General features: G+C 40.1%; 1 protein-coding gene across 1 annotated transcript; it reads right to left on the bottom strand.

Moving 5' to 3' along the window:
• Window positions 1-31,398: 31,398 nt before the first annotated feature.
• MEP1B (meprin A subunit beta) lies at window positions 31,399-58,138 on the bottom strand (the record flags this gene model as incomplete). The annotated part of the gene is made up of 15 exons (XM_079718175.1): window positions 31,399-31,413; window positions 33,897-34,101; window positions 34,725-34,851; window positions 35,614-35,793; window positions 37,277-37,720; window positions 39,743-39,958; window positions 41,300-41,452; window positions 42,153-42,371; window positions 44,136-44,314; window positions 45,020-45,137; window positions 51,562-51,640; window positions 55,001-55,044; window positions 55,129-55,173; window positions 56,019-56,037; window positions 58,076-58,138. The coding sequence occupies 15 exons, from the start codon at window positions 58,136-58,138 to the stop codon at window positions 31,399-31,401; spliced, it is 2,106 nt and encodes a 701-aa protein (XP_079574301.1).
• Between the last annotated feature and the right edge of the window lie 8,995 nt (window positions 58,139-67,133).

Here is a 67,133-nt window from a genome sequence, read left to right as displayed (position 1 = left end):
TCCATTTGCTGTCAGAGAAGGAGGGCTAGGGGATGCTAGTAAAAAGATATAGATAAGAATTCCATGGGTAAGAGTACTGGATGTTTTCCATAAATTTCAGAGAGCATTTATCACTTTGTACACTGAGTTATAATACATCAGCATTTTATAAGACTCTAAACCCAAATACAGGTCAATGAAATTAATCAATTAACTGTCTACCTCCAGTATGTTGAAATACAAAAAAACTATTCATTCGCTGCCATTTGGCAATGAACTGTAGGTGATAAATCTTGCTATTTTAAGAACCAAAACTTTTTCATTTGAAACTATTTGTTGAATGAATGAATGAATGGGTGGATGAAATGGATTGTACAGTTGCATTCAGTAGCATTGAAAATAATTTCTGAGTGAACTTGTAAACAGAAGTTACACTGCAATACCATCATACAAGGACACCCTTGGGCGCTGAAATGTGAGTTGGAATCACAGCTTTACTTAGGCGGTCCTCACCTGGAGGGTTGAACATTATGAATCAAGTCTAGAGGGCAGTGGGATTGGCCAACCAAGAGACTGTCATTAATGGTCACTGGGCACCTGCTCTGAGAGGACCCTAAAGGGTAAGTGATCAGACCCCACGACTGGCTTAAAAAAAAGCAGTACCAGGTTTCTAATAGATGAGGTAGAACTGAGTTCTGCACATCCTTAGTAAGTCCAATATTTTTCCTCTGGGAAGCTCTCATGAACTCACATCAAATTCCTAGGGAACAGGAATAAAGACGCAGACGTAGAGAATGGACTTGAGGACACAGGGAGGGGGAAGGGCAAGCTGGTACAAAGTGAGAGAGTGGCATGGACATATATACACTACCAAATGTAAAATAGATAGCTTGTGTCCACCTAGAGGTGTGGGATAGGGAGGGTGGGAGGGAGACACAAAAGGGAGGAGATATGGGGATATAGGTATATGTATAGCTGATTCACTTTGTTATACAGCAGAAACTAATACACCATTGTAAAGCAATTTTACTCCAATAAAGATGTTAAAAAAAAAAAAAAAGCAAAGTCCTAGGGAAATGGTGAAATGCAAAGGAAAAACCAAAACAATTATCCTTATATAAGATCCTGGGCTTCCCTGGTGGCATAGTGGGTTGAGTGTCCACCTGCCAATGCAGGGGACACAACTTCGAGCCCTGGTCCGGAAAGACCCCACATGTCATGGAGCAACTAAGCACATGTGCCACAACTACTGAGCCTGCACTCTAGAGGCCCCGAGCCACAACTACTGAGCCCGTGTGCCACAACTACTGAAGCCTGTGCACCTAGAGCCCGTACTCCACAAGAGAAGCCACCACAATGAGAAGCCCGCACACTGCAATGAAGAGTAGCTCCCACTCGCCACAACTAGAGAAAGCCCACACACAGCAATGAAGACCCAACATAGCCAAAAATAAATAATAAAAAAAATAGGGGGTCTGGAGGAAGATAGCGGAAGAGTAAGACGCAGAGATCACCTTCCTCCCCACAGATACATCAGAAATTCATCTACACGTGGAACAACTCCTACAGAACACCTACTGAACGCTGACAGAAGACCTCAGACTCCCCAAAAGGCAAGAAACTCCCCACATACCTGGCTAGGGCAAAAGAAAAAAGAATAAACAGAGACAAAAGGATAGGGACGGGACCTGCACCAGTGGGAGGGAGCCATGAAGGAGGAAAGGTTTCCACACACTAGAAGCCCCTTCGCGGGCGGAGACTGCGGGTGGCGGAGGGGGAAAGCTTCGGAGTGGCCGAGGAGAGCACAGCAACAGGGGTGCGGAGGGCAAAGCGGAGAGATTCCGGCACAGAGGATCGGTGCCCTCAGGCACACACCAGCCCGATAGGCTTGTCTGCTCGGCCGCCGGGGCGGGCGGGGCTGGGAGCTGAGGCTTGGGTATCAGGTTTCGGTCGGAGCGCAGGGAGAGGACTGGGGCTGGCGGCAGGAAGAGAGCCTGAAGAGGTTGGTGCGCCGCGGCTAGCCCGGAGGGAGTCCGGGGAAAAAGTCTGGAGCTGCCGAAGAGGCAAGAGACTTTTTCTTCCCTTTTGTTTCCTGGTGCGCGAGGAGACGGCATTAAGAGCGCTGCTTAAAGAAGCTCCAGAGACGGGCGCGAGCCGCGGCTGAAGGCGCGGACCCCGGAGACGGGCGTGGGATGCTGGGGCTGCTGCTGCCGACGCCACAAGGCCTGTGTGCGAGCACAGGTCACGGTCCACACCCTCTTCCGGGGAGCCTGTGCAGCCCGCCACTGCCGGGGTCCCAGGATCCAGGGACGGCTTCCCCGAGAAAGCGCACGGAGCGCCTCGGGCTGGTGCAACGTCACACAGGCCTCTGCCGCCGCAGGCCCACCCCGCACTGCGTGCCCCTCCCTCCTCTCGGCCTGAGTGAGCCAGAGCCCCCGCATCAGCGGCTCCTTTAAACCCGTCCTGTCTGAGCGAAGAACGGACACCCTCCGGCGATCCAAGAGCAGAGGCGGGGCCAGGTCCAAGACCGAGACCCGGGAGCTGTGAGAGCAGAGAAGAGACAGGGAAATCTCTCTGTGCAGCCTCGGAGGCAGCAGATTAAAGCTCCACGGTCCGCTTGATGTGCCCTACGTCTGTGGAGTGCATGAATGGACAGCGAATCATCCCAAATTGAGGAGGTGGACTTTGAGAGCAGGATTTTCGATCTTTTCCCCCTGTTCTCTTTTTGTGAATGTGTATGTGTATGCTTCTGTGTGAGATTTTCTCTGTATAGCTTTGCTTCCACCATAGGTCCCAGGGTTCTATCGGTCCATTTTTTTTTCTTTTTCAATAATTACTTTTTTATTTTTAATAATGCTACTATATTTTATACTTTATTCTATTTTACTTTATCTTCTCTCTTTCTTTTTTCCTACCTTCCCTTCCTCCCTCCCTCCACCCCTTTTTTTTCTTTCTTTCTTTCTTTCCTTCCTCCCTCCCTCCCTCCCCCATTTGTCTTTCTTTCTTTCTTTCTTTCTTTCTTTCTTTCCTCCCTCCCTCCCTTCTTCCTTTCACTCTTTCTTTTTCTTTCCTTCCTCCCTCCCTCCTTTCTTTCTTTCTTTCTGTCCTTCCTCCCTCCCTCCCTCCTTTCTTCCTTTCTTTCTTCCTTCCTTTCCTTCTTCCTTTCTTTCTCTCTCTCTTTCTTTCTTCTACTAATTTTTTCTTTCTACTTTTTCTCCCTCTTATTCTGAGCCGGGTAGATGAAAGGCTCTTGGTGCTGCAGCCAGGAGTCAGTGCTGTGCCTCTGAAGTGGGAGAGCCAACTTCAGGACACGGGTCCACAAGAGACCTCCCAGCTCCACATAATATCAAGAGGCGAAAAACTCCCAGAGATCTCCATCTCAACACCAGCACCCAGCTTCAGTCAATGACAAGCAAGCTACAGTGCTGGTCACCCTATGCCAAGCAACTAGCAAGACAGGAACACAACGCCACCCATTAGCAGAGAGGCTGCCTAAAAACATAATAAGGCCACAGGCACCCCAAAACACACCACCAGACGTGGACCTGTCCACCAGAAAGACAAGATCGAGCCTCAACCACCAGATCATAGGCACTAGTCCCCCCCACCAGGAAGCCTACACAACCTACTGAAACAACCTTAGCCACTGGGGACAGACACCAAAAACAACGGGAACTACGAGTCTGCAGCCTGCAAAAAGGAGACCCCATACACAGTAAGACAAGCAAAATGAGAAGACAGAAAAACACACAGCAGGAGAAGGAACAAGATAGAAACCTACCAGACCCAACAAATGAAGAGGTAATAGGCAGTCTACCTGAAAAAGAATTCAGAATGATGATAGTAAAGCTGATCCAAGATTCTATTTCCAAGATCCAAAATCTTGGAAATAGAATAGACAAAATGCAAGAAACAGTTAACAAGGACCTAGAAGAACTAAAGATGAATCAAGCATCAATTAAAAACACAATAAATGAAATGAAAAATACTCTAGATGGGATCAATAGCAGAATAACTGAGGCAGAAGAACGGATAAGTGAGGTGGAAGACAAAATAGTGGAAATAACTGATGCAGAGCAAAATAAAGAAAAAAGAATGAAAAGAACAGAGGACAGTCTCAGAGACCTCTGGGACAACATTAAACACACCAACATTCGAATTATAGGGGTTCCAGAAGAAGAAGAGAAAAAGAAAGGGACTGAGAAAATATTTCAAGAGATTATAGTTGAAAACTTCCCTAATATAGGAAAGGAAATAGTTAATCAAGTCCAGGAGGCACAGAGAGTCCCATACAGAATAAATCCAAGGAGAAATACGCCAAGACATATATTAATCAAACTGTCAAAAATTAAACACAAAGAAATCATATTAAAAGCAGCAAGGGAAAAACAACAAATAACACACAAGGGAATCCCCATCAGGTTAACAGCTGATCTCTCAGCAGAAACTCTACAAGCCAGAAAGGAGTGGCAGGACATAATTAAAGTGATGAAGGAGAAAAACCTGCAACCAAGATTACTCTACCCAGCAAGGATCTCATTCAGATTTGATGGAGAAATTAAAACGTTTACAGACAAGCAAAAGCTGAGAGAGTTCAGCACCACCAAACCAGCTTTACAACAAATGCTAAAGGAACTTCTCTAGGCAAGAAACACAACAGAAGGAAAATACCTACAGTAATGAACCCAAAACAATTAAGGAAATGGGAATAGGAATGTACATATCAATAATTACCTTAAATGTAAATGGACTAAATGCTCCCACCAAAAGACACAGATTGGCTGAATGGATACCCATATATATGCTGTCTACAAGAGACCCACTTCAGACCTAGAGACACATACAGATTGAAAGTAAGGGGATGGAAAAAGATATTCCATGCAAATGGAAATCAAAAGAAAGCTGGAGTAGCAATTCTTATATCAGACAAAATAAACTTTAAAATAAAGACTATTAGAAGAGACAAAGAAGGACACTACATAATGATAAAGGGATCGATCCAAGAAGAAGATATAACAATTGTAAATATTTATGCACCCAACATAGGAGCACCTCAATACATAAGGCAAATACTAACAGCCATAAAAGGGGAAATCGACAGTAACACAATCATAGTAGGGGACTTTAACACCCCACTTTCACCAATGGACAGATCATCCAAAATGAAAATAAATAAGGAAACACAAGCTTTAAATGATACATTAAACAAGATGGACTTAATTGATATTTATAGGACATTCCATCCAAAAACAACAGAATACACATTTTTCTCAAGTGCTCATGGAACATTCTCCAGGATAGATCATATCTTGGGTCACAAATCAAGCCTTGGTAAATTTAAGAAAATTGAAATTGTATCAAGTATCTTTTCCGACCACAATGCTATGAGACTAGACACCAATTACAGGAAAAGATCTGTAAAAAATACAAACACATGGGGCCTCCCTGGTGGCGCAGTGGTTGAGAGTCCGCCTGCCGATGCAGGGGATACGGGTTCGTGCCCCGGTCTGGGAGGATCCCATATGCCGCGGAGCGGCTGGGCCCGTGAGCCATGGCTGCTGAGCCTGCGCATCCGGAGCCTGTGCTCCGCAACGGGAGAGGCCACAACAGTGAGAGGCCCGCATACCACAAAAAAAAAAAAAAAAAAAAAAAAAAATACAAACACATGGAGGCTAAACAATACACTACTCAATAACGAAGTGATCACTGGAGAAATCAAAGAGGAAATAAAAAAATACCTAGAAACAAATGACAATGGAGACACGACAACCCAAAACCTATGGGACGCAGCAAAAGCAGTTCTAAGGGGGAAGTTTATAGCAATACAATCCCACCTTAAGAAACAGGAAACATCTCGAGTAAACAACCTAACCTTGCACCTAAAGCAATTAGAGAATGAAGAACAAAAAAACCCCAAAGTTAGCAGAAGGAAAGAAATCATAAAGATCAGATCAGAAATAAATGAAAAAGAAATGAAGGAAATGATAGCAAAGATCAATAAAACTAAAAGCTGGTTCTTTGAGAAGATAAACAAAATTGACAAACCATTAGCCAGACTCATCAAGAAAAAAAGGGAGAAGACTCAAATCAATAGAATTAGATATGAAAAAGGAGAAGTAACAACTGACACTGCAGAAATACAAAAGATCATGAGAGATTATTACAAGCAACTCTATGCCAATAAAATGGACAACCTGGAAGAAATGGACAAATTCTTAGAAATGCACAACCTGCCAAGACTGAATCAGGAAGAAATAGAAAATATGAATAGACCAATCACAAGCACTGCAATTGAAACTGTGATTAAAAATCTTCCAACAAACAAAAGCCCAGGACCAGATGGCTTCACAGGCGAATTCTATCAAACATTTAGAGAAGAGCTAACACCTATCCTTCTCAAACTCTTCCAAAATATAGCAGAGGGAGGAGCACTCCCAAACTCATTCTACGAGGCCACCCTCACCTTGATACCAAAACCAGGCAGGGATGTCACAAAGAAAGAAAACTACAGGCCAATATCACTGATGAACATAGATGCAAAAATCCTCAACAAAATACTAGCAAACAGAATCCAACAACACATTAAAAGGATCATACACCATGATCAAGTGGGGTTTATCCCAGGAATGCAAGGATTCTTCAATATACACAAATCAATCAATGTGATACACCATATTAACAAATTGAAGAAGAAAAACCATATGATCATCTCAATAGATGCAGAGAAAGCTTTCGACAAAATTCAACACCCATTTATGATAAAAACCCTGCAGAAAGTAGGCATAGAGGGAACTTTCCTCAACATAATAAAGGCCATATATGACAAACCCACAGCCAACATTGTCCTCAATGGTGAAAAACTGAAACCATTTCCACTAAGATCAGGAACAAGACAAGGCTGCCCACTCTCACCACTCTTATTCAACTTAGTTTTGGAAGTTTTAGCCGCAGCAATCAGAGAAGAAAAGGAAATAAAAGGAATCCAAATCGGAAAAGAAGAAGTAAAGCTGTCACTGTTTGCAGATGACATGATACTATACATAGAGAATCCTAAAGATGCTACCATAAAACTACTAGAGCTAATCAATGAATTTGGTAAAGTAGCAGGATACAAAATTAATGCACAGAAATCTCTGGCATTCCTGTACACTAATGATGAAAAATCTGAAAATGAAATCAAGAAAACACTCCCATTTACCATTGCAACAAAAAGAATAAAATATGGAGGAATAAACCTACCTAAGGAGACAAAAGACCTGTATGCAGAAAATTATAAGACACTGATGAAAGAAATTAAAGATGATACAAATAGATGGAGAGGTATACCATGCTCCTGGATTGGAAGAATCAATATTGTGAAAATGACTCTACTACCCAAAGCAATCTACAGATTCAATGCAATCCCTATCAAACTACCACTGGCATTTTTCATGGAACTAGACCAAAAAATTTCAAAATTTGTTTGGAAAAACAAAAGACCCCGAATAGCCAAAGCAATCTTGAGAACGAAAAACGGAGCTGGAGGAATCAGGCTCCCTGACTTCAGACTATACTACAAAGCTACAGTAATCAAGACAGTGTGGTACTGGCACAAAAACAGAAAGATAGATCAATGGAACAGGAAGAAAGCCCAGAGATAAACCCACGCACATATGGTCAACTTATCTTTGATAAAGGAGGCAGGAATGCACAGTGGAGAAAGGACAGCCTCTTCAATAAGTGTTGCTGGGAAAACTGGACAGGGACATGTAAAGGTATGAGATTAGATCATTCCCTAACACCATACACAAAAATAAGCTCAAAATGGATTAAAGACCTAAATGTAAGGCCAGAAACTATCAAACTCTTAGAGGAAAACATAGGCAGAACACTCCATGACATAAATCACAGCAAGATCCTTTTGGACCCAACTCCTAGAGAAATGGAAATTAAAACAAAGATAAACAAATGGGACCTAATGAAACTCCAAAGTTTTGCACAGCAAAGGAAACCATAAACAAGACCAAAAGACAACCCTCAGAATGGGAGAAAATATTTGCAAATGAAGCAACTGACAAAGGATTAATCTCCAAAATTTATAAGCAGCTCATGCAGCTCAATAGCAAAAAAACAAACAACCCAATCCAAAAATGGGCAGAAGACTTAAATAGGCATTTCTCCAAAGAAGATATACAGACTGCCAACAAACACATGAGAGAATGCTCAATATCATTAATCATTAGAGAAATGCAAATCAAAACTACAATGAGATATCATCTCACACCAGTCAGAATGGCCATCATCAAGAAATCTAGAAACAATAAATGCTGGAGAGGGTGTGGAGAAAAGGGAACACTCTTGCACTGCTGGTGGGAATGTGAATTGGTACAGCCGCTATGGAGAACAGTATGGAGGTTCCTTAAAAAACTAAAAATAGAACTACCATATGACCCAGCAATCCCACTACTAGGCATATACCCTGAGAAAACCATAATTCAAAAAGAAACATGTACCAAAATGTTCATTGCAGCTCTATTCACAATAGCCCGGTGATGGAATCAACCTAAGTGTCCATCATCGGATGAATGGATAAAGAAGATGTGGCACATATATACAATGGAATATTACACAGCCATAAAAAGAAACGAAACTGAGCTATTTGTAATGAGGTGGATAGACCTAGAGTCTGTCATACAGAGTGAAATAAGTCAGAAAGAGAAAGACAAATACCATATGCTATCACATATATATGGAATTTAAGAAAAAAAATGTCATGAAGAACCTAGGGGTAAAACAGGAATAAAGACACAGACCTACTGAGAATGGACTTGAGGATATGGGGAGGGGGAAGGGTAAGCTGTGACAAAGCGAAAGAGAGGCATGGACATATATACACTACCAAACGTAAGGTAGATAGATAGTGGGAAGCAGCCGCATAGCACAGGGAGATCAGCTCGGTGCTTTGTGACCGCCTGGAGAGGTGGGATAGGGAGGGTGGGAGGGAGGGAGACGCAAGAGGGAAGGGATGTGGGATCAGATGTATATGTATGACTGATTCACTTTGTTATAAAGCAGAAACTAATAAAAAAAAAAAAAGCAAAATAAATAAATAAATAAAATATAAAAAAGATCCTTATGCAACACTGGTAACACCACCACACACTCTAGCATGGTTTCAGAGAACACAGGACAGCTCCAGCACATCAGCAGCAGTAGCAACCTTCCATGAAAGGGCACCTTCAGGACAGCCATGTCCCAGCCTGGCATCACCGCTTAGCCACCGTGACACAGCTGCACCACCACCAGAGTCTATGGGCACTTGCAATCAGTGATATTGTGCATCTTTTCATGTACTTACTGGCAATTTGTATGTCTTATTTGGAAAAAGAGCTATTCAGGTCCTCTCCCCATTTTTAAATATGACTGGTTTTTTGCTATTGGGTTGTATGAGTTCCTTAACCCGTTATCAGATAGATAGTTTGCATATATTTTCCTCCACTCTCTAGGTTGCCTTTCATTTTGTTAATGATTTATTTTGCTATACAGAATCTTTTTAGTTTGATGTTGTCTGATCATTTATTTTTACATTTGTTGGTTGGGCTTTTGGTGTCATATCCAAAAATTAATTGCCAAGACCAATGTCAATGAGCATTTTCCTATGTTTTCCACTAGGAGTTTTACAGTTTCAGGTCTTATGTTTAAGCCTTCAGTAGACTCATTTCGAGTTAATTTTTGTGAGTGGTAAAAGATAGGAATCCAGTTTCATTCTTTTTTTTTTTTTTTTTTTTTTTTTTTTTTTTTTTTTTTGCATTACATGGGCTTCTCGCTGCTGTGGCCTCTCCCGTTGCGGAGCACAGTCTCTGGATGCGCAGGCCCAGCAGCCATGGCTCACGGGCCTAGCCGCTCCGCGGCATGTGGGATCCTCCCAGACCGGGGCATGAACCCGCGTCCCCTGCATCGGCAGGCGGACTCCCAACCACTGCGCCACCAGGGAAGCCCCAGTTTCATTCTTTTGCATGTGAATATCCAGTTTTCCCAATACCATTTATTGAAGGGACTATCCTTTCCCCACTGAGTATTCTTGGCCCTCTATGAGCGTTTATTTCTGGGCTCTCTATTCTGTTCCATTGATCTATGTTTCTGTTTTGATGAAAGTACCGTACTCTGTTGATTACTAGAGCTTTGTAGTATAGTTGGAAATCAGGTAGTGTGATGCTTCCAGCTTTGTTCTTCTCAGGATTGCCTTTTATAGGATTAAGTATAAGAAATTCAAATGTTATTTGTGTTACCGAGTCCAAGCCTGTACTGCTTGCTGCATGACAGGCCAACAAATGGAGAGAGAGGTTGTTGGGGCAAGGAGTAGCAACTTTATTCTGAAAGCCAGCAGACCAAGAAGATGGTGGACTTGTGTCCCAAAAAACCATCTTGCCTGAGTTAGAATTCAGGCTTCTTTTATACTAAAGGGGAGGGAGTAAAGCCAAACACTTCCTGGTTCTGGTCAGCCTCAGGAGGGGACGTGATGATTTCTATCTCCCTGCAGTTACTCACAGGTGGGCCTGGTCAGGATGTTTCTTATGAAGCTGACAAAGGTATTTTAGCTTAATGCTCATTACCTGGGAGGCAGGCTTCCCAGAGATGGGCCATTATGTATAATTTAAGCTTATAGGCAACATCCCTTTAGGGATTAACTTGTAATAGAATACAAAGGTTCTTCCCTATTACTACAATTCCCCACTGTCAATGTCTATTCCATAATCTTGTGGGAAAAGGGACAAAGACCACTCTGGCTACTTCCAGAAGCTACAAATATTCCTTAGAATCTTTAGTCAGTCCTTTATCTACAACTATTTGAACGTGATGAACCCCCTTAGCACTTTGTTCATTTGTAATTCAACTTGGGGTTTTGGTTCCAGTTCCCAATACATGTACTAAATTCCTGTGCTGTTTATTTGGACAAAATTACACAAATTGGTTGATGCTTCTCCAGCTACAGTGAAATTACCATCTACTTCAGTTGGATGGGCAGACCTGCTGGAGGCAAATGCGTGAACAGAGGCTGGTATAGAGCCCAAAGTTTTAACAAGTTGGCAACTGCTAGTTCTTTTAGAGCATTTACAGATTCTCTCACCTGGGCAGACACCTGGAATGGCCTATCATACAATATTTCAAAGGGGCTTAATTTAAGCCTGCTTCTGGGAGCCACTGATCCAGAGCAAGGCAACTGGCAAGGCCTTATCCCAAGTTAAGTTGGTATTCATTTTCTCAGTTTTTCCGGTTGATTGTGGTCTCCAGGATGAATGTATTTCCAGTGCCTTAATCCAAATCAGGGGATAATTTCCTTAAGAAGGGCTTTAACCATTTAAAAAGTACTGATTTTAAAAAATAACTTGGAAGACATTGGGATAGCCAAAAGGCACAGGAAAAGACGTTCAGCATCACTAATCATCAGGGAAATGCAAATCAAAACTATGAGGTATCACCTCACACCAGTCAGAATGACCATCCTCAGAAGTCTACAAACAATAAATGATGGAGAGGGTGTGGAGAAAAGGGAACCCTCCTATACTGTTGGTAGGAATGTAAATTGGTGCAGCCATTATGGAAAACAGTATAGAGGTTCCCTAAAAAATTAAAAATAGAGCTACCATATGATCCAGCAATCCCACTCCTGGGAATATATCTGGAGAAAACCATAATTTGAAAATATACATGCACCCCAATGCTCACTGCAGCACTATTTACAATGGCTAAGGCACAGAAGCAACCTAAATGTCCATCAACAGAGGAATGGATAAAGAAGATGTGGTACATACATACAATGGAATATTACTCAGCCATAAAAAAGAATGAAATAATGCCATTTACAGCAACATGGATGGACCTAGAGATTATCACACTAAGTGAAGTAAGCCAAATACAAATATCATGATATCACTTATATGTGGAATCTAAAAAGATGATACAAATGAACTTATTTACAAAAAAGAAATAGGCCCACAGACATAGGAAAAAACTTATGGTTACCAAAGGGGAAAGGGACAGGGGGAGTGATAAATTAGGAGTTTGGGATTGCCATATACACACTACTATATATAAAATAGATAAACAAGGACCTACTGTATGGCACAGGGAACTGTACTCAATATTTTGTAATAACCTATAAGGGAAAAGAATATAAAGAAAGATATATACATGTATAACTGAATCACTTTGCTCTACACCTGAAACACAACATTGTAAATCAACTATATTTCAATTAAGTTTTTTAATAATTAAAAAAATAAAAATAACTTAAAACTGCTACACACAAAACAAATTGTTCACAAAATATTCTCCTTTCCTTCTGAAGGTTTTACGATACATTGTTATCATTAATCAGTCTTTTACTATTAAACTTAAATGGCCTATTGAGACAATTCTGAGACGATTCTTCCACCACTGATTAAGACTGGCATAATGGCCAGAGCGGCTGGGACAGCTAGCTCAAAGGGAGGGGTTAAGGTTTGAAGCAACATATCCTCACTCTTGTTCCCTTCCTTTTCTTATTTTCCCTGATGTAATAGCACAAATGCTTGCACATATGAATTTCATCATTCTTCCCTGCTCTTCACAAAATAGCTAAAGAGTCATTCAAAAGCCACTGTAAAACCATAAATAGCAATTGATCACCTCTAACCATTAAAAGGTTGCCTTTTTGCTTTGGCATCAACCAACTGGGATTACAATGCAATTGAAAAGAAACTTGGTTACTGCTGTGACATACAACAATTTAAGATAATTACTAAAATTATGACTGATGGGACTTCCCTGGTGGTCCCGTGGTTAAGACTCCGTGCTTCCAATGCAGGGGGCACAGGTTCAATCCTTAGTCAGGGAACTAAGATCTCACATGCTGCGCAGTGTGGCCAAAAGATAAAATAAAAATAAAAAATTAAAAAAAAATTTTAATAAAATAAAATTATGACTGCTATCGTTTACCAGGATATACTAGAACTTAAGGAGTTCCATATGATTTCCAGAATGTGTACATTAACAGCATTTACCCACATGATACAAGAAGTTTTATCACCACTTATTTGATGATGCTGCCCACATAATTTAACATACTAAATAAGCCTAATTAGTTTAATATTTCTCTCTCTGAGATGGAGAGAAAATAATTTGAGTTGTTCCAGGGACCCTTTGGAAAACCTCAAAGTTAGCTAGAGGTCAGGTGAACTTCATTTAGAATTTGATCTTTGGGAAGTTTGTCAAAAATATCAAAAAGTTTTAACCACCGATAATAAAAGAGCTCAAAGGCAAGTACAGATCACTTAAACAAAGAAACTCGCAATCTATTACCAAAAGCAGTTCAATATTTTAAGAAAACTTTGTCCTCCTAGAGAACCAAATTCAGGTTTTGTGCCACTTTACCTTTAAAATTCATTTTCTTAAGTTCAACATTAGTAAAAGTTTTTAAATATCGCAAAACCGATTTGGCTGTAAATGGAGAAACAGAACCAAACAAAATGAAACAAAAAACCTAAAGGACAAACAGAAGATCCTAAATAAACCCTCAGGTTCAATCTCCTGTGACACAGGAGACCATAAACGATGTAATTAACACAGCAAGGGTAGCAGTACATGGTATACAGAGTCCCAAGATAACCCTGCCTAAACCCCTTGTGGAGACCCTCACAGGTACTGCGGCCACACAATGTAATAAAATCTCCTCCTCTTCTCACCCATGGGTTCATAGCTGTAATCAGATCACTTATCCAAAATGCGCCTCAGAGTACTTTCTTTAAGGATAGTTGAAACATTCCCTACTTTTTTCTTTTTTTTTTTTTTTTTTTTTTTTTTGCGGTACGCTGGCCTCTCACTGTTGTGGCCTCTCCCGTTGCGGAGCACAGGCTCCGAACGCGCAGGCTCAGCGGCCATGGCTCACGAGCCCAGCCGCTCCGCGGCATGTGGGATCTTCCCGGACCGGGGCACGTACCCGTGTCCCCTGCATCGATAGGCGGACTCCCAACCACTGCACCACCAGGGAAGCCCGAAACGTTCCCTATTTTAAAAGACAGAAATTCAAGCCAAAAAAACACAAACGGCACACACAAATGCTAGCGTCCAAAGAAACCATCAAACCGGTTCACAAGTTGGGTAAAAGTCCAACAGCTCTTTCCTCTCTCCAACAGGGTACCCCACTCACATACAAAAGAAATTGGTTTATTCCGGACAAAAAGCCCCAGAGAGGAAATAAAGTTCCCGGCTGTTCACACCAGAGCAACTTACCCTATTGTATGAAGCCCCTCGGATCCCAAATGTCGATTCTTCAATCCACTGCCAAGCCCTGGGGGAGCCGGTGCCACTTAAGAAATTTTGAAGAGAAGATCCTTAGGACAAGTGGTTCCAGCAGCTGCTAGGGCCCAACTGGGGTTGACTAGCCACAAGCAGCAAGGCTCCTGGCTGGCTGGGCCAAAATGTGTTACTGAGTCCAAGCTCGTACTACTTGCCTCACAGCAGGCCAATAAATGGAGTGATGAGTTGTACGGGCAAAGGAATAGCAACTTTATTCAGAAAGCCCACAGACCGAGAAGACTACAGACTCGTGTCCCGAAGAACCATCTTGCCTGAGTGAGAATTCAGGCTTCTTTTATACTAAAGGGGAGGGAGTAAAGCCAAACACTTCCTGGTTCTGGTCCGCCTCCGGAGGGGATGTGATGATTTCTATCTCCCTGCAGTTATTCACAGGTGGGCCTGGTCAGAATGTTTCTTGTGAAACTGACAAAGGTATTTTCGCTTAATGCTCATTACCTGAGAAGGCAGGCTTCCCAGAGATGGGCCATTAGGTATAATTTAAGCTTATAGGCAACATCCCTTTGACGATTAATTTGTAACAGAATACAGTTTTTCCCTATTATATTTGGGGTCTTTTGTGGTTTCATATGAATTTTAGGAATTCCTATTTTTATAAAAAATGGGATTGGAATTTTGATAGGGATTGCATTGAATCTATAGATGGCTTTGGGCAATGTGGACGTTTTAACAATATTAAATCTTCTAATCCATGAATACATGACATCTTTCCATTTACTTGTGTCTTCCTCAGTTTCTTTTATCAGTCTTATAGTTTTCAGTGTACAAATCTTTCACCTCTTTGGTTAAATTTATTCCCAAATGTTTTATTGTTTGTTTGTTTTGTTTTGTTTTATTGGGGTATAGTTGCTTTACAATGTTGTGTTAGTTTCTGCTGTACAACAAAGTGAATCTATTATAAACGGGGCTGTTTTCTTTGTTTCTCTTTCAGATATTTCACTGTTAGTGCATAGAACTCAATTGATTTCTGTATGTTAATTTTATATCCTGCAACTATACTGCATTTGTTTATTAGTTCCTTGGTGGTGTCTTTAGGATATCCTTTAAATAGGATCACATCATCTGCAAACATAGACAATTTTACATCTTCCTTTCCAATTTGAATGCCCTTTATTTCTTTCTCTTGCCTGATTTCTCTGGCTGTGACTTCCAGTATTATGTTGAGTAGGAGTGGCTAAATTGTCACCCTTGTCTTGTTGCTGATATTAAAGAAAAAGCTTTCGGGGCTTCCCTGGTGGCGCAGTGGTTGAGAGTCCACCTGCCGATGCAGGGGACACGGGTTCATGCCTCGGTTTGGGAGGATCCCACATGCCACGGAGCGGCTGGGCCCGTGAGCCATGGCCGCTGAGCCTGCACGTCCAGAGCCTGTGCTCCGCAACGGGAGAGGCCACAGCAGTGAGAGGCCCGCGTAACACACACAAAAAAAGAAAAAGCTTTCAACCTTTCACCATTGAGTACGACCTTAGCTGTGGACTTGTCATATATGGCCTTTATTATGTTGACGTTACAGTTAACGATAACTTAATTTTACTGCCCAGGCTAGGGAAATACATGCTATCCTGTTTTCCTCCAGTTTTTCATATACTTTTTAATGTTTAAGCCTCTAAACAGTTTCAAATTCATTGCAGTATATAAACTAAGTATAAATCTAAATTAATTTTCCCTATCCTGCTATCCACTTACCACAATAATCTTAGTAATGACTTAGGAAGAATTTATAGTGAGTTTATATTGTGTTATAGTCAGGGAAGCAGGAATTCTCAAGTCCACCTCTGTCAGCCATATCCATCCAAGCCTTCCCTCAGGCTTCCCAAAAATTTGCTATAAGAAATAGCAAAGAAGAAAGTATCACTGTGATAGAACTGAGCTAGTGTCTAATACTCCCAGTGTATCCCTGCAATGAAACTGGGCTGGAGCACGCAACTGGGACCTCTCAACTAACGCCTGCACCAAAAGCCTGAGATGATGCCAGATGCAAGGGACAGCAGCGTAGTGATCTGCACCTGTAGATGTGTATGTAGAGAAGAGAGAGACCTGGAAGGCCCTGAGTCCAGTTAGCCAAGTACATGGAAGATACTCAGCCCTGGAAACAAGGAGGCAGAGAGGCAAGCGGAGGGCAGAATTACCCTCTGGTTGCCGTATTGCCCCTGTTCTGCCATACATTAATTTTATAATATATGAGCAATGGAATAGAATCGTTTGGGCAATTCTTCTTCTTTTAACTCAGTACTATAATGTTTTGGTTTTCATTACTTTCTAAAATGTTTCAAATATGATCAATTTTATGAAAATATGTACACATTTATAAATTCATATTGAGTCCTTTTAGTGCTCTCGGTGACTATCAGATTGTCAAGTTCTATTTTCTATAGTTATAACTTCCCTTGATAATGCATCAATGATGCATAAACCTATGTATTATATTTAGTTAGGATTATTGTCTCCTTTATTTAAAATTCTCAACTGGGAATATTATGTACCTCTCCATTTATTCTTGTCCTCTTTTATTTTTCATGTTAAGCTTTTTATGATTTTCTTAAATGTTGTGTGTCCTGAGTTAATTCTCGGTAATTCAATATTTGCACAAAGAAAAAGAAAGAATCTTTCATTATCATTGTTTATTTTAGCATTATGGCACACACACACAGTAATAAATCTTCAATATTTACGTTATATATACAGTTAGGAGAACTTATTACCTCTGGCAATTTTTTCTAGATTCTTTATTTATTTATTTTTTTTGCGGTACGCAGGCCTCTCACTGTTGTGGCCTCTCCCATTGCGGAGTACAGGCTCCGGACACGCAGGCTCAGCGGCCATGGCTCACGGGCCCAGCCGCTCCGTGGCATGTGGGATCTTCCCGGACCTGGGCACGAACCTGTGTCCCCTGCATCGGCAGGCGGACTCTCAACCACTGCGCCACCAGGGAAGCCCAAAATGTTTATTTCTTTATTCCCATTATTTACAATTAGTGTTTCCTGTTTCATCAGAATTTTTAGATCGTAACTAAGGCTTTTTTTTTTTGTCTAATAAGACTATCTCTAGTGCTAAATTAAGCAAATTGTTTTTATTTCTACAAATCTTAACATATGCAATTTTTAAAACCAAATGGAAAGAAAACGTGATTAAGTATAAGAAATTCAAATGCTAAATAGAGTGGCAGTCTTTCATTCCTTTTAGTGAATGAGAAAAAGATCTCTAGAGAATAACTATGTGGGATGTATCTCATAATCACCAACTTTGGGGGGTCATTAACTACTTTCTTTTTCCCTGAAGTCTTCCAGAATAATGCAGCCTATGAATGGGGGTGGTGAGCAGGGGAGGAAGGCAGGACGTGGTGGGAAGAGGGTTCTGATACCAGGGTTGATTGTGTCTTGCAGAAGAATATGTAGCAGGAAATCACTCCCCCAACTCCCTCCCCAGTACCTGTGTTTTTTGTCTTTTTTCTTTTTTTTAAGTGTATAATTTGATATATTTTTAAGGGTTTTTTTAAAAGTATAATTGACGTATAATGTTATATTAGTGGTTTTTCAAATAGAGAAGAGGATAATTAATGAGTCTAATTGCACAGTCATCTGGTTAAGGAATCAAACCTGGCCTGTAGCATAACTGTATAAAACACAATCTTATCCTTTCTTTAAATTTTTAAAAATTTTTGTTAAATTTTTTGGTCATTCCAACATCAGTTACCTATAGCAGGCACAAAATAGAGTGGGCATCCAATCCACAGTGATTTCCCAGCATCCATTCCATCCCACTCCTTTGCCACAAGTGTGTGCACTGAACCAGACTGGGCTGAACAGGGCACAGTACCCTTGGCCACAAGAAACTGGCACATAAGCTAAGCCATGGCAATCAAAACCCTTCCCCGGGATACTGCAGAATGGGGCTGGAGGCAGAAAGCACCACATCCTGTCTGCGGCAGAGCCGTTAGGACCTGAGTCTGGCAGCACCAGCACCCCGTCCCCTACCACAGAGGAGCTGGTTTGGTAGAACAAAACCAGCACACACAAAGAGGTGGAACTGGGACGGCTGAGAACCAGACTTGGTAGCACACACGTTCCTGATTCCGTTCATTCCTGGGGCCAGCTCGAACCCAGCCTTCCCAAGGTCAGAATTTGCAAGCCAATACAGTTCCCATTTGCTTAAGCAAACTTACCACTTCTTCACTTATAAGCCAAGGAGTCCTGAATTATACAACCAAAAGTCAAGTTTCAACTCAGCTGTTTCTAGAATTTATCTTTCGGGCTTCCCTGGTGGCGCAGTGGTTGAGAGTCCGCCTGGCGATGCAGGGGACACGGGTTCGTGCCCCGATCCGGGAAGATCCCACATGCCGCGGAGAAGCTAGGCCCGTGAGCCATGGCCACTGAGCCTGCGAGTCCGGAGCCTGTGCTCCGCAACGGGAGAGGCCACAACAGTGAGAGGCCCGCATACCCCCCAAAAAATAAATAAATAAATAAAATAAAAATTAAAAAATAGAATTTATCTTTCTTACTTCTCTGGAATTCCACTGGGATGTCTGTGACTAAACAGCAGTTGTGCTTCCTTAAAGACAGCTACACTTTCTCATTTCTCATAGACTCTGCCAGGGAGCACTGGTTAAATGCCTGGACTCTTGAGTCAGAAGGTCCTGGTCAAATTGTTACCCCAAAATTGGGTTCGCCTCTTGGTGGGTGTCGAGCCAAAAGACGTAACCAATTCAAAGAACAGGAGAAGGAAGGATTTATTTCTTGCAGCAAGTAGGGAGAACACCAGGGATCTTTCCCAGAGCAGTGCCTCCCCAAACAGCAAAACTGGGGAAATTTCAAGCTAAAGGTATATGCATATTCATGAAGGGTTTTGGGTGGTATATGCATATTCATGAAGGGGCTTGAGCAGAAGAGAATTCAGCATAGAATTGGGGCAAAGTTTACCAGCATCCAAGCTTCAGCTGATTGAAGTCAAGAGGGTCAGAAAAGGTTAAGATCCTCATCCCTTAAGTTCCAACCAGTCTGGGGTCTCAGCAGGTCATTACCATCCTCCACCTGGATGGGGGGACCTTAGTTCCTGCAGAACTCGGATATGTATCAGATTGGTATGATATCCCTTGAGGAGGAATCAGGACCTTGTTTTACTGCTGAACTACTGTTTCTTGACTGCTTTTCCCTTGTTCCTGAATTCCCTCACTTCCGTTAAGATCATTAATTACTGAGACCTGTTCAAGGGCAGGCGTGCATGCAGCCAGGCTTAGATCACAAAATGCCTTAGGTCAAAAATGGCCTCTCTTATGTCAGGAAAGCCATGCCTGGTTCTCTTTCTCCAGGGACTCCCTACCCTATCTGTTTATAAAATCTCAGCTCGAGGATTTACTAGCTGAGAGATCAAAGCCCAGGGGTGACACCTGCAGGAAGTGGTCTGTTTAAATGGGTTCTATTTAATGGGGAGGTTTTTTTGTGGGCTACTTGTCGATTGGCATATCACATAGTTTATGAATGCCACTAGTCAGTGCACTCTGATAGAATTATCTCGAGAAAACATTCCCATCTGTCATTCAGGGCCATCATTCTTTAGCTTTCCCTTCCTTCCTTGTTGCTTCTTATATTGTTACTATAAATGATCCAAGAAATTATAACCAGAGGCAGCCACAGCCAAAAGAAGACACAAATTAGAGGCAGATTAAGAGGATTAAGAATAGAAAATAGATGTTTCTTGGGATTGTTAGTGCTTCCAAGGAGAGAAGTGTATTCAGTTCTTTTCTGATATTAACTACCTTTTTTATAGTTATCTTAATATTAGCTTAGAAGCTTTCAGGCTACGAAAATTAATTCATGAAATACTGCCGAACTATGGAATTGGAGAACACCCTTGTGAGTCAGATGAGGGGTCTGGCTAAGGTTTACAGATAAGCAAGTACATTGATAACAGTGCAGCTGCCTTATAAGTTAGTGCATTATCATCACACCATCCTGACAACCCCACGTGCTCCTTACATGTGATAGTTTTCCAAGGCTCCATCTAAAAGGAAATGTTGCATAATCCTAGCTGCTTTGGAGGGTATCAAATCACTCTCATTAAGGTTTATGAAGACTGAGTCATTCCTCAGAAAGGGGACACCTTTGATCTAAAGCTACTCATTCAGAAAGGTAGTCCTTAAGGACCTGGGGATGACTTTGTTTTTGCTGGTTATACAATCATCAGAAAATGATGACAAAAACTTAAATCTTTTTATTGTGACCATTAGAGTAAGAACACAAGTCAACTCCAAAAAACATGTAATATTTGAAAATACTTGGAAAAGGAAAACAAAAAACTGGGACTTACCTGGTGGCACGATGGTTAAGAATCCAACTGCCACCGCCTGGAGGGGTGGGATAGGGAGAGTGGGAGGGAGGGAGACACAAGAGGGAAGGGATATGGGAACAGATGTATATGTATGACTGATTCACTTTGTTATAAAGCAGAAACTAAAAAAAAAAAAAAAAAAAAAAAAGAATCCACCTGCCAATTCAGTGGACATGGGTTCGAGTCCTGGTCCTGGAAGATCCCACATGCCACGGAGCAACTATGCCCTTGCACCACAACTACTGGGCCTGTGCTCTAGATCCCTCGAGCCACAACTACTGAGCCCACATGCCACAACTACTGAAGCCTGCACACCTAGAGCCCGTGCTCTACAACAAGAGAAGCCACTGCAATGAGAAGCCCTCACACCGCAACAAAGAGTAGCCCCCGCTCGCCACAACCAGAGAAAGCCTGTGCACAGCAATGAAGACCCAATGCAGACAAAAATAAATAAATAAATAAATTTATTTATTTAAAATAAAAAAAAAAACCCAGATAGCTAACTCAACACATTATCTGAGCTATATACGCTTGAGGTAGTTATATGAAAGATGTACAAATAAGATTCCTTTTTAAAAAATTCTCCTCACAGTTTAGATGTCCTAATGTAGTGATTGGGAACATGCAAACAATTTAATCACTTATAAAATTAAAAATATCTAACCTTTTCCCTCTTCCCCCTACGCCTGCCCGTGTATGACTTTTCCAAGCCTCTGGAAGACTTGTTTCTGTGGGGTCCACGTGTGGCTGGACAGGGAGCAGGGAGGGGAACTCAAGATATTCTTGGAACCTGTTCTAGCCATCAGCTCTGGAACAGAAGGGCCTACTGAATGGCAGAAACTGGAATCCAGGCCTCACGTCTTCAGGAGGCCAAGAGCAGTTAAAAGCAGAGATGCAGAGAGCCTTAAGTCTGAGGCTTAGTCCTTGGATTGGCAGGTCAAATAATAAATTCCTTGGTAAAGCAAACTCTTCAGTCTGAGGAACGCCTTTATAGTCTCAGTCACACTGTTAGATTTTTACCTCACGTTCCCATACTGATGATTCTGCTCCCAATTCCGATGTCAGGAGTGGGCGTGCGGGCAGGAGGGGCATGCGTTCCCCACACCACCAAGGAATTCTCCTTCACCAGCTGGCTGTCCTACAATTCAACTCAGTTCTGACACTATCTACCCGGAAATAGCATCAGACTCCACAAATTAAGGACTTAGTCCTACCTCAGATGTCAGTTGCAAATCCAGGTCACCACCCATGCTTCTGATCCAATGACCCCCTCCTTGGGTTGGATTAATTTGCTAGAGGAGCTCACAGAACTCAGAAAAACATTTTTCTTACTAGATTACTGTCTTATTATAAAAGGATATAACTCAGGAATAGCTAGATGAAAGAGATGTGTAGGACAAGGTATGGGGGAAGGGGGCGGAGCTTCCATGCTCCCTAAGCAGCCCACTCTCCCCATCCTGCCATGTGTTCACCAACCTGGTTGTCCAAACCACAGCCTTTTGGGGTTCAATGGAAGCTTCATTATATAGGCACAATTGATTAAGTCATTGGCCATGGGTGATTGATTCCACCTCCAGTCCCACCTTTCCCTGGAAATCTGGGGGTGGGATGAAAGTTCCAACCCTTTAATCTTGCTCAGTTCCCCTGGCAACCAGCCCCCATCCTTAGGTGAGTTCCAAAAGTCACCTCACTAACATAAGACACCTTTACAGTTCTCATCGCTTAGGAAATTCCAAGATTTTTAGGAGCACTGTGGCAGGAACAGGAAGACCAAATATATATTTCTTACTAGAAATCACATTATCACACATACTTACCAGAACAATTTCTTTTCTGTTTGTTCCACAAGTAGAGGTTTGGTTTAGTTTGGCTTTGCTTGATAATTTTCTCCTTAAAGATTTAACGTATGTTCTGTATAGGCAGTACTTAAAGGGCAGATCAGATGTATCATCTCCCACTCCTGAGGTATGGCTGGCTCCTCAGTGGAGTGTGTTAAAAAAGAGACAGCAGGCCCCAATTGGAGTCACTTGTGTTAAACTTGCATCAGCAAACCAAGACTTAATACCTAACTTAATTGCAGTTTCAACCCCACCGCTCCCCTGCCCGCCCCACCCCACCAGAAAGGTAACCTTTAACCAGTCAACCTGGAATCACCTGGTTAGCATTGGCGAGGTCATCTGCCCCTCCCGTTCCCTTTAGGAAGGTGACCTTGCCTAAAACAATGCATTCTTTGCTAATAATTTTCTTCTTCTGCCCCTTTCACCTTTAAAACTCTTCCATTTTCTACAGCTTGGTGGAATTCCTTTCAATTTGCCAGATGGGATGCTGTCCAATTCATGAATCATTTAATAAAGCCAATCTGAGCTTTAAATTTACTCCGTTGAATTTCTGTTGTCGAACAGGTGGCACACCCTTCCTACGGCACCACACGTACATAGCAGAGTTGGAAAAATCACAAGTTGAAGGCCAGATTGACCTAATGCTAAACATAATATTTTTCACCTGCCAAATAAGGATAATACCACAAGGGACTGTTGTGAGAATTAAATATATAAAATGCCTCACAAAGTCTAGAATTGAGTACGGGGCCCTCGGAAAATATTAGTTCCCTTCTTCTGACCAAGAAGAAGGTTAGTTCTCTTCTTCTTCTGATCTTGCTAATCTCCAAAATCCCAAAAGAGATTTATGAACTGTCCACCTCCAGGGGCCTGTTTCCACCTGCTAGGTTGGTTTGAAATGGGCGTTTAACTGGCCAGTGATTGTTTCCATAACAGCGTTTCCCAACCACCTGAGAGCTCTGATGAAAATTTCCTATAATCGATAACTCTAATGATGGCAAGCACTTTGTCTCTGATGTAAACTACATCTGAGCACTGGAGTCAATGTTCTAGAAGGCTTCTAGTCTAATGACTTTAGCAGTCAGACATGACTTCAGTGGTGAACTTTGGATTTATGGTAAAATTCTAGATGCCGAAGTATAATTGTTTGTACCTTCTGCAGTCCATGTTCTTATTTAAATATGATATTAAAGATAAACTCAATAAACGTTTTTAAAATATATTTTTTTTAATTTTTAATAATTTTTTAAGAAAGAGAGATTTCCTAGAAGAAAGCAATGCCACAAGCTCATCATGCCAAAGGAGAACATTTGATATAAGTTTATAATTTTCACAGAAATTTCTTGTCCTCAATATAGTCTTTCAGGGGTCAAGGCTGGAGTCTCACTTTTAAAGATCTCAGTTTCTAACTGGTATGTGCCACAGAGGGCTCTAGAACCCTGATGGGAACAAAGTTTCTATGAGCACAAGCTTGACACATGTGAATGTGTGTGTATATAAGTGTGTGTTGGGTGGAAACATTTAATAGAAATGTTCTAAAACAAATAATAGGACAGTAGAAAAAACAAAATAAAAATTTATATACAGATGTATGGGCTTTAAAAACTAAAAAAAAAAATTTTAATAAATAAAGATAATCTGAATGGAACCATTCTTTCCAGGCCCTAAGCAGTGGTGTCCATAGAAATAGAGGGATTTTAATGTCATTTTGAGCCCTAAGATTAAATGATGTTCACTCTCTCCCAGGTATTTAAAAGAACTGATTAACTCATCAAAATCCCCAGGTACAAAAAGGCCCAAAAGAATGAATGAAAGAGCAAATGTGAGTGTTTAACAACATGGGCATGATTTTGCCTATGGAATAAGGTGTAATTAAATTCTATGCAAAATGTGAATTTCTTAATTTGAAATAGCACAGTATTAAATGTCTTAATAAAGAATCTCTCAGGACTTCCCTGGTGGTCCAGCGGTTAAGACTCTGGGCTTCCAAGGCAGGGGGCATGGGTTCCATCCCTGGTTGGGGAACTAAGATCCCACATGCCGTGCTGCATAGCTGAAAAAAAAAAAAAGTCTGTCTCTCTCTCTCTATGCAAAATTAAAATAATGTGAAACATCTTAAATTTAAAATTCTTTAAGAATCTCATAATTTTAAAGCTAGTGGCCCACAAGAATTGAAAACTGTGATTATGCTCTAACCATAGGGCACTGCCACTTTAACTGATTTTCAGAAATATCCATCATCCCTTGCCAGTCAAAACTGGTAGAAACAAATGGCATCACAAACTTGCAATCAAAGCCCTCACAAGTCTGACTTGACAACCGTGCTGAATGGTGGGCATGGAACCACAGAATGATGCTTCCATGGGAAAAGGTCTTTAGATGATCAAATCCAATTCCCTCATTTTATAGGATTGCAAAGTTCCATTAAAGGGACCTACTCTCTGCTTTTTTTTTTTTTTGGCTGCGCCTGGTGGCATGTAGGATCTTAGTTCCTCCACCAGGGATCAAACCTGTGCCCCCTGCAGTGGAAGCATGGAGTCTTAACCACTGGACTGCCAGGGAAGTCCCCCTACTCCCTGCCTTGAAACAATGATGAAAATTCTTGAACTCCCCCCACCGGAGAAGTAGTTAGTTATTTAATACCTCAGACCATGTATCTTAAATAATCACAGGATACAGAGATGATGAAAAAAGTAGTTAAAGAAAAATATCCTGGTGTGAGAATCATGGCAGGTACTGGATCACAACAGACTGAGATGGCTCCATTTCCCCTCTTACTTTAAAGAAAACTGGGTGTGGGGTGGGAGTTTTTGTATAATTGGAAAAGAGGAAACATTTATGTAAACTGTTATATGTTCCAGTTATAACCTTTGGAAACCACTGTAAAAATAAAAATCCATATACTATTGAAAAGCTTAAAGCCTGAGACTAACCAGTAACTCAAATTTGGACCCAATATGGCTACATGATATTAATAAATGGCATTTTGCTAAATTGTATACATACCTACTCACTCCCTTGTCCTCATGATATCTTCATATACTACATATGAGTAATATGTCTATATTCATATATAAGAAATTGGAGAGGTTTTCATCTATTGCTCCTAGAATTGATAATACAAACTTCTCAAAAATTTATCTCATTCTCAAGTAGGGAATTCCTGATTATGGAATAGTAACAGCTTGCCCATAACTTGGTAGTGTTAATCATCCAAGAACCAAACAATGGGAGACAAATAACATTTGCAGCACAAATGGTCGTGACCCTGCATAGAAGAAAACAATGATGATATCAACTTTTGAGGGACCGAATTCTCTTATCCAAGGTTTTAATTGTAAACTACCATGAACATGTGTTGTGAGGAGAGGCACACATACAATTATTTTAAAAAACTATTTTTAACTAAAAAAAAAAAAATCACTGAGAATAATCCATTATCATCCAAGATTCTCTCTCCTGCTTTCTTACCCTCCCTTTTACCTTCCCTTTGTATTTCCTCTTCTAACAATAGCAGTTCTTACCTACATAGTGGTTGTGATGTGCCAGGTGCTGTTCTAAGCACTTTACATATATTATGTAGTTTATCCTCACAACAACATTATGAGCTAAATAATATTACTACTCAGTATAGAGATGAGGAAATTAAGGCATAGAGAGATTAAATAACTGTCCCAGGTCACACAGAAAGTATGTAGTGAGATTTTTTTCTTTTTATAGCTTTTTAAAAAATTAATTTATTTATTTTTGGCTGCATTGGGTCTTCGCTGCTGCGCGTGGGCTTTCTCTAGTTGCGGCGAGCGGGGGTTACTCTTCATTGCGGTGCGCAGGCTTCTCATCGTGGTGGCTTCTCTTGTTGCGGAGCATGGGCTCTAGGTGCACGGGCTCAGTAGTTGTGGCTCTCAGGCTCTAGAGCACTGGCTCAGTAGTTGTGGCGCACAAGCTTAGTTGCTCCGCGGCATGTGCGATCCTTCCCCAACCAGGGCTTGAACCCGTGTCCCCTGCATTGGCAGGCGACTTCTTAACCACTGCGTCACCAGGGAAGCCCCGTGTTGTGAGATTTGAACCTAAGCAGTCTGGCTTCAGAGTGTACACTCTTAACCACCAGCGTGTGGGCAACAATTCCTCTTTTGTCACTAAAGTGACTACCTACAACTTCCTTTGATTAGTGGTATATTCATACAATGGAATATTATTCATCTGTGAAAAGGAATGATGTACTGATGTATGATACAATGTAGATGAACCTTGAAAATCTTATGCTAAATGAAAGAAACCAGACATAAAAGGTTACATATTATGTGATTCTAGTTATACAAAATGTCCAGAATAGGCGAATCCATAAATACAGAAAGCAAATTAGTGATTGCCAGGGGCTTCAAGGTGGGGCGAGGAGGAAGGGGAGTAACTGCTTAATGGATACAGAATGTTCTTTAGGCTGATGAAAATAATCTAGCACTGGATAGTGCTGGTGATTATATAACATTTTGATCTACTAAATGCCACTTTAAAATGGTTATTATAGTTTTTAAAATTTTAACACAATAAAAAAATTGGAGAATAAAAAGTAATCATGGATAGAACTGCTGATATCTTAGCACAAATCAAGGCAGTGGTATCAAACTGAACTAATAGTCATTGTAATCTTCACTGTTACACACTTTCAGTAAATAAATAAAAGAGTAAATAATTTTAAAGCCAATTTTACTTAAGAATATCCTTAATGAAGCAGTCACCATTATTAACTGTACAAAACCTCAAACCTTGAGCATACATCTTTTTTATATTCTGCATGATAAAATGGAACGTACTAATAAAGCACTTCTGCCGCATAATGAAGTACAATGATTATCTTAAGGAAAAGCACCTGTAAGATTTTTGAGTTAGATGAATTGGCCACTTTTTTCATAGAATACCATTTTTACTTTAAAAAACACTTAGAGGATAAATAATGGTCATTCAGACTTAGTTATCTGGCAGATTTTTTTTCAAAATTGAATGAAGACTATGATTTTATATACATATATAATGTAATATATAACATATATATAGTTTAACACATTATATATGATTTTTAGTGTCCCTTTGCACAGCTTTTATAGTGGTTCTCTAGGTATTACATTAGATATATAATTATAAGTTAAAAATTGTTACATTATATATAAATTATTTATAATTATATATATATAATGTAATACAATTCAATAGAGGAACTATAGCCTTTTCAACAAATAATGCCTAGAGCAATCGAACATCCAAAGCCAAAAAATTAACTCAACCTAAACCTCAAACCTTTTATAAAAATTAACTCAAAATGTATCACTGAGTTAAATATAAAACAAAAAATATATAGAACATCTTTTTAAACAGGAGAAAATATTCAGGATCTAGGGCTAGACAAAGAGTTCTGAGACTTGGGAATACCAAAAACACAATCCACTAAAAGGAAAAACTGATAAATTGGACTTTACCAAAATTAAAAACTTTTGCTCTGCAAAATATCCTTTTAGGAGAATGAAAAGACACGCTGCAGAGTGGGAAAATATGTTACCAAACCATACATTCAACAAAGGGACAGATCTAGAATATATTAAAAAGTCTCAAAACTCAACGGTATAAGAGCAAAAAATCCATTTAGAGCATGAGTAAAAGATGTAAAGAGATAGTCCATGGAAGATGATATAGAGATGGCAAATAAGTACATGAAAAGTTGTTCAGTATCATGTGTCACTAGGGAAGTGCAGACTAAAACCACAATGAGATATCACTACACACTTAATCAGAATGGCTAAAATAAAAAATAGTGACAAGGGACTTGCCTGGCGGTCCAGTGGTTAAAACTCGGTGCTTTCACTGCTGAGGTCCGGGTTCAATCCCTGGTCAGGGAACTAAGATCCCACAAGCCATGCAGCGTGGCCAAAAAAAAAAATTAGTGACAAGTGAAAGAAGCCAATCTGAAAAGGTGACTTACTGTATGATTCCAACTAAATGATGTTCTGGAAAAGGCAAAACCACGGAGATAGTAAAGAGATTAGTGGTTGTGGGGAGGGGCGGGTAGGGAGAGGGATGAATAGGCGGAACACAGAGGATTTTTTAGGGCAGTGAAACTATTCTACAGGACACATGTAGTGGATACATGTCATTATTCACCTGTCAAAACCCATAGAATGTAGAACACCAAGAGTGAATCCTAATGTAAACTATGGACTTTCAGTGATAATAACGTATCAATGTAGATTCATCAATTATAACAAATTTATCTGGTGGGGATATTGATGGTGGGAGAAGCTTGTGTGTATGTGGGCACAAGGAGTATAGGAGATATCTCTCTAAGTTCTGCTCAGTTTTGCTGTGACTCTAAAACTACTCTAAATAATAGAGTCTATCAGGAAAAAAAAATGTGATAACACCCAAGCTGGTAAGGATCAGAGAAACTGCATCACCACTGCTGGTGGGAATGTAAAATGGTATAGACACAATGCAAATCAGTAGCAGTTTCTTAAAAAACTAAACATGCAACTACCATATGACCCAGCAATGCTCTCCTGGGCATGTATCCCAGAAAAATGCAGAGTTATATCTTTATGAAAACCAGTACATGAATATTTAGAGCAGCTTTATTTGCAATAACCAAAATCTGGAAACAACCCAAATGTCCTGCAACAAGTGGATGATTAAACAAACTGTGGTGCATCCATAGCATGAAATTCTATTTAGCCATCAGAAAGGAACAAATTATTGTACACACAACAACCTGGATGAATTAAAGAGAATTATGCTGAGTTAAAAAAAATAAAAATCAATCCCGAAAAGTTCTATACTGCATTGTTCCATTAATATAACATTTTTAAATGACAAAACTATAAAAATAGAGAACAGATTAATGATTGCCAAGGGCTTTTTTTTTTTTTTCCCTGCCACCCCACTCGCTTGGCATGCGGGATCTTAGTTCCCCATCCAGGGATCCAACCTGCGCCCCCTGCAGTGGAAGCTTGGCGTCTTAACCACTGGACCGCCAGGGAAGTCCCAGATTGCCATGGTTTAAACAGGAGGTGGGAACAAGATGGAAAGGGACTTGGTTATATGAAGGCAATTTGATGGATTATTGTGGTAATGAAACTGTTCTGTAGTTTGTATCAATATCAACATCCTGGTTGTGACACTGCACTAAAGTTTTGCAAGTTGTCACCGTAGAGGGAAACTAAGTGAAGGGTACACAGTTATCTCTGTATTATTTCTAACAACTGCATGTAAATCTACAATGATCTCAAAATAAAACTTGAATTTTAAAAATTCAGTGAAGTCATGTACCTGTCATTACAAGGAGGATAGTACTTATTGCCAATGATAAACTTTAAGCTTTCAAGCAAAAATTAGCATTTTGGAAAATTTGTTTCTGACACCATGAGCATCAACTTCCAAGACTTAAAGACTTTTTTAATGAGACGAGTGGTGACATTAATGTTATGTTTTGATACTGTGTGATGAGATGTACCAAAAGTTGTAAGAGCTACATAAGTCAGTGAACCAATATTTTCTAAATAATCAATGCACGATATGACAAAATCATGCATAGATGAAAGATCCATTCAAAATATGAGATAGACCAATAGATTTACTGGATGGAGTACCAAAATTCATTGATATGTTTTCAGATTCCAATCGTATCTAACCTTTAAGAAATTACCATTTGTCCACTTTTAACAAAGGATATTCAAAAAGAATATCCGCAATGACTTGGAAAGCTATTCAAATATGCCTCCTTTTTCCAACTACATATCTGTGTAAGTTTAGATTTTCTTTATATTCTTCTACAAAAATAATATATTGCTACAGACTGAATGCAGACACTTATGTAAGAATTCAGCTGTTTTCTATTGAGCCAGATATTAGAGATTTGCAAAAAATGTAACACAACACACACTCTTTTTGCTAAATTTTCTTTTGTTTTGGAAAATATAGTTATTTTTCAAGAAAATAGTATTTATGTTAACACATATGGGCTTGTTATTTTTCAAGGATTAATAAAGACATAGTTTTCAATTTTCCTCGTTTGAATGTCTAGTATGGTAAGAACTGATAAATGGAATGTTCATATGCAAAAGCTCTTTGGGGCCCTCAATAATTTCTAAAAGTATAAAGGTTCCTGAAACCCAAAACTTTGAGAACTGTTCTAGGAGTTTAAAGTGTTCTTATTGATTGTAGTTGTATGTTCAAACAGATTCTAAACCAGACTCACATACTGTGGGGCTTAAGTCAGAAAACGAGAGGAAATTCCCTGGTGGTCCAGTGGTTAGGACTCTGTGCTCTCACTGCTGAGGTCCTGGTTTTGATCCCTGGTCGGGAAACTAAAATCCCACAAGCCACAAACATGGTCAGTAATAATAATAATAATAATAATAATAAAGGAAACAAGAGAGTGGCCAGTTTTAGAGCTGTGGGGGGCACAGGCTCCCAGGGAGAAAGGAGCTGCCGTCTGTCCCTCCCTACATCGGGACATGACAGCATGGAAATGCTGAGATTCCACATGGAAGATCATTCCCGTTGGGTGTTTCCAGTGGGTTTCTAGGGAATCACCTGTGAGGCCAACACACTTGGCCCCCAAAGAGAAGGCAGTCATTTGGAAAGCTACCCCCAGTTCTTGCTCTCCGCCTTATAGACAATATTATGCTTCCAGAACAGCCTGAATTTCTTCTCCACCTTTATCTATTTTTATTTTTTATTTTCTTACTCCCCTCTTTTAAAAACAAAAACACAAGCAACATTTCACCAATTAGACCTTTACCAAAATAATGATTTGTAGTATATCCAGCTATGTACAGAGAAGGTCCGTTTATAGAAGGTGAAGTTGTTGTAATATATTGTAGGTGAAACCATCATGAAGAATTTTTCATTTCACTTGCTGGCTGTATTGCTGAGTTAATCTTCAAAGTGCATATTGCTAAAAGGGGGAAGAACAATCGATCACTTAATTTCTAAATTTAAAAACTCTCATTGAAATGAATCCAATGAAACATTGTAATGTTTAAATGAAGTGCCATGAGCAGTCTCCTGGCATCCCTCCCAACTGGCAAGGGGACCCCAGCCACCATCTCCAGGAACATGCTCTGGACTATCCCACTTTATTCAGATGCTAAAACATCAGGGTGAGCACACACTTCAGTCTCAGGAAAGAGGTCATTCTGATTTAAGATTTAAACTAGAGCTGGAGTTTCTGCTATCAGTAAATTTACTGTAGAAATGCCTAGACTAAGGAAAATGTAAGTTGACTCCTTGCTCTTGGGCATGTGTTTAAATGACCCAGAGGCAAAACAGTTCTGTTTTTATAATATGGTGGTTGTGTGTGTGTGTGTGTTTCCAATTAATGGCCCTACCATGTCCCTGATACTCTAATAGTTCTCTCCTTTATTGAATTAACTTCCTTCTTTCTCTTCTCTTTGTTTTATCATTTTCTTTAATTCCAATTTTAGGTCGATAAATCAGCCTTTATAATAGCACTTACATCTACCAGCTTCCAGAGGAATATCTTGGCAGTCCCATCCACCAGCTAACTGGTCCTCTCCTCCCTAACCACTCCCCCACCATTCCTACTTCAGCCCCCAAGTACATCCCTACTAGCCCAGAGGACCATGTCGGTGGGCACAGCTTCCACCAGGTTGACCTACTGGGTCATTGGCTGATCTGTCCCTTTTATTTTGAGACAGAAAGTAAGCTGGAAATACCTGGTGTTTTTTTTTTTTTAAAAAAAACCTATATATATTTTAAGTAGTTTTCTAATAAGCTTGTGAAGTAATTGATCCACTGCCTATGACTAGCTTTAAACATCTTCCTGAGGTTGAGGAAACATGACAGCAGTGTATGAGAATAAAACTATTTGCTTTCTGTTCATTATCATTGTCCATCTTTTGAATAGCTTCACAAATTTATTGTCTTTAACAAACAAGTGTCTTTAAACAAATAAGTTTGTCTACTTAAAAAAATTGAAAACTTAAGATACAGCATGTCTTGAATAATCATTTTTTTAAGAAAATATCCTCATGCTTAAGGTAATTGCAGTATTTTTGGTTTCAGAGATGTGTTAATTGGGTGTGTTTTGTCTTCAGTTTTGCTAGTAATTTTCAGAGACTGTTTTGAATGAAATAGAACTGGAAGAATTTTTAAGTTTCACTTTTAAATGATGTTCAGATTTTATTCCATTAGAAGTGCTCTTTTGTGAGTGAGAATAGGAATCTGCATATGAAACTGTGCTCTCTATGACTTGGGTATGTAGTGGGTGCTGGGGTTCTCTGTTAGTCCTGCCCTTCAAAATGAAAGCTTTCCTGCAGGACATGCCCTACCCCAAAGGGTGTTCCCTTGATTAATTTTCTGCTCCCTCCCCGGGGACAGCCCCAATCCAATGGCTGTTGATGTGGGGAGTACAATGGCCTGGCCCCCTTGCCTCAATTCAGGTCACTCTAAGGGCCATCCCAGCTCCAGAGCTCGCTGCAGAGGATGCTGAGGCCTCAGCTGCAACCACAGCACAATCCAACCTCGCCCTCTGCCTGGTCCACCTTCCCTCACTCCATCACTGGTGTTCCCAAGAGCATGCACAGTAAATGTCCTGCGTGCAAATATCCACCTCAAATAGTCTGCTTCCCCAGGGTAATTTCAAGAGTGTATTGTCATTCTAGAGACCTTCTGAGGCAAGACTTTAAAACTTCTACTTGAAAATCTTGCCTTATAGTTAGTTACCACACATGAAGCCAAAATCATTTGGAAACTTCTTTCATGCAAAAGCCCCAAATGTGCTTAGCACCCCCTTCCTACAAGCCTGAGCTCAACCTTTAGAACGATGACACTTACAGGTCACCTCTCCCCTTAACCAGGAAGGTTGAAATGTGTAGGCAAAATCAGTTGTGCCTTTCAGGAGGGTCACAGACTCCCACCCCAGAAAATTGCACAACCATACAAAATTCTGGGTACAGTTCCAGAAGGATAATAAAATCCCCCGTAAAACCCTCCATGGATCCCAATTTAAGACCTGTTGCTTTATAGTGACATAACAAGAACTCATAGTCTCAAAGCTGTTGTCCCCAGCATAGGGAGTAGAGAAATTTTGTTTTTTAGGATATATAAAAAGTCCTAATTTGTCTTTATATAATTCCACCAATAGGTTTTTTTTTTTGTTTTTTTTTTTGTTTTTTTTTTTTTGCGGTACGCGGGCCTCTCACTGTTGTGGCCTCTGCCATTGCGGAGCACAGGCTCCGGACGCACAGGCTCAGCGGCCATGGCTCACGGGCCTAGCCGCTCCGCGGCATGTGGGATCTTCCCGGACTGGGGCACGAACCCATGTCCCCTGCATCGGCAGGTGGACTCTCAACCACTGCGCCACCAGGGAAGCCCCATCAATAGGTTTTGAATAACCAAATATGAGAGTCAACTTACATTTTCCAGAGTCATATTTGTTGTCTTTGAACTTGTCTCTTTATGATACTTTTTCCTGGTATAGTAGACACTGACGAGGGTGATGATCAGCATCAGGGCAAACACAGCAACAGTGGAAGACACGGCAATCACAATGGTGTCTCGAGTTGAGCCTCTCTTTTCACACTTTTCTCCCATGTACCACCAGTCTTCCCCTGACGGACACCTACATGTTCGGAACGTGACTCAGAGTTATGAGTTGATATTTTAATCTGAAAATCTTCACCATTGAAGGTGCGAGTCAACACTCAGGTCATTGGCAGATGGAACTATTTGTTACCCATTCTGGACTAGAAGGGTTGGTTAGACTAGCACAGTCAGGGCCAACGGAAAGGAACAATGGAATTACTCCTAATCTGGGCTTAACACAGCAGCTCCCAGTTGGGAAAGGAAGGTAGCATAGATAGTGGAGAAAATTTAGTTCTCAGTGTCCCAGTCCCTCCACATCCCAGCTATGGCCATGGTCAAGCTCTTCTTAGAATTTAGGTATCTCCATCTAGGAAACGGGGACAGTCGCAGTAACCACACCAGACCACTGTGAGGACCTAATAAGATATGTAACTCATGAGGACTGTTTCAGGCAATTAGAATAACGTGCTATCTTTGCATAAATAATTCTGTCGTTCTGCTGGCAACCCAAAGTCCCAAATGGAGAGCAAAAGATAAATATCTTATGAACGGTTTTGAGATGAGAATCAACTGATTTCATTCATATGAAATATCATATGAATCCTACATTGTGGGAATGAAAAAATATGTAACAAAAGAATGGGTAGATTGCATCCTTACCTGCACTCAGCTTTGCCATCATGGAGAATGCAAACGCCATCATTCTCACATTTAAAGTTTGTGCAAAGGTCATTGATGCCCAAGGTTGGGATTGGCTCATTTTGTGTAGTATTAAGGTGGGATATGTCTAAGGAGGGTGAGAGGAGAGCATGGAGGGAAATCAATTTGGGGTTTAACAAGCATTTGATCTTTAAGTTTCAAAATAAACTGTTCAGGCTTCAGGTTTGTGAGAAATTCAGGTACTCCTGAAGCACCATTCAGTAACGTTTAGAGGCAGTGAAAAAATAAACAGGCAGGCTGAAATCTAGACACAAAGGGAAGCTGAACCAGCCTGTGGGGCTGCAACTGAACATGTGCTTGCCTGGGCCTTGGCATGGAAACCAATGGTATTCCTGGAAAATGTAATTATTGGCTGCCATGGCTAAGAAATTTTAGAAGACAATAGATTAATGCTATTACTGACAAGATATATGTGTGTGTGCACACATCTCTATATATGTATGTATATATATCTGAAAGAGACAATAAAGCCAGATCATTTCTACTCTAATTTTATGTGTCTCTGGGATATTTTTACTTCTGGAATCCTAGAGTTAAATTCTAGGGTATAATGGCTACACTTCAGCTTATTTCTAAAGAAGTGTTCTGGACTAAAGCTTTCCACTATTGCTCCATGCAGTGTTAATTAAGTTCTTTATCCTGGAACTGTCCCTGTTTCCATTTAAATTATTTTCATATTGTTAATGATTCATACTAAAAAAAATCTCACTCATGCTCATTTCCTCCCACGTCTCTAATATATCTCAAAACGGGATCCAGAAAAACACAGTAAATAATCAATGACCACAAATAAAAAGCAGCTTAGATAAAACTATTTTTATTGACTTACCTTCCACTGTCAGGAGGATATAAACATCATCTCCTTTTATAAAATCTCTGCTTTTCAGCCTCTCATGAGTCATAAAGACACTGTATCCATAGCCCCTACCTCTTCGAAACTGAGTTCCATTAGGGAAAAAAGCTTGTAATCCCACTTTGGAAGGCCTGTCCCAAAAATAGTTTCCATTATCTGAAAAAGCAATTTATATTAATGGATTGTGTTTAGCATCATCATAGCTTTTGGTGTAGGAAAGCACAGGCAATGTGAAGCACAATTAGGATAGAGCTCAAAATGATTCAGTGATGCTATTGACCTGTAATGTATTCCCTGGCAAGACACTGGAGTTTGTTCATTTATGCTGTCCTAAAGAAATGAGATGACATGGCAGGGAGGACCACATTCTGGAATATGAGTGGAGAGGTATCAAAAGTTTCCTACATGGGGTGTCACACTTCTACTGAATGAGCAGTATAGAAACTCCGTTGCCCATTAGAATCACTCTTTAGTGGCCTTCTGAGTTACATATAGTCCTTTTAGCTGAGTTAAATCAATGTGTTACTGAGAGAGTTTTTAATATTAGCAGTGAACAATTCACCTCAGTAACTGAATTATTCACCTAACAGATTAAAGTCCTTCAGGAGTAGAAGACAGTGAGAAGCACTGCTTCTGGGAAAAGGTGGTGACCCACCCAACCTTGAGCCATTTTCAACATCATTCAGGGAGAAATGTTTTGGAAAAAGGTAAAGAAATTCTGAACATCAAATCCCCACACCTCTTTGTGAATACTATTTTTTTTCCTATCAGATTATTTTTTTTTCCCCAAGTCACTCAGGTCATATACAGAATTCAAATTTGGCAATAATATTCACCTTGCCACAATTCCATTTTTCACTTTATTATGTTCCCAGAGGGCAAAGGATTATTACAGTTAGAAATGTGATCATTGCTTTCTGGGTGCTGCTTCCTTTTCAGACTAGAAAGAGGGGGGATGGTGTCACCATTGGCAAGTACTCCAGAATTCTTTAATAAGTAGTTGCAATCCATTCCCATACCCTTCCCAACACTACGGAGCACCTACTCAACATCTTCGTTCTGATCAAAAACCACCCCCATTACAAAAGCTGAGCTGTTTTTGACAATTCAGAGGCAAGACCAGGACAGCATGGGTTAGGAGAACTCAACATCTGAGAGCCTCTCCATACCAGGCCCTTCCACAAACTTCCCTACTTGATCTGTAGAGATACTTTTAATAAATGTGTGGGGTTTTTATTACTGTCCCAGTTTTACTTCTGAGGACACTGGTGTTTCAAGAGATTATCTGCTCAAGGTTACATAGCTAATAAGAAGCAAACCTTGGATTGAGCCCAGGTGCGTCGGACTCTAAAACTAAAACACTCCTCGTACAACCCTGGGAATTCAGGTATTGTCAGCAGTTTCCAAAAATATAGCCACTATCTTCTCAATTTGTTGGCATCTCTGCTGACATTTCTGACAGTCTCCTGCCTGGGAGACTCTGTCCACAGCTGCTGAAGCCCTTCCCCTAAATATCTTCTGATCCTTAGATTTGGGGCTCAAAAGTCCCTAGCTACCTGGTTATGCAGTCTCTCCTTCCCATATCATCTCTCCTAGAGCAGTGATTGTGTATTAGCAATAAAAAAGATGAGTCACAAACCGGTGGTCAAAAATGGGTCTGTAGTTATACTCTTCCTGTTCGACATACGCTGTCGAATGTCAGGATTTTGATCCAAGATGGTCATCGTGACTTGTTGCCAAGGACATGGCCACTCTAATTGATCATCATTGGCTCCAGAGATCAAGTGGAAATACATTCCTACATTAGGCAAACTACTTAGATTCAAGCGAATCTGAAATGCATAGCCTTTAGAAGAATAAAATGAAGGACTGAAGACAGGTCCACTGGGGCTGCCAATGAGCTGTGTGAAATTCCTTATATGCCAGACATGATGAGGGCACTGTGTTTCTGAAAGATTGATGTCATCAATAGACAGGCCACCCCGTGAGGCACCAGCACCTCTGACCCCTCCAAATACCACTCTAAATTTGTTGGTCACTTTCAGTGTTACGTGGTAAAGTTGCCAGCTCCCAATGGGTATATCTGCAAAAGAGACATTATTATTCCAAAGAGGACAAAGGACTATGAATCATGTGCAAATCGACATTAGAGCTCTAACCTTCATGGACAAAGGGTCTTTCTAGACCTACTGCTTCCTGTGGGTATGAGGTATGGCTTTCTTACGCCTCCAGCTCAGGCCCAGTTACTTCAAGACATTTCGTGGGGATGGCGCAGCTCTCTGGAATATTTGGATGCTTATCTAGCTGATTCTTAGATAGATCACCCTTTCCCAGAGATAGGTGAGCAAACGATAGCATCTAACTCATGAGAACTCCATGCCCAACTTACAAGTTACCTCCCATTCAGTTAGTTAAACAGACAAGCAAGCCCAATACTCTACACTTGTACCCCAGATTCCTGTGATACTCAGCCAAAGCCTCTTTTAATCTATTTATACTTTGATTGGAATACTTCCTTCACATGCAAAATTTTTAGTCAACTCTTTGGCAGTATTAAGTATGAATTCACCAAATCCTAGAAAGCCCACATCTTACAACTGACTTGATGTTACATATCTAATATTTGGTACCATCTCCTTTCTTCCCAGACTACACGTCCCCTCCACTATTACTCCTACCCCTAGCTAGCAGCACATTGTATGACACCTTGTCTTATTTTCTGATGTCACATACCCAAATAAGAAGCAGTCCATTTAAAAGTTTTCAGAAGCCTCCCAGGTAGAGAATAGCTCAGGAATTCATGTCAAACTAGTAGTTAACTCAATGTCTTCAAACTTAAATATATTGGCACTTAATGAGAAACATATTGCTTGAAAATAAGTTAGAAAGATCCAAATTACAGAAAATGCTATTCTCCGTGGAAGGACCCCAGATTCAACAAAAAACTTTCATGAGAGCCTCCACTTCATTTTTACCAGTACTTTCAGTTTAAATTCTGGACTCCTAAGCAGGTTTCTTAAGTATATTTTGTGCTATTATCTGTCAATAATAACACCCACAGATTGCTAATGCAAGGGATTATATATGTATAATCAAATATGTGTGTAATAATCTTATTTATAATCTTTTATATATGCATTAGATACATAAAATGTACATGTATAATGTGTGTGTGTGTATATATATATATATATATATATAATAAGGTTAAGAACCTCAGCTTATAGGTGTTCATGAAGGAAAACATCATCTATGTTTCAGATTGTTTTTCACTGTTAAACAGGGGGAAAATGGCATGACATATGACATAATGTGGATCCATTCTGTAATAGGTTTTAGTCAATTCATTCAAACCAAGAGGCCATTGTGTGGAGCAGACAGTAATACAGCCGCCAGGCCACAGCCCCTCCCTTCCTCAGCAGACCTTCTGAACCATCTGCTTTAATATGTGGTCAACGTGACCCAACTCCCAGACACATGATTAGAAGGAAGTGTGGCCACCTAATCAGTGTTGCCCTCTCTCCACTCAGAACTGCTCCAGAAGATGCATTTAACTTAAGTCATAATAATTAGAATCGTTCGCTGGAATTTATTTTTCTAGGCTAGAAATTAGAGGAAGAGTCCCTTCTCTAGTCTGATGGCACATTTGGTAAAATGTAAGCTGGGAAGTGAAACAGCCAAAGCACCAGTTTTACGGACAAAGCCCATCTGAGATAATAGGAAAAGTCCCCAACCATGTTCAGGGACAGGTGCATCCTGCCTGAGGCCAGTTCCTTTCTTCTCCATTCTACAATATAGTTATGTTGAGCCAGTAACTCTTCACATTTTGCCTAAGCTAGTTTCCATTATATTTTTATTAGTTGCCAAGAACGGACTTCCCCAACGCCAGAGACTGATCTACAGTTTCTTAAGTGTCACATATTCTGTAGCACAGAAAGGACTCTCATTTTAGCTTCCCAACCACCGCATAAAACAAGTAGGATCAAGTTCTACATTGAAAAGTACTAAGTCCATAGCCCCTACCCTGTTGTAAATGGTTTTGCATAAAGTAAAGGGTTAAGACTGACTCATTCTGAACCCAAGAATAAGAATGTTGATAGTGTACCTTTTATTTCTTCCACAAGGGTCAGAGGGCTGTTCACACTGGCTGCAGAATATTCCCTGATATAGATGTTCAGTTGGTCATATTCACTTCCACTGTTATACAAAAAAAATTGCAAGCACTGAAATCCTCGTTTAGGGTATAGTATTCTACTTCCCAGCATTGCTGTGGCCCCTTCATTTACAGAGCTACTGTTGAAATGCATGAAGAAACCAGAACCTGTTAAAGAGGACAAATGCAGAACTGAGAAAACAGATACCGGATACAGGAATGCGTGTCTCGCGGGCACTCTATTTCCACCTAGTTCCCACTGTATGCAGGACACTGTTTTGGGCATTTAAATGCAGTTCTCGGAGCAGGCAGTCTATGAAGAAAAGCAACATTAGATCACTTTTTGCTTACTACACATTAGTTTTCATAAATGGGAAAAAGTGTTACCTGTTTGGTTTAGCCTCTCTCACTCTCTCTCTCTCCCTCTTTCTCTCTCTCTCTCTCCACCCGCCCCTTCCCTTCCTCCCTCCTACTGATCTATGTAGAACCACTATCCACTATTCAAATCTACATTTAAAAAATATTTTTTAATTGAAATATGTTTGACATGTACCATTGTGTAAATTTAAGGTACACAACATGTTCATTTGACACATTTATATACTGGCATCTGATTGTCATTGTAGCAATAATTAGCACTTCTCTCACAATACATAATATCATTTCTTTTTGGTGGTGGGAATAATTAAGTCTAGTCTCAGCAAGTTTGATGATTATAATACAATATTGTTGCCTATATTCACTATGCTGTGCATTAGATCTCTAGGGCTTTTTACTACTCGTTACAAGTTTGTACCTTTAAACAACATCTGTCCTGTCCCCACCAATCCCCCAAAAAAGCAAAAGGAGAAGCACCTCCATGCTCTTAGAGATCTCTACCCCTTCCCAGATCATCTGAGCTGTCAAGCAATGGCCCTGGGTTCTGAAGGCTACTTTTACATATTTGCTGCCAGAAATGAGCAAATAAATAAAACTGTGGTGCTTGTAGCCAAATAAATGACTATTTGATTCAAAACAAAATTTCAATGGAAAAGAATATTCATCTGAGTAAAATTAAATAAATTGTACTTTCTACCTTCATTTAAAGTATTTTTGTAACAGGAACGTGTAATCACAACCAGCTGAAATTCTGAAACTGATTAATTCACAGCCTGGTGCTGTTCACTGAAGTTCTCTTGGATTCCTCAGCCTTCAAGAAAACAACCCCACTGCTCCAGAGAAAAGAGTCCTTTCGGGGAGGGGCAGCCCCTCTTGCTGTGGGCACATACTATGGGTAGAGGCTTCACAGAGCCCAGCGCTGACTCATGGGGAAAAAAAGCAAACTCGGACAGTAAAAAGCAAAGAAATTAACCATATCCTTATAAGGCACAGAACCAATTCCTGAGTAGAACAAGTGGGCTATCATTAATAATTCTAATAAAAATAAGAACAGAAATCCCAGTATTTCACAGCAAAGAAAGAGGCTAGAACCACTGAGAGTAAAATCTGGAAGTATCTCACTCCTGTTACCTTTGCACCGGCCCATGTTGGAGTGATCACTCTCTGGCCCCTCAGGAACCTGGGAGACCCGTTGCCAGTCAGCATTATCTTCTGAACTTTGAATCATACCACACACATTTTCCAGTTCAAAATCGCACGACTCCATAAAGCTCAAGGAAGAGGCTACCAAAGCAAAAAAACAATGATTGACGCTCATATATAACATGATAATCTAAGTAGTAAAAAACTGAGATTATCCAGAAGCACTAGGAATTCTAGGATGACATTAAAGGGGACTCGTCACTGATTCTGGGTGATGGTGGCTTCAAGATCTCTTGATATCTGCAAAACCAAGACAATCGACCAACTGTGTAGTTCTATAGAAGCTGCCTGCCCCAAGTCTTGTTTATCAGGCTAACTAATTATAGAAACCTGAGTCTACACTCCCCTAGTTATTCAGAGTAATAAACCACAACCCGGATTATTTGATCCCATTTATATTATGACTGTACACCTCATTTGGGTTGAAAAGAGTTTTGAATATCAAGTTGGTCCACATTTGCATTAGTAACAGCTTCAAAAACTTGAATGCGGCATGCTTATGCTGCTATAGGACTCAGTTTGTTTTTATATCTAAAGCCCAGACTTGTGAGAAGAAAAACGCTGCTTCCATGTTGTAGTCTGGTATCTGGGGGCTATTCTGTTTTGTTTTGTTTTCTTTCTTTCAGAATATCAAACTTCAACTATCAAACTATTATTATCAAACAGTTATCTAACTATAATTTCAGAAAACCCGGCAATGCTTGGCAAAATGGCACAGAACAGAATGTTTTCCTACAGAGCAGAGAGGAAGAGAAGTCATTTCAAAGAACCTGTCACATACAGCAGTTATACAGTTGATTCAACTTTAAGAGATCAGAGTCACTGAAATCCATTCGTTGGCCTATCACATCCATGAAGTCTGGGATCTTTGTCACAATTGTTGGTTCTGATCCATTCTGGAATGCAGTTTTACTGTAGTGCATCACTGAGCTGTAATCATAGGGAACATTCAGGAAGTCTGTTTTTCGGTCATCATAGGATTCAAAATTTTCCTTTTTGCCTAAATGATAGACAAAAATCTTTAATTACTTGATATTCACAAAATTTAGTTTATCTTACTCCAAAGACTGTTAACTTAGAAATAAAGACTACAATAAACAGTGCAACCTTGGCTACAACTGACACTCTATGGTATTTCAAGAGTGTTTCATATATTCCTATCTTAGAATAGACTATTCAAACTTAGAATTGTGATACCAGCTGTCATGCTGAACTTATCTAAGGTTTCATTTCAGCTCAGAATTGAACTTTAGCATTTGGCCTAAGGTTCTAAGAACTGCTAATGGAAAGAAGGATTCTAAAAGGTGTTGCTGAAACACTCAGGGTCATTGGCAATGAGGAGAGGTAGAGTATCCTCAGCGGATGGAGATGAAAATAAGAGGACTTTGGGAGGTGTGGTGGGGTAGGACCTGGGAATGATAACATGGTCATCAGAAAGGACTGACACCGTCAGTGATTTCTTAGTTATCTTAGTTATTCTTAGTTTCTGGAATACGTGTAGATGTATGTAAATAAATACATTTAGAGAAGATTCCTGACCGCTTAGCATCATACCAATGGGCTACTGATTGCATTGTGAAATCAAATGATTTTGCGGACACAACAAGGTAGATTTGATCAACAAAGCATAAAGATGTGTTATCAAATCGAGGCAGAAGTTTCTAACAGAAATAAGACATTGGAAATCTTAAAGAGTGAGGCCATAGATTAAAGCTCAACACTTCTCTTGTTCTAGAAATCTTTCAGGTGGCTTCAGTGTCTTCCCCCAGACTCTGGGTAGGGGTGAGGCCAGGGGCAGGTAATGTGATGTTAGAATTGTGATGTCAGGGGCTCTCAGCACAGAGCAGCCCTCACTGGCCTCACTTGACAGCGATGCCATCCTTCCCGTCCCCCTCCCCCTCCCCCCCTCCACACCCCCGCCATACCCTATGGAGGCAGGACGAATGGGGAAACTAAGTGTCACTGCAGAAAATGTGAGTTCTAGTCGGACAGGGTTATTAAAGCCTTTCTGACTTTGAGCACAAAGTCACAAAAAGTTCAGGCTGTTCAACTACTGCAGTGTTTCCCAACATGGGCTCCAAAGAACAATAAATCCGGGAGATCAGCTCGGTGCTTAGGGGTGGGATAGGGAGGGAGGGAGGGAAACGCAGGAGGGAGGAGATATGCAGATATATGTATATGTATAGCTGATTCACTTTGTTATACAGCAGAAACTAACACACCATTGTAAAGCAATTATACTTCAATAAAGATATTTAAAAAATAAAAAATAAAAAATTTTTTAGAAAAGAACAATAAATCCAAATACTCCACAAAAAGAAAAAAAAAAAACAAAAACATGATCAAGTCATTTTGGGAAATGCTCCTCTTGGAGATTTACAATTCATATTAGTCTAGCAAAGACACTGAAGAGTACAGCAGTGTAAATAACTCTAAGTTTAATTTCTTTTAACCTAAGATTTCCCACATTAATTTGACCACAGATTCCATTCCACACAACCCCCCTGAACAAATTGTGCAATGGCACTACATAAAATAATCTTTGGGAAACACTGGTTTCTAAGATCACATCCAGCTCAAACTGGGGTTCTGGTTCCCCCAAAACCTTCAGGCACTTCAACTCCTATTGAATTACAGCCAAATCAAGTAAGATCAAAACATCAGTGTTTTCCCGTTATTAACAGCACCAATGGCAGAAGAGGGCACATGTTTAGAAATTCAGTATTTAACTTAAAAACAATGTGAGAAAACAAGATAAATGTACCTGAAATAATTCTGTCCCAAATTATGCTGACATAGTCATCCCGATCAGAACGAGACTGTTCATGCCAGAATCCCAGTGCGTGGAGAAACTCATGTTGAACTGTTGCTATGTTGTCACAGCGCTCTCCGATGGAAAGTTCTTGCTTCCCATTGCGCTGATTTCCCACTGAAGACCAGCAGCTTACAGGAGAGTTTACAGAAGGGGGAAAGGGTTTTATATTGATGCAGGTGGAGGTCCTAGGGCAAAATCCCTAATACCTAATGCCCTTAGGTACCCACCTAGATCCTTCACTTATGTTTGGACACCATGTATTTCTCTCAAAACCCCAGTGCGGTATGAAAAGCCTTCCAGACCAGATGATCTTTGGAGAACTTGAGCTGACCCAAATGTTTAAAAAGGAGTGAGTCATCCTCCAGGCAGCCTAGTCCTGATCTTTTCTGGAAATTTCAAAATTTTTCAGATGGTCCTTGAATAAGGGTTTTATAGGTATACAACCATTCAGAACTGCTGACCTTGAGTCAAATAACTATCATCTTCTTAACTGAAGTAGTAAGAGTTATTAGGTTAAAATAAATTTAAATATACATGTGTGCATGCATACAGATGGCAGAAGGCAGAAATAAGGAGTGTAGAAACGACAAAGAGGCTGAAGTTCCCAGAGTCATAGGGTGGATGGCATGCGATCCCACCTTCCTTGTCTTAACGTTGGTGGTCTGGTTGCATGTAAGAAAATATTCTTTTATGGCTAGAGAAAACAGATCCAGCAAAGAGCAATGGAAGCCCCTGACCCCCCAAGGTTAGGGTCGAGGGCTACTGCTGTGATGTAATGTCCCAGCCACAACAGTTCTCATCAGAACACTTAGAAGACCAACTCTTCAACTTACCCATTGCCCTTTAACACTGTTATATAGTTGGGTTCTCCAGACCAAGGCTTGAAGTCAATGCATGTTTTTAGGCGATAGCGTTCAAATGCACTGAGGATAACTCCCCTGGCATTCATTTCTGAAGGAAGAAAACAAACAAAAATAAACATATTAAAATTACCACCATTGAACAGTTCACCATGGAAACAGGCCATGCAATATATTGTTTATCATGAGTTAGTTCCACCATGAATATTTAGTGTTTTATTTTTTAAAAACTTAGTATACAGTACCAATCAAGTATCACATGTAATTAATTGGTTGTTCTTCGGGTAGCTTTTTTTCACCCCATATATATTTCCCTGGAGTCATTAGAGGTGCAAATAGCAAAAAGGGCATTTCCTTACCTCAGAGAACACATACATTGGTTCGCAGGCAACCAAAATGAACAATCACTGTCACATGCTTCATCTAATAAGATATAATATGTATTTAAAGCCTCACAGCAGAGTTTTTAATCTGAGGACCTTGAGATGAGAGGGGCCATGAATATGTTGAAATAGTAGACAAAGAATTATGTCTCTATCTATATATATCTATCTCTGCAAAGTGCATTTTCTGGGGAGAGCATTCATAAGATTTGCAAGTGAGTTCTGGGTCCAAAACACAAATAAGAACCATTACTTTCAAGTTGAGTGATGCTAACAGGTTAGATAGAATGGAGCTCAAAGAAGGCAGAGGCGTGAAAGCAACAAAGACATTCAGGAAAGGAAGCTCAGAGGGCAACCCGGAGGAAGGAGCTGTATCAGGTGCATATGGAGAGACAGTCACAGCTGGAGTCAAGTACAGTGAAGTGAAGGATGGTGTCTGCCGGGAGGTGGGAGACAGTATGGCAGAGAAGATGGTGTGTGGACTTTGGAACCAGTCACAGTTAAGTTCTCCCCTATCCTCACCACTTATTTTTGATGCATAATCTTTGCCAATTTAATTTACCCTTAGAGCTTTGGTATTATCATCAGATCAGCTAAGTGGGGAATTAAAATCAACTTCACAGGGATATTGTGAGGATAGCAGAGAAAGTAGAGGTGAAGTTCCAAGTACAGTAGTCTCCCTTTATCTGTAGTTTTGCTTTCTGCAGTTTCAGTTACCTGCAGTTAACTGAGGTCCAAAAATATTAAATGGAAAACTCCAGAAATAAGCAACTCATAATTTTTAAGTTGCACGCCACTCTGAGAGCTTGGCAAAATCTTGTGCCATGCCGCTCCATCCCACCAGGGATTCCCCAACCCTGGACATCCATCATCTGCTCCCAATACCCAATCATCAACATCATCATGGGTCAGTAACCCAGCATCACCCGAAGCAGATGATCCTCCTTCTGATGTGTCATCAGAAGGTCAATAGTAGCCTAACGTTACATCACAATGCCTACATCATTCACCTCGTTTCATCTCATGATGCAGGCATTCTATCATCTCACATCATCACAAGAAGAAGGGTGAGTACATTACAATAAAATATTTTGAGAGAGACCACATTCACTTAACTTTTTTACAGTGTATTATAATTGTTTTCTTTTCTTATTACTTACTATCTCGTCCTGTACCTAATTTATCAATTAAACTTTATCATAGGTATGTAGTATAGGAAAAACATGCTATATATAGGGGTTGGTACTACCCACAGCTTCAGGCATCCACTGGGGGTCTTGGAACATATCCCCTGAGCATAAGGGGGCACTACTGTAAAGTGAGCATTTATCAAATGTTTATTTCCTTCCTACCTTCTTACATGTCCATTGCACAAACATTTAAAGACATTATTCAGAATGCCTCTGTCTAGGTGAAAGTAAAGAACAAGATACATGTGGGACCTAAAATCCATGAATCTATAAGAGGCACTCAGAATTCAACCTTTTACAATATCACACAAATAATACATGTTCATTGTAAGTTAGAAAATATAAACAAAAAGAAAGAAATTATAAAATCTTACCTAGAAATAATCAACCACATTTATCATACTTTTTTCTTATGAATACGTACAAACATAATATACATATTTTTATAAAAAACAAAGTCACAGCCTACATAATATTTTATAAACTATTTTTTCACTAAATAATATATCTTAAAATCTTCCTTCATCAGTAAGTTTTGTTTTTACCATTTTAATGGCCACATTATATGACGGTAAGATACATAACTAACTTCCTATTGTCAAATATTTAAATTGTTTCCAAATTTTCTGTATTGTAAGTATTACATTTGGGTCACTATTTCAGATCTAACACTTCCTTAAAATAAGGCATGATGATACCGACCACCACATGACTGTTTTTGAACTGAACGTAAAAGGAGCTTGCTTGCCTTCGATTTTTGTCAAAGCTTAATGAGGATAGTTTCTATCCTGCGTTGAATTGTTTGGAGACCCAAATAAAGGAATAAATGTGAAAGTTTTGTAAAAAGTATAGCTTTCTACCAAGATAAAATACTTTTTAACCCTGTGCCTTTATTTACCAAGGGCTTTAATTCACTTTGCATCACAGATGCAGAAGAGCTCCACCAGGGATCCTGTTACCTAAATTCCCAGGCTCCGAAGGACAAGGCAGGTCCCAGACAAGCCTAGGAGTTAAGCAAGCAGCTGTTTAGAATTATCTTCCCCTTGTTAGCCCCTTCCTGCTCTTAACACCTTGGTCTTCATTTCTATTCCCACCTTTTACCCCTTTCCTCCTCTCCCTACTTCCCCCTACCACTCACTTCAAATCTGGCACTCAGGCAAGCAACTGTAACTCACTCACAGGAAGCTATACACCGTTGCTTCAAGTTTTACCCCTTTCAGGTGAGTTGCATCTTAACAGCCAGATAATACCTGAGGCTTAAGCTAAAAGACTAAAGCCTTACTGGCAGCATTTCATATGGAAAACAGTTTGGAGTTTTCTCAAAAGACTACAAATAGAACTACCATATGACCCAGCAATTCCACTGTTAATTATATATCCAAAAAAACCAAAAACACTAATTTGAAAATATGCATGCACCCCAAATGTTCATAGCAGTACTATTGACAATTGCCAAGATATGGAAGCAAACTAAGTGTCCATCAACAGATGAATGGATAAAGAAAATGTGGTTTATGTATATATACAATGGAGTACCACTCAGCCATAAAAAATAATGAAATTTTGCCTTTTGCAGCAACATGGATGGACTTGGAGGGCATTATGCTAAGTGAAATAAGTCAAAGACAAATACTGTATGATATCACTTATGTGTGGAATCTAAAAAGTAGGACAAACTAGTGAATATAACAAAAAAAGAAACAGACTTACAGATATAGAGAACAAACTAGTGGTTACCAGTGGGGAGAGGGAAGGGGGGAGGGGTAATATAGGGGTAGGGGAGTAAGAGGCACAAACTATTAGGTATAAAATAAGCTACAAGGATAAGGGCTTCCCAGGTGGCGCAGTGGTTGAGAGTCCGCCTGCCGATGCAGCGGACACGGGTTCGTGCCCCGGTCCACGAAAATCCCACATGCCGCGGAGCGGCTGGGCCCATGAGCCATGGCCGCTGAGCCTGTGCGTCCGGAGCCTGTGCTCCGCAGCAGAAGAGGCCAGAGCAGTGAGAGGCCCGCGTACCGCAAAAAAAAAAAAAAGGATATATTGTACAACATGGGGAATATAGCCAATATTTTATAATAAGCATAAATGTAGTATAACCCGTAAAAATTGTGAATCACTATATTGTACACCTGTAACATATAATATTGTACATCAACTATATTTCAATTTTAAAAAAGCAAAAATTTTGAAAAAAGAAACAGGTACATAAAGCTCATAAGGTTAGGATAACTTTGGTTAAAATACATGGCAAAAATAGCCTAAGAGATACAGTCAAATTAAAGCTCACTGATCTTTCACAGAACACAGGAGAATAAAGTTTTTAAGCTATATATACATACATATATATGTATATATATGTGTATATATGTATGTATATGTATTATACACATACATATATATGATTTTGAAACAAAAGTATTTTTAAATTTTTAATCAAAAGATTAAAATCAAAAATAAATATTTAAATAAGGAGAGGTTGGTAAAAGGGTATAAACTTTCAACTGTAAAATAAATAAGATCTGAGAATCTAATGTAAAACATGGTGACTATAGTTGATAGTACTGTATTGCATAACTGAAATTGCTAAGAGAGAAGAACATAAATGTTCTCACACACAAAAAAAGGAGAAATACATGAGGTGATGTATGTGTTAGTTAACTCGATGTGGGAATCCTTTCACAATGTATACATATGTCCAATCACCACAATTACAATTTAAATATCTTATGTCAATTGTACCTCAATAAAGCTGAAATTTTTTTAATTTTAATAAAATGTTTCAGATTTTCCCCAGTTCCAAAAGCCAATGAACATCATTCTCTCCTGATGTTACACAAGCTCTTTATAGCTTCTAATCCTATTAATTACTGTTGCTTTGGCTTTTTCTACCCTACTCTTGGTTTTTCATCTGTTTAATGGACAATCTTCCCTTCTCAAAAGTCTCTATCAGGTCTCCCATCTATATCAATTCCAAAAAGTTGCTCCCCCAGGCTGAATTCCATTCCTTGCCATCTTCTTACTCAATACAATCTTTCTGGGTCATCCAATAAGATCCATTATCTATGAAGTACTCATTATATGCAAGGCACTATGTGAGAATCTCATCCATATCCATAGCTTCAACCATCTCCTATACCCTTAATAACTCCCTGTTAGATTTCTCTATCTTGAATGACCAGATTAGACACCAAGCCATTATATGATATCTCCACCACAGTGAGCCTGATGCATTTCAAATTCTGCATGCCAAAAACCAATTTCCACCACATTTCTCTATCCTACCCTCTCCAAGACATATTCCCTATTCTTGTTAAAGGTGTTACCATCCACCCAGTTGTCTAAGACATAATCTTGGACCCTAGCACTTCTTTCCCTAGACTCACCTTCTTCTTGATCTCTTGGAGCCAATCACCAAATCTAATTGTCTCCTAAGCCTCTCTTAGAATTATCCACTCTTGTCTATCCTCACTGAGAGAGTCTTGGTTCAGAAACTCTTTAATCTTTCCCTGAATTTCTTCAAGAGTCTAACAGATCTTCCTACTCTCTTTCTGTCCCACTGATAATACATCTTCTGTACTGCAACCAGAGTGATAACAATCTCACTTCTGCATTGAAACCTTTAGCGGCTTCACATTACCACTGGTATACACACCACGTTCTTTAACATGGGGAAGACTCAAGTCCTTCCCAATCTGAAGTCTGCCTACCTGTTCAACTTCATTATCTCTCCTCTGTCAACCTACTTCCCAGCAGGGGTTTTCTTCCTTTCCCCATGCCTTTGCACATAGTGATCCATCTGCCTAGAGCATGCTTCCCTTGCTGTCAGAGGCTGCACTAGCCCCCATAGTTCCCTTCTGTGAATTAGAAAGGGCCACCTCACTGTACACCAGAAACTAACACAATATTGTAAATCAAATATACTTGAAAGGAAGAAAGAAAGGGAGGGGCACCTCATCTGGGCAGATGTTGCAAATGCTGGCTTGGCAGGTGGATGAATAGTACTTCATGCAAAGAAATGAATGCTCTTGATGAATATAATGCAAACTTAATTTCAGTCCCACTTGTGCCCCCTCCCCAGGCACCTATGTGTGGTGTACAACTTGCACAAGCTTCATGGCAGCCCTACTGCATAGGGTCACCTGCTCCCTAATGTGAATGCCTTTATATCTAGGTTGAGTTAAATGTCCTCCAGTGTGCTCCCATAACATTTTGAACATATCACTAATCATTACATTTACTGCATTCTATTATAATTAGCTTTTGGCTTATCTGAATCTCTACTGAAATGTATGATATGTAAGGAAAAATTTCCCAAATGGCAGTTCCTAAACTGATGCTGGTCAAGGATATCATTTTTACTAAATGGGGACCATGTTTAGAGTTTTCCATTACAATAAATTTCTAATATAGAATAGCTGTCCTTTCTTTTGGATTAGGTTCTTCTGACTTTTTAGTATTAAAACATTATTTATTTTATTAAAAAAATGATGATAAAAGATGATAGTGAGTTCTTGTTGTTTAAGTTCCTCAATTGTCCAAATAAAATATTAATAAAATAATGACAGTTCCTAAAGTTTTGTTTGGTTGGTTGTTTCATGTTTCAAACTCATATGTAAAGTCTGAACATATATGAAACCACTGCTTTAAAATAAAGACTAGTTCCCTAATCTTTATGTCCCAAGCATCCAATACAGAGTAGGCTCTCCATAAATATTGGTTGAATTCATCCCTTTATTGGTCAAAACTCAGCCAATATTTCAGACAAAATCATTTAGGTTCTGTTCATTTTTCATTTTGCTTATTTTTTTTAAAGTGTACTTAGCCACACAAAACAACAAAGAAAAAAACCCTTAAAGGCCATGTGAGTCTTCCCTTGGAAATACTGTCATCATATTCTGTCAGGAACATACATAGTTGTGGGCACTCCAAAGTGCATACTAACCCAAGCTATCGTCTAGAACATATGGAATAGTATGAGGCCATCTATATCTTTCTCCAATGATGGAATTTCTTTCTTGTACCTGTCAAAAATAAGTGGGAAAGGATTCATTGAATCTATCAGTCAAAAATTTATGAAACAATCAATAGTTAATCTAGAAATAAAGGAAGTTTTAAGCTTTCCCAGCCAGCCTAAACAAATTGCCAGTGTGTGTGCGTGCATGTACACATGTGTGTGTATGCCTACTTTTATCATATTATAACAAAGGTTTTAGGAGGAAATCACTAATTTCTGGTTTTTTTAATAAGGAGAATGACAAGCATTAATATTTCCTTTAATCTTATCATTTCACTTCAATTATTCATATTTTTACATATCCTTGTAATAGCTCAAGTTCATGGGCCTAACGCATAGTGAGGCCAAACAAACCGAAACATCAGAGTTTGGAGGAGAGAAAGGTTTATTGTAGGGCCATGCAAGGAGATGGGTGGCTCAGGCCCCCAAATCCCCAAGCTCCCCAAAGTGTTTCGGTAAAGCATTTTTAAAGGCCAGGTGAGGAAGGGTGGTTGCAGGGTATGTGATCAGCTTATGCACAATTCTCTGATTGGCTGATGGGAAATCACTAATTTCTATCATTAATTTTGTTGATAAAGTTGAAGAAGGCTCCATGCAAAATCATGTAAATAATGATTGTTGGAAAACTGGACAATAAATATGGTAGATTCACAGACTAGTTTCCTATACTAGAGATTAAAAATATACAAGAAGGAAGTGATAGCAAAACCTCAATCATCTTGATCTCATAATATCAGAAAAAAAATCACACATGAGCTAGGCCAAAGTTTTCAAACAATTTTAAAGTATTTGAAATTTTTTTCCTGGTCTATTCATCCTTCATCAAATATGTTTTTTTTAACATCTTTATTGGAGTATAATTGCTTTAAAATAGTGTGTTAGTTTCTGCTTTAACAAAGCAGAATCAGCTATACATATAACAAAGTGAATCAGCTATACATATACATATATCCCCATATCTCCTCCCTCTTGTGTCTCCCTCCCAATTTTTTTTTTTTTTTTTCTTTTTGCGGTATGCGGGCCTCTCACTGTTGTGGCCTCTCCCGTTGCGGAGCACAGGCTCCGGACGCGCAGGCTCAGCGGCCATGGCTCATGGGTCCAGCCGCTCCACGGCACGTGGGATCTTCCTGGACCGGGGCACGAACCCGTGTCCCCTGCATCGGCAGGCGGACTCTCAACCACTGCGCCACCGGGGAAGCCCCCTCCTAATTTTTATAATAGAAAGCTAATAATGTTTCATTAATGTATTCATCCAGCCAACAAAATGAACACTGTTCAAGAGAACAGATATCCATTGGTAACCAAACTGCCAATGTCTCTACCTTCCTAGAGCTCTTATCTAGTAGAGGAGACAAACAGCATGTAAGAAAACAGTCTAGGGACTTCCCTGGTGGCACAGTGGATAAGACTGAACACTCTCAATGCAGGGGGACTGGGTTCGGTCCCTGGTCAGGGAACTAGATCCCACCTGCATGCTGCAACTAAGAGTTCACATGCCACAACTAAGAGTCCACATGCTGCAACTAACAAGCCAGTGAGCTGCAACTAAGGAGCTGGTGAGCCGCAACTAAGACCTCACGCAAGCAAATAAATAAATAAATATTTTTTTTAAAGTTTAAACAGGATATATTTAATAGTAGCAGAGGAAATGAAAAAGGGAGATGTGGACAAGAATAAAGGGACTAGGGGAGTGTATTAGATAAAGAGGTCAGGACAGGACTCTTTGAAAGGATGACACTGAAGGTGAAATAAGAGTGATAAGAAAGAGCCAGTATTGAAAGGGGCTCTGGAAAGATCATTCCAGACAGAGCAAGCAGTAGTTGCTCTGCTCTGAGGTAGGAATATGCTTGGTATATTTTGCATGTTTGAGGCCCGTGGCCTAAAGAGATGAGATCAAAGAAGAGAGGAGATGAGAGGAGAGGTAGGCAGGAGTTAAATCATGCAAAGTCCTAAAGGCTGTGGGTAAATCTGGATATTATTCTAAATATAGTAGGAAGCTGTTGAGTTTCAAGCCAGGAAGTGAAATGGTGGTGTTGCTTATTTAAAAGTTCACTTTGCTGTGGGGGATAGGGGACAGGGACAGGGTGGAAAAGATTCTAAGAGGGCAGCATTTGAAGCTGATAAATTAGGAGAAAAGTGGATTCTTTGGAGTATATATACTTTGGAGATAGAAATGATAGAACTTGCTGATGGAGTGGATGGTGGGGTGAGGGAAACGGAAGAAGCAAAGGTGACTCCTGGGTTTTTTACTTATTCAGTGGAATGGGGAGAGGGAGTGGTGATGACTTTACTAAGAGGGAAAACTGGGGAGGAACAGCTTGTATGGGAAATCAGAGTTTAGTTGAGGACACATTATGTTTGAGGTATCTCATAGACATTCCAGTGGAACTGATGGATTAGCATTGGGATAGACAAGTCAGGAGCTCAGGGGAAGGAATGAACCAGAGTTATACATTGGGAGTCATCAGCATAGAGATGACATTTAAAGCCCTGGTACAGGGTAGGATCAAGAAGGAGAGAAGAGCAGACCAAGGACTAAACCTCAGACACTGCAGCTCTGTTTCTTGAGTTGAAATTCACAGTGGGGGTTGAGGGATGTTTAAGCTCCCTTAAACTACATGTAAGGGCTTCCCTGGTGGTGCAGTGGTTGGGAGTCCGCCTGCCGATGCAGAGGACACGGGTTCGTGCCCCAGTCCCGGAAGATCCCACATGCCACGGAGCGGTTGGGCCCGTGAGCCATGGCTGTTGAGCCTGCGCATCTGGAGCCTGTGCTCTGCAACGGGAGAGGCCACAGCAGTGAGAGGCCCGCGTACCGCCAAAAAAAAAAAAAAAAAAAAAAAAAAAAACTACATGTAAGGTACCTGTGTTCATCTGTGTGTCATGATGGCTAAGTAAGAACCAGTACTCTTTATGATAGTTTGGGAAGATCTTTATGTGGCAACACTATTCTCAGCTGTCAGAGTAGGAGTCACAAAACCTTTCTCTTATGGTAAAAACCTGATTCATTGAATTTACAAATTCAGTTTAATTTTGCTTCAACTGGCTTTAATCAGTGAGGTTCTATTTAAAAATGAAAATATCATATTGTTCCCATAATGAAAATCAGTCAGATCAATAAGACCAAAGCATACCAGGTGAGTGTTGGTGGTTTTAACCACACAGAAATCTGAGTAATGAATGATGAAGATACTATTATATGAATCCCTTAGAGTATAAAGTATTCATTGACTAAATGTGTCAACTATGATTCTACACCCTTAGAGATAGTTGGGCTTAACAAAGTCCATGCTGTCCCATCATTCTCAGATACTCTATTTTAGCTTGCAGTGGTTAATTGAAGGTCTTTCCTTGCATTGTTTCAACTCACCCCATCAAGTCTGATGTCTCCCTCAAAAAGATCCAGTCCCAAATCTAAGAGGGAAGATAAAAATTTATGTTATCAAATTGGATTCAAACTCCTCACTTAATAAAGTATTTTTTAAAAAATCCACAAACCTTCATTGATATCAAATATATCCTGGTCAATTCCACCATCTACATCTTTAACAAAAAGAACAAAAACACATTGAACATTGTGTTTATGAAAGAAGAAAACCTTTATCAATTACCAATTAGAAGTAAGCAAGGTTCTTTTGCCTCAGATAAGAGAGTACAAGGCTCTGATTCAACATACATTGATTGATTGATTGATTGATTGATTGAGACCTTCCATGAGCCAGGCTTGGGGCTATGGGGCTTTTGCATATATACTCTGGTTTTACCCATGTCCCTTGTATGCCAAATAACTTCAGGAATAAGAAATTGGTCATTCCATATAAAATTAAGCTTAATTTGAAAGACTAGATTAGATGACTAGATTAAATAGGAAGCAAATGTTTAAATTTGGTCAAACCAGTACAATCTATCCATATATTTATATTCCTTGCTAATAGTGTACCTTGGAACTCTCAAGCAAAATTCCTAATTTATATTTGAATTATTCTTAAGTTGCAAAGGGGTAGATAATATGGCCAAGTCTCTAAGTGTACAACTGAATAGGACAGACATCAGGTCCATTTGATTTGACACAAAATAACAAAAATAATAATAGTAGGCATTTTATGGGATGCCGATGTGTCAGTCACTGTGTTTGGAGTTTCTTATACCACCACTTTTTTTTTTTTGCTGAGTAAGTGGAACCCCGGAGCAGAAACAATAAAACATTCCTCAATAAGTCAAAAGAAGCAAGTGCTTGATCAAAGTTCAATGCAATTGTGCAATAATGCATATGCAATTATGCACTGTGCTTAGCATTAAATGTGTCCTAAGTTCTTCTGTTCTGTTGTTCTATTATTCACATAACCTTTTTTTACTATAACATAGGGCAAAACTCAAAATAGACTCACCAAAGATTTCTGGGGTTGGCTGGGAAACAAATACATAAAAAAGATATATTATTATGATGCCCGTGACATAAATGGTCTTATTGACTCCAATTTATATCTAACCATTTGTGGGGTTTTCTTTTTTCCTTAATATTATGGATAACTTTCTGGCATATACCCAAGAGAGCTAAATCAGAGTCTAAGATAACTTTTTGACCCAAGGGTCTTCTCATTTCATATAAAAAATTAAACAGCCTGTTGTATGGATTTGAAGGTGAAAGCAACAAGAAACCAACTTCACAGGTTGAAAAGAAGGCAGAACATAAGTGTCCTGCCCTCAATTAAGTGTTCACTTTAAACATGATTTAAAGTGAACATGATTCTAAAGAATTCATGGAACTATGCTTGAAAAACCTAATAATTTATTCCCAATATTGAGATATTATTATAATTTTTCACGATCCTTTAAAAAGAAATTTTTATTGAAGACCTCATTAACCATGGTTTACTTTCACATTTCTCTCAAGACTCCACCTTCAAAGTCAATACCAAATACTCCAGAAAAAAAATCTATGGCTATACTTTGCAAGTGGAAGAAAAAAAAAAAAACTTCTGAAAATAGATTCGCTACAGGTGATCAAATGAAACCCAGACCACATACCCAACGGAATAAACTAAGTAAACCTGAGATTTCTTAGTGAAGTCTAGTTTAAAAAGCTCATGGGACTGGTAGACAGTAGGTCTGGGTTTTATTCCTGCTTCCACCGACTAACAGCAAGTCAGTTCACCTTCCTGATACTTAGAATATCTGTATAATACGGTCAGTGCCTGCTTTGCCTGGGTATTATGATGGTTATATGATGTAATGTGAAAGAACTTGGTAAGCTTTGTCATACAAATGTAAGGTACAATTTTATTTAAATACTTACCTGTAGATACTAGAATCTAGATACTAGAATCAGTTGGGGTGTTTGGCAAGCATGGGAATAACTGGTTGGATGATGACCATCCTTTTTGATATTAATTAGAGCCTTGATTGCCTCACACTTGGCCACACACAGGCACACACTCACAGAGGAATGCCAACACACCTCCTGAAAAAAGTCATCGAGTATTTGTTCATAATTACAGTTTTAATGTCTTCAATAGTATCTCCTGTTCTCACTGCTGTAGTTCTGTTCACAGACTATCAGCTCAACATAATAATTGTTATTTAAAAATCACAAATAAAGGTTCCCCCCCCAGGCACTTGAAACTTCATTTAAAACCTGATTATGAAAACAAACAAACAAAATCTGATTATGGTTACCAGAGGATAAGGTGGGGAGGGACAAATTGGGAGATTGGGATTGACATACACACATATACACAAATCTATATAAGATAGATAACTAATAAGAACCTGCTGTATAGCACAGGGGACTCTACTCAACACTCTGTAATGACCTATATGGGAAAAGAATCTTAAAAAAAAGTAAATAAAGAGTGGCTGTATATATATGTATAACTGGTTCACTTTGCTGTACACCTGAAACTAACACAACATTGTAAATCAACTACACTCCAATAAAAATTAAAAATAAATAAATAAAACAAACCTCAAGTTGGTTTGTGGTACCAACTACCTGTCACTGTAGAAAGATAGGTCTAACCTGATGAAGAAGCAGAAAACAAATCCCATGCTACAAAACGTAAGTATTTGCTGTGCCCGTGACATTCATCATTCACTCCATCATGTCTCACATTACTGTAACAGCAATATGTGTCACATTCCACAGTAAAAATGGAATGATTTTCAAATTTCACATTTTACATCTTATGAAAAGAAAACTTGTCACACAGCAATGAAACTGAAGATAAAACATAACTTTATGTCAGTGTCCTTGACTTTTCTTCTGGTGGGTCTTCTTCTCACTCCCAGTACCCTGCCTGTCCCTGCTCGCCAAAAAGAAACGTTTATTTCACTGACACTTTGAAATTCCTTTAAAAACAAAAAACGAACGAACAGATTGTTCTTTAATAATCGGTATCAACTACCCCCAATTTTTCTAGTTGTTTTCCATACATTGTTTTCTTACCAAGCCAAAAACCTGGAGGAGGGCAGCAAAGAAAAGAAATGAAGGCAGATACCAAGAATCCATGCTGTCACTTCCAGCTGAAAGTTGCAAACTATGAAATTCAGAGTAGCATTTACTTTTTAAAAGGCAAACATCATAACGTATAGCCTTTGATCTTAATGATCCATCTGGCAGGTCAGCCCACCGCAGTAGTAATACCTCCAATCAAAAAGTTAAAGTCCAGAATCCTTAACACTGTTCTGCAGAGTTCATTGGTTGTTTTTTTGTGTGTGGTTTTTTTTTTTCTCCTGTGTCAACATTCAATAGCCAAGTGCCTGGCTGAGACCTGTTAATAAGTTCTCTAATGTATAATACTGGTCCCCAAGATTATTAAGTGCCATTTGAGGGAAAAAAATCCAATTAATTTCTAAACTCAATCTTTCAAATGGAAACATTTGTGAAGCTCTTTCTGCCCTTGTAGCCCTGAGCTGCTTTAATATATCCATGTATGTCCATGGCTGTTTATTGTTCATTCATTTAATAAAAATGTATTGAATTACAATACAAAATCCATTAATGTCCTAGAAACCTGGCATATTTGACATTCACATATAAAGTAGCAATAGCAAAACAGCAACATAGGTCTCTCCTGAAAATTCCCATCAAGCAAAGTCAAGTGGGAGTTAGAGTAAAAGACTAGGAAAGGTCACTGGTTTTCTGAAAAACTAGTGTCCCCAATCCATCTCTCAATTCTTTCTTTTTCCTCTTGGGGTAATTTCTCTTTAGAGACAACCTACTCTCTCATTTCCCACACTTTCACTCTCAACTTAAATGTAATGCAGGGTAATATTTTTGAAATACGAATTTTTCCCCTCACTATTTCCTTCCCCACTCAAGATTGGTCTTTGCTCCATTCCGTGCTAATAAAAAGGATATGAAAAGACATGTAGGGGCTTCCCTGGTGGCTCTGTGGTTAAGAACCCACCTGCCAATGCAGGGGACACAGGTTCGAGCCCTGGTCCGGGAAGATCCCACGTGCCACGGAGCAACTAAGCCTGTGTGCCACAACTACTGAAGCCTGCATGCCTAGGGCCCATGCTCCTCAACAAGAGAAGCCACTGCAATGAGAAGCCTGCGCACCGCAACGAAGGGTAGCCCTCGCTCACCATAGCTAGAGAAAGCCCACGTGCAGCAACAAAGACCTAACATAGCCAAAAAATAATTAAGTAATTAATTTTTTTTAAAAAGACTAAAGGGCTTCCCTGGTGGCGCAGTGGTTGAGAGTCCGCCTGACGATGCAGGGGACACGGGTTCGTGCCCCGGTCTGGGAGGATCCCACGTGCCGCGGAGCGGCTGGGCCCGTGAGCCATGGCCGCTGGGCCTGTGCGTCCGGAGCCTGTGCTCCGCAACGGGAGAGGCCACAACAGTGAGAGGCCCACATAACGCAAAAAAAAATAAAAAATAAAAAAAAAAATAAAAAGACTAAAAAAGAGATCCAAGGAAACAGCAATACTCTACAAAAGAAAGCATGTCTTCAGCGGAGGAGAATAACTCCTAAGAAGCCAAGAGTGGCCCAGAAGTATCAAAGAAAGCTACCAGGTCTGAGGGGCCAAATGGATAGGAATAAGCCCAGAGATTAACCCACGAGCATACGGTCACCTAATTTATGACAAAGGAGGCAAGAACATACAATGGAGAAAAGACAGCCTCTTCAGTAAGTGGTGCTGGAGAAATCTGGACAGCTACATGTAAGAGAACGAAATTAGAACACTATCTAACACCATACACAGAAATAAACTCAAAATGGATTAAAGACCTAAATGAAAGACGAGAGACTATAAAACTCTTAGGGGAAAACATAGGAAAAACACTCTTTGACATAAGCCACAGCGAGATCTTTTTTGACCCACCTCCTAGAGTAACAGAAATGAAAACAAAGATAAACAAATGGAATTTAATTAAACTTAAAAGCTTTTGCACAGCAAAGGAAACCATAAACAAGACAAAAAGACAACCCTCAGAATGGGATAAAGTATTTGCAAATGAAACAACAGACAAAGGATTATCTCCAAAATATACAAACAGCTCATGGAGCTCAATATCAAAAAAACAAACAATCCAATTAAAAAATGGGTGGAAGACCTAAATAGACATTTCACCAAGAAAGATATACAGATGGCCAAGAGGCACATGAAAAGATGCTGAACATCACTAATTATTAGAGAAATGCAAATCAAAACTACAATGAGATATCACCTCAAACTGGTCAGAATGGCCATTATCGAAAACTCTAGAAACAATAAATGCTGGAAAGGGTGTGGTGAAAAGGGAACCCTCTGGCACTGTTGGTGGGAATGTAAGTTGATACAACCACTATAGAAAACAGTATGGAGGTTCTCTAAAAAACTAAAAACAGAACTACCATACGACCCAGCAATCCCACTACTGGGCATATACCCTGAGAAAAGCATAATTCAAAAACAAACATGTACCACAGTGTTCATTGCAGCACTATTTACAATAGCCAAGATGTGGAATCAACCTAAATGTCCATCGACAGATGAATGGATAAAGAAGATGTGCCACATATATACAATGGAATATTACTCAGCCATAAAAGGAAATGAAATTGAGTTATTTGTAGTGAGGTGGATAGACCTAGAGTCTGTCATAAAGAGTGAAGTAAGTCAGAAAGAGAAAAACAAATACTGTATGCTAACGCATGTATATGGAATCTAAAAAAAAAATGGTACTGATGAACCTAGTGGCAGGGCAGGAATAAAGATGTAGACATGGAGAATGGACTTGAGGACACAGGTTGGGAGGGGGAAGCTAGGGCAAAGTGAGAGTAGCATCGACATATATACACTACCGAATGTAAAATAGTTAGCCAGTGGGAAGCAGCAGCATAACACATGGAGACCAGCTTGGTGCTTTGCGATGACCTAGAGGGGTGGGATAGGGAGGGTGGGAGGGAGGCTCAAGAAGGAGGGGATATGGGGATATATGTATGCATATGGCTGATTCGCTTTGTTGTACAACAGAAACTAACACAGTATTGTGAAGCAATTATACTCCAATAAAGATCTATCAAAAAAAAAAAAAAAAGAATGTCTCCACAGCAGACTGCACAGAATGACAACAAGGGACCAGACAGACGGATGGATGTTTCAGAGGATGCTTGTGAGGACACATGACATCAGGAGCAGATGGGACCTCAGCTGTTAAGTTTAGGCACAAGCCTAAGGGTAAAAGATGGAAATCCTGAATTGGCTGCAATTAAATATCTCCCACTTATATGGATAGGGACCCAAAATAATAGTTATGGTTACAAAAAAATAAAGGTATTTATTATATACATCTCTTTTTGTGAGCTGAGATGTGAAACTGAGACTCCTGACTGCATTCTATGTGTCGGGACAAGCAGCTCACATTCGAAGTTAGCAAACTGGAAGCAGGCAGATAAGAAGCAATAGTTCCTACAGGACTGTTGGAGTCTGTTTTGGACCCTAATTACAGCATATGGACAGAGCCTTGCTACGAATCTCACAGAGAGTCATGGAGGCATGGCTGAAATCCAACTATAATGTGTTTTGACTACAGTTAATGGATATCTTTTACATTTCCTTCTTTCTGGGGTTGTCAGTGATGCTCTTTAATGCAGAAGCTACACTTGGCTTGTCTAACACACCTCCAGTTTCCCTCACTTGTACCCCACCCCTAGGAAACTTTTTCAAGCTCATCATGGAATCTGAAGTTGGATCCCAGGAAAATGTCTGCGTCTGGTTGCTGGTCCTCCTCTGGTCTTCCTTTCTCCCAGGTAATATGGAAGGAACAGGCATCCGTGAACAGGAAACCCAGCGCTTGAGATTCTAGGCCTTATGGATTGCTCTGAGAGCCTCTTAAACTATCGGGAAAGCATATTTCTCTTAGGAATGTGATTCTCAAGATCCCCATGGAATATGAGTACATTCTAGACCTGAGGGTAGCAGACCATGAGTGTAAAAAACTTCTTAACAGGAAATAGTACAGAGAGATTGCAACAAAGATCCAAAAGACTTTGTATCTTTCTTCTTGTAGTGCCTGTTTCCTTCATCTGACTCTCTTTCCCCCCACAAAAAAATAGTTTTTCAGGAACAGAGTTATAGATACAGAGAATAAACAGGTGGTTGCCAGAGGAGATGAGGTGGGGGGAAGAAATAAATAGGTGAGAGAGATTAAGAGGTGTGGACTTCCAGCTACAAAATAAATGAGTCATGGGTATGAAGTGTACAGTTCGGGGAATATAGTCAATAACTATGTAATATGTTTATCTGGTGACAGATGGCAACTAGATGTGTAGTGGTGATCATTTTGAAATGTATAGAAATATTGAATCACTATGTTGTGCAACAGGAACTAACATAGTGCTGTAGGTCAAGTACACTTCAAAAAAAACCAAACAAACTCATAGAAAAAGAGATCGGATTTGTGGTACCCAGAGGCAGAGGGTGGGAGGAGGGGGAATTGGATGAAGGCAGTCAAAAAGCACAAACTTCCAGGTATGAGATAAATAAGATCTGCTTTCACCTTCTGAGAGGGTCCACATTCTGTCCATGGAATGTGTATCTCTCTAAATAAACTTGCTTTCACTTAAAAAAAAAAGATAATTAATACTAGGGAGCTTCCCTGGTGGCACAGTGATTAAGAATCTGCCTGCCGGGGCTTCCCTGGTGGCGCAGTGGGTAAGAGTCCGCCTGCCGATGCAGGGGACACGGGTTCGTGCCCCGGTCCGGGGAGATCCCACATGCCGCGGAGCAGCTGGGCCCGCTGAGCCTGCGCGTCCGGAGCCTTTGCTCCACAATGGGAGAGGCCACAACAGTGAGGGGCCCGTGTACCGCAGAAGAAAAAAAAAAAGAATCTGCCTGCCAATGCAGGGGACATGGGTTTGAGCCCTGGTCCGGGAAGATACCACATGCCGTGGAGCAACTAAGCCCATGCACCACAACTACTGAGCCTGCGCTCTAGAGCCTGTGAACCACAACTACCGAACCCATGTGCCACAACTACTGAGCCTGTGTGCCACAACTACTGAAGCCCGCACGCCTAGAGTCCGTGCTCCGCAACAAGAGAAGCCACTGCAATGAGAAGCCTGCTAGCCGCAACTAGAGAAAGCCTGCACACAGAAATGAAGACCAACCCAGTGCAGCCAAAAATAAAATAAATAAATAAATTTATTTAAAAATAATAATAATAATAAATAAATAAGTACTAGGGATATAATGTACAACATGGTAAATATAATGAACGTTGCTATGAGTTCTATATGAAAGTTAAGAGAGTAAACTCTAAGAGTTCTCATCACAAGGAAAACTATTTTTTTCTGCTTCTTTAATTTTGTATCTACATGAGATGATGGGTGTTCACCAAACACTGTGATAATTATTTCACAGTGTATGTAACTCAAATCATTATGTATGTAGGCAAATCACCTTAAGCTTACACAGTGCTGTATGTCAATTATATCGCAATAAAACTGGATGAAAAAAAAGTTTTGTAAGTTATTTCATTAATTTCCCAATGCTAAATTTTTATGAAATCTTATAAGCACTTCTATAACATACTGGGGCGGTACATAAATTTAAATTTAATTAAATGGATCTAGGAAAAAGGAAAAGAATGCGGGGGGTAGTGGTGACTAGAGAAGTCCCTGGGCAGCTAGGGGGGCACAAATTCAATAGGGGTTCAGCCAAGTGAAGGGCAGAAGAGCTCCTAAGACATCTGCACACCCTGGCGCTGAACAGACTAAATCATGTTCTTCACACAGATCTTCTAAGCCCCTCCCCACATTACCGTCTCTTACCCCATTTTTCAAAATTGTGGTAATTTACTGTATTAGTCAGGGTTCTCCAGGGAAACAGAACCGATAGGATGTATATATAGATAGAGAAAGAAATTTATTTTAAGGAATTGGCTCACATCATTGTGGAGGCTTGCCAGTCCAAACTCTGCAGAGTGGGCCGGCAGGTTGGAGACCAAGAGAACAGTTGATGTTGCAGCTTGAGTTCAAAGGCAGTCTGCTGGCAGGATCTCCTCTTCTTCTGGGGACCTCTGTCTTTTGTCTCTCCAACCCTTCAACTGATTAGATGAGGCTCACCCACAGTACGGAGCGTAATCTGCTACTCAAAGGCTACTGATTTAAATATCATCTAAAAATATTTTCACAGGGACATTTAGGCTTATATTTGACCAAATATCTGGACACTGTGGCCTAGCCAGGTTAACACAGGAAATGAACCATCCTGTGATGGTTACCTTTTTGCTGCTCTTCTTTTATTGCCAGACCTGTTTATGGGATGGCTACTGGTCATGCTAGAGGTGACTACTGTTGCCACTTAATACAAGTGGCTTGTCAGCTACACCCCTGACTGAAGACAAAGATGTTATGTATCATAGTTCACAAGGACCATGAATGACAATACAGTCACATCTTTGATCAAAGGACTGGGAGTAACCTTTGAGATGTCAAGAAGCCAGCTGGCTGAGGGAGTGAGGAACAATTCTATTCCTACACAGAATGATCCTTCTTCAAATCTCTGCACTGGGGGCTTCCTTGGTGGCACACTGGTTGAGAGTCCGCCTGCCGATGCAGGGGACACGGGTTCGTTCCCCGGTCCGGGAAGATCCCACATGCCATGGAGTGGCTGGGCCCATGAGCCATGGCCGCTGAGCCTGTGCGTCCGGAGCCTGTGCTCCGCAATGGGAGAGGCCACAACAGTGAGAGGCCCACATACCGAAAAAAAAAAAAAAAAAAAATCTCTGCACTGGTTTCATAGAGGGAGCTCTTCTGCTAAGAGGCAGCCCACAAAGAAACAGAGGGGGGGAAATCGCTGCAGCATGATGAGATAAACAGCGTCCTGCCATCACTACAAAAGGATCAACAGGTGGCTCAGAAAGTTCTGCAACCCTAATCTAGTTCAGCTGGCCTGGTGCCATTAAGAATTCACCCCAAGCTCCAACAGGTCCAGAGTGGGCATCCACTGATACTCGTTCATCTATTTCATGAGATTGCTCAAGAGTTTTAATGCCCTCAAACTCCAGTCCAGTTTACTCCTCCTGTAGCTCAGGCCTGCAAACACCTGGAAGAAGGGATGAATCATTCCTTCTTCATGCTTTGGTTGCACTTATGTATGGCACTCATTACCCAAAAGTATAGTTATTATTTACAAATCTTCCTCTCCCAAGTAACTAACTGAAATCAGTCTCATTGAAATTTGTAACTCCAATACTTGGCACTTAATAGGTGCTTGGTAAACATTTGTTGGGAGAAATGGGAATGAACTATGGAAAATCAGTATCTAGAAAATGCTCTAATTTCTGTAAGCCTACCCCAATGCCACTAGGCACATAGCACTTTTTTATGGGCACAGAGGCCAACAAAACCACATGTTTTTGTCCTAAGTGTTTTTGTCCAATAAGAACTAACATTTCCCACTGGGAAGAAATGTAAGGCTTTGTTGTGATCTATTGTTATGTTTTTCCTGTGTACACATCAACGCTTCATGGTTTGGTTGAGCCAAATCAGACTTACGTGCAAAATGACATGAGTACTTCCCGAGGGTGGGGTTGTGTATGCCCGACACTAACACACTTTAAAAGCCACTCATCAATATGAATGTATTCAGTGTAAGCTCACTCCATTCATTTTCAAGAAAGTTTCAGCCGAATACCCAATAACCATAGTTTGTCAGTTGTTCTTTAAGTAAATATGGTGTTTTTTCATGGAATGAGAAAAGCAGCTAAATCAGTTCACATCTCAAGCAATCACATAAGTGCTTTTCCTCAAAAACATGTAAGTTGAGAGCATGGATCATTGGCTATTTGGGTCAGCTAAGATGACACTGTTATAGGCCCTGAGATACAATCACTAAAGTGCAACTAATCTGGTTTAACAACTAGCAGGTGGCACTTTCCATGTGCCCAACACAATGTGCGTCATCCAGCCTGTTTTCCCCTGCGTTGGCTTTTTGTTTCATTTTGTTTTACAGTGGCCTGCAGAGGTAATCCACCCAGACATGTGCTAAAATGACAACTACTTTACAAAGAATACGTAAATGACACTACCTGCTGTGCAACAACAGAAAGAGAGCATGAAGTAAACAAGGTCCCACACAGTGCGCAAGACCCGACTGGTGCACTGGGGGATGAACTTGACTCTGCTACATTGGGTTGTTCAAGTGTCTGGTGTCAATGGCACTGCTTAAGCCTTTGCTGCTTCTGGTAGGCGAAATCTTGCTGGGCAGCAGCAAAGGAAATTTGAGAGACTAGTCTTCTTTCTTCCTTTCATTTTCTGGGCTCCAGTTTTTAACTCGCAATAACATTAAGCCTGGGTCACTTTAACCGCAAAAATTACTGAGAAAGGAAAGCTTGAGTGTATGATTCACTTCATTGTCATCGACTGTGAATAGAAGGGATCTCTGAAGCACTCAGCCGGTGTGTCTGGCTCCTGGTCCTTCTTGTCACGTGTGCATTCCTCTGCAGCTGTCCCCTAACTTTTTCTCTTGAAACCCATTTTCATTCTGAAAAATGATTGAGGACCCCCAAAGAAATTTTACTGTTCTGAGCTACCTATCAATATTGACCTTATTAAAAACTAAAACTGGGCTTCCCTGGTGGTGCAGTGGTTGAGAGTCTGCCTGCCGATGCAGGGCACACGGGTTCGTGCCCCGGTCTGGGAAGATCCCACATGCCGTGGAGCGGCTGGACCCGTGAGCCATGGCTGCTGAGCCTGCGCGTCTGGAGCCTGTGCTCCGCAACGGGAGAGGCCACAACAGTGAGAGGCCTGCGTACCGCAAAAAAACAAAAACAAAAACAAACTAAAACTGAGGGAATTCCCCAGTGGTCCAGTGGATAGGAATCCGTGCTGTCATTGCTGAGGGCCCTGGTTCAATACCTGATCAGGGAATTAAAATCCATAAGCGATGCGGCATGACCAAAAAGAAAAAAAATAAAATAAAACTGAGAAAAAAATTTAAATGAATGTAATTCATTTTAAAATAGCAATTTAAAACCTAGTGTATGTTAACATACATAATATACT

Source organism: Hyperoodon ampullatus, assembly GCF_949752795.1.
Source record: "Hyperoodon ampullatus genome assembly, chromosome: 13".
Classification (NCBI taxonomy): domain Eukaryota; kingdom Metazoa; phylum Chordata; class Mammalia; order Artiodactyla; family Ziphiidae; genus Hyperoodon; species Hyperoodon ampullatus.
Note: the sequence above shows the minus strand (reverse complement) of the source record. Positions and strands in the feature narration are given on the sequence as shown.